The sequence below is a fragment of the Cryptomeria japonica genome, chromosome 9 (assembly GCF_030272615.1).
Source record: "Cryptomeria japonica chromosome 9, Sugi_1.0, whole genome shotgun sequence".
Taxonomy (NCBI): domain Eukaryota; kingdom Viridiplantae; phylum Streptophyta; class Pinopsida; order Cupressales; family Cupressaceae; genus Cryptomeria; species Cryptomeria japonica.
In genome coordinates, this window is record NC_081413.1 from 738837975 (window position 1) to 738910063 (window position 72089).

At 40.3% G+C, this 72089-nt stretch overlaps 1 protein-coding gene across 1 annotated transcript; it reads right to left on the minus strand.

Moving 5' to 3' along the window:
- Positions 1–1889: 1889 nt before the first annotated feature.
- LOC131038689 (probable polygalacturonase At1g80170) lies at positions 1890–58335 on the minus strand. The gene is made up of 8 exons (XM_057971209.2): positions 57698–58335; positions 4199–4498; positions 4038–4058; positions 3615–3822; positions 3299–3380; positions 3065–3173; positions 2605–2721; positions 1890–2415 (listed from the first exon to the last, which is right to left on the minus strand). The coding sequence occupies exons 1-8, from the start codon at positions 58010–58012 to the stop codon at positions 2122–2124; spliced, it is 1446 nt and encodes a 481-aa protein (XP_057827192.2). The 5' UTR covers positions 58013–58335; the 3' UTR covers positions 1890–2121.
- Positions 58336–72089: the final 13754 nt, after the last annotated feature.

Sequence of the window (72089 nt, forward strand, 5' to 3'; positions counted from 1 at the left end):
ATATTATATCTACGTCATTTTAAATATATAATATACTGAAATAGTATTATAAAAATAGATTAAAAATAATATTATTAGTTATGAGGTATTGAAAGGGTCCCTACATAAAATCTATTTTTTTTTTAAAATAAAGATAAGAATGCGAATATAAAATAAAAATATAATGATATTATAACATAATAATAATTTGGTACAAGTAGTTATTTTTAGAAATAAAAATATATAATAACAAAAATATATTAAATATAACAATATAATCATATCTTAATAAAAATTTAATATTAATTATAATATCATAATTATGTTGAGAGGCGTAACAACTACAATCGGGAATATAGATCATTTTACCTATTGAATTTATCCAGATCATTTCATCTTTAGGGTAGTGTTAATATGCCAACTTAAGTTATTCTATGAGTTTTGTATTATAATTTTTAATATTTCAATTTTTGGTTTGAATTTTTTTTTTATATTTTAATATAAATAAATCTAATAATTATTTTAATATAAATAAATTTAAAGCTTTAAAAAAAAGAGAAGACATAATGAAAACCTTGAAAAATAATTAATGTAAATTTTTTAATCAAATCAATATGTTTAACAATTTGTTTAAATAGTACTACAATATTCACAAATATTCAAAATTTAGTAATCAAATCAATTTTATTTTACTTAATTATCATTATAACTTTTAATTAAAATATGAGTTTGATTACAATTATTTTTTCCCTCAATCTCATTTATCTTTATGTCAATTACATGCTCTCCTTTATATTTATGCCAACTATACTTAACATTCTATTAATTCAAAAATTATTCCTAAACCTAATTGTATTTAAAATACATTAATAAAATATTTGAATTTGTTTACAATTAACTTTTTCTTTCATATGTCAAATATGTTCTAATATAATAATATTTTAATATTAATTACAATATAATAATATAATTAATATTTTTGGCCTACTTCATCTCTATTTCTCTAAAGATGAATATACTAGTTAAGATTGCTAGGGAAATAAAATGTCTTAAAAATTAGAAGTGAAGCAATTTGCCTCGGAATCTAAAAACTAAAAAGGCATTTGCAAGTGTTCCACAGGAAGTCGGAAGGATTTCGTCTTGTAATTGATGCTCAATTTCTAAACTTCCCTACTCATTGAAACTTTCGAATTAGAATCAACAATGAAGGAATTGCACCTCCAACAAGGTGACATACTAATTTTAGTTTGGTCTATTTCCAAAGTTTTGTACTGAACTGCCACCTAGATCAGTACCAAGACCATATACTGAGTTTTTTCTATAGATCTTAGTTCTTGGACAACATTCTTCGTATCTTGGGTATATTTGATCTATGTAAAATTTCTGCATGAATTCAATTTTTAAGAAAGAGAGTTCAATCTGTCACGGCTTTAATGCTGTGCACTATTTCAGAGGCATCACAAGGCAGAAATGTCCAGGAATCTCAACCTCTACAAGGTTTGGGAATCTCCACATGCAAAGCTCGTAACATGGTTTTTTAAGAGATTGCAAATGGTAATCTACTGAGATAATGGCAGACAAACTTAAAATCATGTTGAACTGGATTTCCTCCACAAAAAAAGATTGTAGTATTGTATCCCAGTGCTCATGCAATTCAAGGTTTTCTGTCAGTGACACTAATTATGTTCATAGGTTTTTGGCGACTGAAAGGTATTGATATGTCTAATTAAGACCGACAAAGGCTTGAAAAAAATGATTTGCTACTTGTTATAGTCATTAAATTGTTCTGTTTGTAACTTTGACGTGCAACAACAGTTAGATGTGAAATGTTGAATATAATTTTTTAAACTTAGAACTGATACATGCATATGCCACAATCTTTAGTTGCATCAACACAGTGGTTCGAATACTTCAAAGAAAAATATTCTGCCTGATAAAAAATGATATTGTTGGGTACAAATGTCATTTCCAATGTAGGTGGGCGTTTTTCATTTGGAACAAATGACATACATAAATAAACATGGCTTACAGTGAATTACTCGAAATAAAAAATGATTGCTATCCTTGAAGATGGAAACGGTAAAGCTACATATATGTTTTAGTTGAGATTGGAAATTTCAAAAGAATAGAAGGAAAATAAATTCATAGTTCATCTTTTGGTAGATAAGAAAAGTTATGTGTGATGGCATGCTCTTCCTTGCATTGCTGGCATCTTTGAAGACATGACTGGGGGCTGACAGAGCCGATAGTGTAACCTATGGCGTTTTCACAGAAGGTTGTTGGTGTGCTTCCTGAAGATAACGTGAGATCAATGTCTTGTAAGACTATGTTCTCACAAGGAACCATGTCACTGCAAGCAAATCTCATCACTTCTTTGGTTGCTGATGTTCCTTTGATGTTTTTGAATGTAATGTCACTTACTTTCACAGCTGATGCCTGCACTTTTATGCAGTACAATGAACATTAGTATGCTCAAATTCTGTCTTAATCCAATTCCCCTGTTCTACTTACAAGATTTCCTAACAAAACCATCAACACTATAGGAGCTTTAGCACATTGACATTAATCATATTCCATCTTTTGAGAGCAGCACACTTAAAAAATGGCAAACTAGAGTAGAGAGACCTTAGTTGGGCATGGCTTCGTAGAGTCACAGTAGAACTGATTAATAATGATAGGATGTTTGACATTCTCCATGTGGACCTTCTGAAATTTGATCCCCTTAGCAGACCCAGAGCCACCCTGCAGAATAACAAGAGATGTTCACTAAACTGTTGAATAAGGCTTTATCTTAGACAATAAAGCTCTCCACACCATCATTTTCACTGTTCTCCAGATAACTGTACTTTTTCCTTTTCTTTTCTATTTGCATGTGGTCCTTTGAGTAGTATGTGTGCAACTTGGCATGGCAATAGAAAGATGACTAACTTAATATTCAAAAGAGGCTACCTTGTATGAATTAATATTCAAAACTTCATTTACATCAAAAATCCTATATCATCTAGAAGTGCAGCTCAAAAAATTCTAACCATAATATAAGCAAGCACAAAACTATTTTCTCAAGCTCTTCGATTTTTTACCACACCTGCCATGTCTTGATCCTGAGCCCATTTTTCGTATTATACAGTGAGGCACCATGTACTTTCACTTCAGATACCTGCGCCTCTGAATTCCCCTTGCCCAAGCTTCCAATACTGTTAATATCAATAACGATGTTTTAAAATTTGAATTCTTTCAACCAGAAGACAGTATATAATTTTATTTTAAATTGAAGTGCAAACTGACCATTTTATAATTTTATTTACATGGCTTTTCTTACCTGATCCCATGGCCTGGTCCACAAATGATATTTTTAATTTTGATGTTGAATGAGTCACCTACTATGGAAATACAATCATCACCTGCATTGAAGTTCATTAAGTCTCAAATGTATCTTAGAGACAGATGGATGAGTGATAAAATGTAAAATTTGAATAAATACCAAAATATTTTGTGGCACCAAATCTCTGGTGTAGGACTTGGAACCATAGACACCAGGACAATGGAATGTTCATCAAATTAGCAATAATTGTAATAAAATGTTGAAGCTTCTATATAACATAGTACAGAGAATCCATTCACTGTTTTGAACTTACCTGTTCCAATAATGCTATTCGTAATAACTACATGTCTGGAGGCACTGATATGAAGGCCATCAGTGTTAGGACTATGGGCAGGAGCTAAAACCTTGAGATGGTCTGCATGTACCCCAACACATTTTCTAAATTTGACATGCATTTGTTGACTGTTCTCTACAATTATATTCTTCACTCTCAGATTGTTGCTTGATTCAAATATGACTGCCTGATAGAATATAAGTTTTCAGTCCAAAATCTATTCAAATTTCAGACTATTGCTGAACTCAAAATTTCAATCATCCTAAAGATGACCAATAGTCCCATTCCAAATTCATCAAGCACTTTTTTCCCCACTATAACATGTTGGAGTAAAGTCGAATTAAAGAATTAAGATCAACCAGAACTATGGTTGTTGAAGAGAGAGGTGGAAGAGGTGCATACTGTTGGAGCTGATTGGCATGGCTGCAAAACACAAGAAAACAGGCAGTCATGGACTGCTACAATTAATACCATCAAGCCACAGAGTTGGTCGGAATCAGCAGAAACAAATCTAAAGCAAAAATTATATTCGATGAGGACAATCTAAATTTCCCTATATTTACATTTGTTTTGTTGATTTTGCAAGATTGTGCCCACCATTGGTCTCCACTTCCATAAAATGTCCCTCCACCAGTTACCGTTAAATCATTTATTCCTTTGAAACGAAGCCATTGCCTTCGATTTAACCCTTCCCAAACCTTGGGGTCTCCAGGTGCAATGATTGTTCCAGAAACCTGAAGGGTCAAGGCAGATTTGCATGGGCCAGAGAATCTAACAGGCTTGACAAGATACTTCTTCCCATGGGGCACAAGGAATACTGTATAGGCTGATGAACACACCTCTTTCCATGTTTTCTTGAAAGCCTGAAAGACAATTGCACTTAACTTCATAATTGTCATAATTCATTACTACTCCTTAGAAACAGCTACGGAAACACTACGTGTTACTACAAACAGTTAACTATTAATGTAGTTAAAATAGATACAGTTAAAACCTCAAAACAGGAAATTTGAAGTTCAAGAGAAAAGAAATTTTTTTGTCTTAATATAGATGACAAATAACTATTAAATTTTAAGCATTACCATACCAAAATATAGCACCTACAAATCATTCAACTTTCTGTAAGTAGAAAGATATACCCTACTCTGATTCACTGTCAATGTTAATAAACACAAAGCAAAGTTCGCAGAGGATGATACACTTAATTGCTACATCTTTTCAGTTGCACTGGATTACAACTTGGACATAAATATAGAATATAAAATATAATGCAGGAAATCTATTCAAAATTGCAACAAAAGAATGATTGAAAAAAAAGTCCATCTCAATGTAGAGCTCAGAGAAATAAAACAAAAATGCAATTATTATGGACAGATGTTGCAACGGTTACTGGATCATAGATATAATTTTTTATTATTTTGTTTTTTTTGCTGATTTGGTCAGTCATTTGTTGGAGCCACAAATGGCCTTAGAAATGCTCATTTCTTGCCAAACAAATTTTGGAATGTGATGGCCTTTGGATATTCTTTTTTTGGTAAACTGGGCAACACAATGAACTGAACGGGATAAAAGCCAATTGGATCATCAATTCTTCTTCATATGGGAAGCCAATGACTGCTGCTTGATGCTGTTCTTGTTTGTTTCGGTTATTTTTATTTAGGGTTTACACTTACTGAGAAACCATTTTTATTCCTATGTTGTGGAGGTTTTTGACAATTTGTGGCTAGCTATTTTTGATGACTGTACTTTTCAGCACCATTGATCTACATTGGTCCTTCATGGACATCAATATAATTTCTTTAGTTACTTGTACCATTTACTGGAAATAGTGATCGCAGAAAATGGGGTGGCATTATTGATATATGAATCCAAAACCAAAAGAAAACAAAACAGCCTGAAGTGGGCATATCAAATACTATTTTGCTGAGTGCACTCTTTAGCTCCATAAATCTACTTTTGTTATTCATGTGCATTAACATTAGCTATTTCTTTCCACTGTCCATTTATTGGATTTATTGATTGCAAAAGACCAGTGATGTCGTAATATGTGAATCCTAAATCAGAAATAAGTTGGTATTGAAATCAGTAATTCCAGAAGTTGTGGCATTGTAAAAGATACGAAATAAAAAATCCCTGAAGTGGGTATATGAAATGCTATTTTTTCTGACTACTTTTCAGTCCCATTGATCTGGTTCGGTTGTCAACAAATACTAATATAATTTTCTTCTGCCAGCTATTTATTGATTCAAGCAATTGTCACTGAAGAGTCTGATTGAAAAAATGTCAATTCAAAATCAAAATAAAAGCAATAAAACGTTAAGTGGATACTTTGAATGCTATTTTTTACTGTATTTTCAATTCCTGACACGGTAAGGAAAGGGGTTCCAATCAAGGACTCCCTAAAACTTGTAGCCTAAGTAAATAAATACCCTTAAGATAAATAACACACCATGCTTCCAGCATAATCACGTACAGTTTTCTAAAACAAATTCACCACAAACCATTTAAAAAATTGAATTTATGATTGTTAACATAGCACAATTCCACTAAAATCCATTGTTTTACATCGCCAAAATAAGTATATACATAACTTCTCTATGAAATCAAATCTCAAAGCTACTCTATTCGTATGATATATCTACATATTATTGTCCAAAATACAAAGGGGGAAAAAGCTTTGCTCTTTCACTGCTAATTGTTTTGGTTCCATCGTGAGAACACCTATCCTCTGAAAAAATACACATCCAGTCTCCTTGATTCAGCATTGGTAGTGCCATGTTCATTCCGTATGGTTAAATGTCATCTCCTTGAGCAATATGTAAAACTTTCACACTACTGAAAAAATGTATGTATATATATGCACTGCACAGAACTTCCACCTTAAACTTTTGGCATCTCCTCAATCTTGTGGTAGGAGAACAGCAGTTATAACAAAGGACCCTCTACAAAAGCCACAACATTATTGATGTAATAGTCGCTTTGTCCTTTTTGGTTAATACTTGATTGCCTCAAGTTTTTCTGCATCACCAACTGGAGTAATCTACTGATTAGAAGCCAGCTCACTGTGTTTTGCCCCTTTTTCCTCCCAAAACAAATGGCTTTTGTGTTTTACATCCTTAGATATGTACAGAAGATGCTCATGGAAAATTAAAGAGACTCTTTGGATCCCCAAAAATTGCAGTTAATGCTTCCAAGAATCATGGTAATTGGTGGCTCCAATTTTAATCATGTATAGAGAAGTCTCTGATGTTGAATATGAACAGTTTGATGAAATGCCAAAACCTAAAACAGAACAACAAACACAAAAATGATAAGAAATAAAAATGTTATTGTTATTTTCCCTTTTTTTGACAATGTGGATTGTGGTCAATCAAGGATGCTCCTGCATCATACACCTTGGGTAGAAATTTTGTGAGCTCAGCATTCAAAAACATAGGCTGAGTGGTAAAACCACTCTTTTGGCTAACTGTCATGGCCACAGTGTTCTTTTCCACCATGTCAAGTACTTCTTGGTTTGTCACAGCTTTTGTCTTCTTTCTTTCTAATTCACCTCTATGTCATGTACTCTTCCTTTTGGGTTTAATAACCCTCTAGCTGTCCTTCACTTTGTTATGATCATCCTCCTCTTTCATCACTCTCATAAGGTATTCCCACATATAGTCGTCCATCCCGATGAACATGTTCCTCATTTTTTGCATCATATATGCTAATGGTTTCATCCATAATTGGAAGACTCAGACTTGTCAAAAACTTGGCATACCCAAAGTTTGTGACTTGGCAAAAACTCAGCAACTTAAAAAATTGCTTATATTTCTTTAAAATCACATATTTTTGCAAAATTTATGACAAAATATATCCAATGAGTACAAAAGTATTTTCTACTAAATTTGATTCACTTAAATACAAATTGAGTACAAAATCACATCTCAAGAGGAATCCCAATAATAGTTAGCTGGTAACTATTATGAATTTATGATGATTGCCTTTGAAAATCATCATCATAATTCATAAATTGCATATTACAAATTTTAAATCTTCCTCTTCCCTAGTCTAGTGAAAACTTGGGAAGAGTTTCTAATCCTTGTACTCTATTGTAGCTCCTCATTCAACATTGAAGGTTGTGTTTGCAGCTCTAACTCAACCAAATGATTGACATCCTCTGATTTGTTGTCTACCTTTCTTGTGCAAAGTTGAAAGTTGTGGTGTGCTTTATAATAGTAATGGAATTTGAATCTTTGATATTGAAAGTATGATACTTCATCATTGATCCATGGTATTATGATAGTGCTAAAGATAACTATCCAAGTTGTCAATTTTGGTCACCACTCCCAAATCCCCTTATTGTAATCAAATTTCTTATATGAGAAGAGATCCCAACAACTATTGGGGGTCTAGGAGTAGAGACCTGTTGTGACGTATTCACACATCGCCCCATCGAATCGGGACCCCTACTTTTTTGCTTTCTGGGCTTTTCGTTCTAGGTTTTTAGGGTTTGTTTGTTAGCCTTTGCATGCTAAGTATTGCCAGAGGGATCACTAGGATGGCAGGCTTTGCTTGAGCCAGGGTGAGTCCACAGGGCCCCCGAATTAGGGTTTCTTTGAGAAGTCTTCCTTAGGGCCTGGTTTTGCTCTTGTTGCTAATTGTGTCTTGCTTGGTGAGTGAGTATCATCCTTGAAGGTCTGAGCTAGGTCAATTTGGTGAGTGATGAAGTCTGGAATGTCATCTTGATCTTCAAATGCCCTGAAATTTGGTTGTCTAGAATGTCTTCCTGATCCTGAAATTTGACTGTTTGGAAAACTGAAGAATCCTCCAAAAACTAGATTTTGCATTATAACTCCTGGAGGTCCGAAACCACTCTCAAACATCCTAACAGTATATATGGAATATAACTTAAAGTATAAGAAAGAAGAAAGATAAATGTTATATTCCATACATGAATCCTGACAGAGAGACCAAAATGTCAAATTTCACTCTTGACCCTTCCAAAGGGTCCAAAGCGAAATTCTCCATAAGACATTCTACATTGCCCAAAGTCATGAACTAACTCATTCCCAAGCATTTGTGAAGGCAAAACACTTATTTGGAGTGAAGAAATGTGAAAATGAAGTTAGGATTTGAGCCCAAGGATGATTTTCGCTCCTGACCCTTCCAAAGGGTCCAGAGGAAATTCCAAGAAGACACCTATTCTTCACCTTGTTTGCACTAAAAGTCTTGTTCCTTAGACATGTGGTGAAGGTTTTGATATGTTCTTGCCTAAGAAGTGTTTGAAAGCATTAAAGGATGAAGATTATGACCCAATACATGGATTTTGCTCCTGACCCTTCCAAAGGGTCCAGAGCGAAATCTACCTTTTTCTCCACTTTGCTCAAGGATATGACCAAAATTGTAGACTTTTGAGGCATAGATGAGAAGGTTTTGATGTATATTTTCCTCGGAGAGGAGGTTTTAGACCTTGGGATGATGAAAATCAACCTAAAAGGAGAATTTCGCTCCCGACCCTTCCAAAGGGTCCAGAGCGAAATCTTCCATTTTGCCTTCCTTTGGCCTTAAAAACCTAGTTTGACCTTGCCTAGACCCAGTTGGATGATGGATTGTCTGGATTGCGATAGAAGGAAGTTGAATTGATCAAGTTTGGAGGAGAATGAGATGAAAGAAAGTGAGAAACTAGCCAAGAGTGAGGATTTTGCTCCTGACCCTTCCAAAGGTTCCAGAGCGAAAATCCTTGAAGACCTCAATTTCTTCCTTGCCAAGGCCAAATTCCTAGTTTCTAAGGCATGTATGGAAGTGTTAGACATGTTTTTGCCTTAAGGAAGTGACTAAAGGTGGAGGAGATGAAGGATTTTAGCCTAAAAAGTGAATTTCGCTCCTGACCCTTCCAAAGGGTCCAAAGCAAAATTCTTGAAAACACTCATTTTTCCCTTAGCCAAAGTCAGGATCTTGGTGGAGATGCAAGAATAATGATCTATGTTTGCCTCCCAAAGAGGATTGGAGTTGAAAAAATCAAGAATCAAGCTCAAAACATGATTTTCGCTCCTGACCCTTCCAAAGGGTCCAAAGCGAAAATCCTTATAGCTCTTATTTTCTTCCTTGTTTTGGCTAGGCGTTGGCATGTTGGAGGGTGAATTGGTATGTTCTTTCCTTGAGAGGGAGTTGGACGCTTTGAAAGATGGAGATTTTGCCCAAAGTATGAATTTCACTCCTGACCCTTCCAAAGGGTCCAGAGCAAAATTCATTATAAACCTCATTGGCTCCCTTGTTTGGGCTTCAAACCTTTTTCCTTAGGTGGAGAATGATCTATGTTTGCCTCCCAGAGAAGATTGAAGTTGGAAAAATGAACAATCAAGCCTAGAACATGATTTTCGCTCCTGACCCTGACCCTTCCAAAGGGTCCAGAGCGAAAATCTACCTAGAACTCATTTCCTTATTTGTTTGACCAAATTTTGATATCCAAGGCATGTTGAAAGGAAGAATGGACATGTTGTTGCCTTTGGGAATGTTTGAAAGCGATGAAAGGTAGAGATTTTGTCCTAGAAATGGAAATTCACTCCTGACCCTTCCAAAGGGTCCAAGGCGAAATTTCACTAAAACCACCTTTTTTCCCAATTTTATGCCAAGGCAATTGCAGACTAAAGTGAATTGAGATGGGAGGGGTCCTTAGGAGTGACTTCAAGGTGCTAGTGATCCATGAATTTGAAGGAATTGAGCAAAACCAAGAATTTCGCTCCTGACCCTTCCAAAGGGTCCAGATTGAAAATTCTATAATCACCTACTTTCCTTGCAAGACAAGTCAAACTTTGGGTTTTTATAGCTTGTATGAGTGTGAAGAAGTGTTTTCTTGCCTTTTGGACTTGATTGAGGTTGAAAGGATGGAGGAATAAGCTCAAAACAAGATTTTCACTCCTGACCCGTCCAAAGGGTCCAGAGCGAAAAACCCTAAAAGCATCTTTTTCTCCAAAATTTGAGTGAAGTCAGGCCTAGACCTAGGTGAGAAAATCTCTTTATATTGCCTTGGAAAGATTTTGACTATCAAAAAATGCAAATTTTGAGTTTAAACATGAATTTTGCTCCTAACCCTTCCAAAGGGTCCAGAGCGAAATTCTGGATAGGTCTTGTCCCTGGCTAGGTTTTTGAGCGAATTTTCCTTTTTAGGCCTTGTGAGGATCAAGCAAAAGTTGCCAAGTTGAGAAGTGGATTCAAGATGAGGGAGTCTAGGTGAGTTGAAGTAAAGAAAATGAAATTGAGAGTGGATAAGCAAGCAAAAGGTGAATTTCGCTCCTGACCCTTCCAAAGGGTCCAGAGCGAAATTCTTCAAATCCACTATTTCCTCCTTGTGTCAAGTTAGGATTTTGATTCCTAGGGCGTGGTTGAGATTGGAGTAAGGTTATTTAGCCTTGCAAGATGAGTTGAAGTGAAGAAGATAAAGAATTAAGCCTAAAAGGTGAATTTCGCTCCTAACCCTTCCAAAGGGTCCAGAGCGAAATTCACAAAATGTCATGTTTTCTTCAAGATAGTGTTGAGCCAAGTCAGTGATCAAGGTGAATGGACCTTAGAGATTGCCTTAGAAGAGATTGTCAATGAAACAAAGGTGAGTTTTGACCTAAAGAAGGAATTTCGCTCCTGACCCTTCCAAAGGGTCCAAAGCGAAATTCTCATCATCACCTAATTTGCCCATGTTAGAAGCTAAAGAATTGAATCCCTAGGATTTGTTGAACTAAAACTAGCATATGCTCACCTTTAAGAGGATTTTGGAGTGAAAAAATGAGGCAATTAAGACAAAATCAAGGAAATTGCTCCTAACCCTTCCAAAGGGTCCAAGACGAAATCCTTGGAAACTCCTATTTTTCACCTTGTTTGGGCAAGGCGAAGAGCTAGTCGTGAGATAATGTTGAAAAGAGGTCTAAATTGGGCAAAATAGCAAATTTCGCTCCTGACCCTTCCAAAGGGTCCAAGGCAAAATTCTTATAGGGCCTGTCCCTAGGAAGGATTTTGAATGAACTTTATTTAAAGTCTTCTTGTTGATGATTTAAGGGGAAAATGCTTTGTTGAAATGAATATGTCATATGTACTTAATCACCTTTTGGTTTATTTTATAGATGGAGAAAACCAGTCCACCATCATCAAGGACGACCTCTTCCAGTCTAGCATCATGAAGGACGACCAATTCCAGTCCAGCATCATCAAGGATGACCACTTCCAGTCCATCATTGTCAAGGATGTTCCACAGGCAAAAGGAAGACTCAAGGTGCTTTGAAGCATTGGAAGACTCAAGGTGTTCAAGGAATTGCCAGCTATCTCCAATGCCCTTCACTTCGCCACGCTAAGGAATCACAAGATGACCAAGAAAGGCTTTGCCAGCACTCCCAAGCGGAGGTGTACTTCCGGAGAAAGATGACTTGAAAATCAGGAAACTTCATCAGACACATAGGAGTCAAGGAGAGGTACTCCATTCATCAAACACATCAAAGACAGAGGAGAATCAACCAATGTCGGTACTAGGGTATGTTGAAGAAGCAAATAGTTACAAAAGAGTTAATTAAAGTTAGCTTCTCAGCTTCATCAAATTGAACATCAATCAAGTTACAAGTGTCAGACAAGGTGGCATCCCAGTCATCATTCCTCCAGTTGGATTGGTCCACCTCAACATGACCAGATTCAATGTACCTAATTTACCGGAGGCGACACAAACTTCGATGTACCTACCCTTGCTTCTTATTGGTCCTCACTCCTGAAATGTAATTTTCTAATTGGCTAAGGAAGTTTGTTGTAACAAACCCTAATTAGGGTTTCTATCTTGTAATCCTAGCCGTTGGTTCTAACTCAATCAGGGTCGTCTGTTTGTAAAGGGCTCCCTATATAAAGCCTTGGCTCCTCATTTGTAAAGGTTAATAGTTAGTTAATAGTTAATAGTTGGTTGATAGAGAATAGATAATAGTGAATAGTCAAAGAATAGGAAATAGTTAGAGTAGAGTAGAAAGAGAAGGCAAAGATTGTTGCCAAGACGTTGTTGTAAAGGACTTGTAAACTTCATTGAAGAAATGGTGAATTCTATGGGTTGATTCAACAATTTGCATGGTTTCTATACTTCTCAAATTTGATTTCATGTTATTAGATGAGTGGAAGAAATGTGTATGATCGATGGTGAAATATGTATATCCATACTACTAGCAGTTTGTTGATTGCAGACTTGCCTTGTGTAGTCAACTGGAATCATTCAGCTTAAGCTTAACTTCAATTATCGCTTCTTCATTGATATGCATCAGCCTGATGGTGTCCATGCCTGTAGCGGTGATCTGAACATCATAAAACTTTCCTCAGAAGATCACACTAACCTTGTGGAGATGGTCCTAGGATGTCAAAGCAAGACTTAGTTAGAATTTCATCAAAGGTCATTCATTGTTCTTACATTCTTAGTATTAGAAATAGATCCTGTTTCAACCCTTCTCCTTTTTTCTTTTTTTTCAAAATCTAGGACCAGTAAAATCTCATGTTCCAGCAATATCCAAAGCAAATCAGACACTCAGGTAGTCAAATGTAAGTCCCCTTGTGATTCCAGCAAAATCACATCATACCACGAGAAGCTTATCCACATGTAGAGAACCTACATACAAGAACCTTGGAGTTGCCTCGATTGATCCTTCGACGAGATCTTCAACAGTTGGGAACTTTGTTCAAGAGAGGATAAGGTACCTTTAGGTATTTTATTATGTGTTCGCATGTGTACAAAAAACACATCAACAAGACCTCAATGGGGTTGAGGGGTAGCATCCCACAAGGGGGTTTGGGGGCAACACCCCTAGCGAGGTTGAGGGGCAGCATCCCTCGTGGGGTCTAGGGGTAGCACCTCAGCACATTCATTATTGCGATACAAGGCAAGGTGAGAAATCCTAAATTAAGGCCTTTGAAACCATGCAAAACTTCATGTCACACCCCATTTTCACAATTTTATCACTTAGGTGAGAAATTACATATTTGGCACGTTTTGGTGAAGAATATTTTCTGTCCAAGTGCTATGTGAGGAAGTGTTATGGGAACTCACATATTTATAGGGCAAAATCATGACTTTTTTGACTATTTTGTCCACTTCTTTCTTCAGTTTTTGCATTTTCAATGCGTCTCATGAGTTTTCTTGTCAAACTTGTTGAGTTTTCTGGTGAGTACTTTCCAAATGCCAGAAACTCGATGAGTTTGACTGGCAAATTAACTCACAAGTAATTCAAGGAGGTCAAAAACTCGCGAGTGCTCATTGAAACTTTCATCATACCTTACAACTTCCAAATGATTTCCCATGATCTCCAATACTAAACTCATAAGAACCTCCATTTCCTCTACTATTATTTTCATTGCCACATCAAATAACTCCTCCCCTTCTACTCAAATGAAATCTCCTTGAAATTTTTCAGTCTTCACAATTTCATTGAAAGGTCATCCAACTCACTCTAGAAGGCTTCTTGCACTTGGTCAAATGCTATTGTTGTGCCTAGACTTTCAAGTTTCATGTTCTTTCTCTTAAATTTCTACAACAATGTTATCTTCTTCAAGGGCACATACAACCTCTTCTCAGTCATCTTTGGCAAAATTTCTCTTTTCTCATTGCCTCAATATGGACAAGTTTGGCCTTACTTGTATTTTGGTTTTCTCTTTCTTAAATGTTTCCTCCGGTAGCCTCTTTATTTCTCTTGGCTACTCTTCCACTAAGGAACTCATTCTTTTCTCTTCTAACTGCTTCATCCTCTTCATTTTCTTCCCATGTAAGAATTTTTTCTGCATCTAATATTAAGCCACTCCAAAATTGCTTGTAGTCATTTTCATGCTCGAGGGGCTGCTCCCAACCTTTATCTTCATCATTGTAGTCATCTAAACCTTCTCCTTCGTTAGGGTCTACAATACATCTTCACCTTCCTCTAATGGCAGATCTTCTTCTTCTTCTTGTAGCAATATCCCTTTCTAAACTCCTCTATAGTGGCTTATAGAACCCTAACAACTTCATCTCTTCAATCTCTAGCATAAAGGTATAGAACTACTCTTGTTCTCCCTCCTTTCCATAGCTTCCACTTCAACTTGTGTTAACCTCAATTCAACTTTCTATTCAGCTACTTGGGTTGTATGCTTCTCATACATTTCTTGCATACTCTTCATACACCTATCACATTGTCGCAACCCTACATAAAATGTCTTCCTCTCTTGACAACTGTTGGCTTTCTCACTCCTTGTTCTCTATCCACCCACACATGATAAAGAAAAACTCTCTATATCCTCTACCTATTGTTTTCTCAATGCAAGATACAAGCTGGCTTCTATTTGGACCTTCAGTTCTCTATCCAACTCTCTTTTTAGAGAACTCTCTATTGCATACAACTACCGAACTCTCTTGTGGGAAAAAGTCTTTGTTCACACTTAAGCTCTGGCTTTCTTTCCCTATACCCACTTTTCATTTGTGGAGAACAAATTCCTCTTTCTTCACTCTTTCTCTATCCTCTACCCACTTACAATAGTGGAGAACATATGGTCATCCATCAGTTGTTGGCTTACTCCTACAGCTTCTTCTTTTTCCACTTTCACTGGCTTCTCTTTCCCACTAGCTCCTAATTCCCAGAGTTCTAACCTGCTTTGATACCATACTACTGCAGCCAAGGAAGGGATTCCAATTAAGGACCACCTAATACTTGCAGCTTAAGTAAATTCCCTTGAAATAAATAACACACCAAGCTGGCAGCAATATCACGAACAATTTTCTAAAATGATTTCACCACAAACCAATTCAAAAGATTGAATTTATGATTGTTAGCAAAGCACAGTTCCACCAAAATCCATTGTTTTACATTGCCAAAATAAACATATATGAAACTTTCTATAAAATCTCAATTGATATGTAACATATTATCTTCCAAAATATGAAAGCAGCAATGAGCTGTCCTCTTTTACTGCTGATTATTTTCACTCTATTGCAAGAATAACTACTATTGATGTGTTTTTTATGCACTTCATACACATAATAAAATACCAAGGTATCTTATCCTCTCTAGAACAAAATCTCCTCGAATGCTGAACTAAGTGATCACTTGGAGTGACTCCAAGGTTCCAAATGTCAGTTCTTGATGTGTGGATAAGCTCAATGGTTGATGTGATTGTTGGTAATCCAAGGGGACTTACGTAATTGCTCTTAGGAGATGAATATTTCACACACAAGGAATACTCTGAGTCAAATCTATGCTTTCGAATGATATGGAATGAGGCTCTTTGATTACTACTACTAATGATTGATTGATTAAAAAAAGTGCAAAAGGGATTTAATGTTTGATGAATGCTAAACTAATCCTAGGAAGGAAAGGACAATGGACGATTTTTAGTGAAACTCAACTAGGCTTTGCTTTGACATGCAAGGAACAACTCCACAAAGTTAGTGTGATCTTCTAAGGTAAGCTAAGGATGTTCAAATCACCACCAACATAGACACCCATCAATGGATGAGAGCAATTGAAGTTGAGATTGAATAAAGAGTTCAGTTGACCATGCAAAGTATTTGGCAATCAGCAGAATACCAGTAGTATGAAAATGCAAAATTCACCATTAATCATCAACAATGATCTTTCATTCATCTAAAACACTTGAAGCAAGTCTATTCTATCTTTTTTGGGGGGGGTTTTCTGATTTGAAAGGGTGAAGAAACATGCAAATACTCCAAACACAATAAGTCACCAACACTTCAATGATTTTATATCTTTGGCAGCATCAAGCAACAATTCTTCAAAATCTCCTATGAGGTACAAATGAAATCAGTTGAGCTTATATAGAGCTCTCAATACAAATGAATGGCTGAGATCAATCTAAAATCAAGGGCCGAGATTATGCCACCTAAACCCTAATTAGGGTTTGTCACAACAAAATACCTAATTATTGCATATCCTTAAATATCAGCCAATTTTTTGGCTCAAACTATGAGGAAGAATCCTCCAATGAGAAAAATTAATGCCACATGGGATCATAACAAACTTTCATCTAGAAGTTTGTTCCCCTTATCTCTTTCTCTACAAGCAAATTCAGTGAATCTGGACATGATGCAATCAAGATCATCCATTGGCACACTTGGCATGATCTTCAATTGATTCTCTATGTTATCCAGCTTAACTAAAGATGAGATGAAAATTTCTTCCCACTCAAGCCCCAAGTCGCTAATGTTGCTCACAAGTGTCATGAATGACTGAATGTCTTCCAACTGCTTCTCTGAAAGTAATCCGTTCGTCTCGAAGAAGATGTACCTTACTCTTTCAATCAATATGTCAACAACTATGTCTACCTCTTCTTTCATCTCTTTCCCAAGTATTGTTTCAGCTGCTGCTACGATCTTGTCATTTATCACCTTGGTCATCTCTTCAACTCAGGTGCAACCACTATCGATACCTTCATACATATCCCTTCTCATTCTAACTGTGCAATACCATCTGGAGAAGTCACATGATTGTCCATCCTTCACCACTCCAGTTTTCACCAAGGTTTGTTTGGGATATCCATCAATACTTGCAGCCTTGGAATAGTTATCTCCTTAGTGTAAGCAAAGACATCATAGGAAGTAGTTTGCACCTGAGTCTTGTCAAGTATAGTCAAAACTCTCTCAAATATGTGTGCTAACTCTCCCATGAACTCATTTGCCTTGGTGAAGGAATTATCAATCCAACTCTTCACTACGTGAGAGGTAGTCCTCATCTCTTCCAAATCATCAACTGAATCCGGTGGAAGCAATGATGGAGGAATGCATGAAGGGTCAGCTTGTCTTATTGGATTCCTAAGTTGCTGAACATGATTCCTTAAGGCATTCAATTCCTTTTCTAACTTCTTATCTTCTTGTACCATCTTCAATCTATCCTGGACTGTTTTCACAGAATCATTCAAATCTTCCATCTCTTGTTTAGCAATGGCAAAACCCAACTCAATTGTTGTCAAGTCATAGTCATCAACAATGATCTCATCTTCCAGCTTGTCCACTCTTGGGGTAGCTATTTGTATAATTCGACACCCTATATTATCTCTTGTAATCTTAAAGAGCTTAGTAGCTTTCTTCTTCTCAACTGTCTTACCAATCCTCTCCAAGAAGCTATCCAAATCATTTGTTGCCTCTTCCTCTGCTACTATCACTTAGTCATTCTTTCCTTGGGCCATGTTGGAATAGTCGATTGCTCCCTCTCTACTTGTAATTCTTTGAATTGTTGATCTACCTAGGGTGGAGAAGTTGTTTCCTCATTATCATCTTCATCCATTATCTCCACATATTCATCCTCCTCGACCTTGTTGTTTATAGCTTGTTCTTGCATTGCTGGAGGATCTTGTACTTGAGGTTGCTTTCCCTTATTTGTCATCTCACCTCGATTGTCTTGTATTGTAGATTCTAAGGACTCATTCATTCCTTAATCCATGCTTCTCTTGAATGATTGACCTTCATTGGTGGTTACTGTTGTGCGTTGCACACGCCCCCTGTCGCCGACAGGGTCCCCCCCCCCTTTCCAGTTTTGAGTTTTTTGATCGTCGTCCCGAGAATCGAAACAGAGTTTCTCGTGTCTCCTCGAGCGAGTTCGTGATCAGTTCGTAAGCTGATCGACGTTGGAGTAATGAACCAATGAGTCCTCTTGACTGATCTGGCTTTCGGGCGTAAATGCCGAAAGTTTGTTCCAAAATTCCAAAGCCTAACGCAATGCAAGCATTTTTTTTTCGGACTCCAGGTCCGAACTTGGCGAAAGTCAAGTTGAGCTGTTAAGTTTAAAACGTTATGCGCTCCCCCCCTTTTTGGATGTAAGCGTCCGAAGGTGAAAATTCAAAATTTGAAAGCATAAGGTGGCAATCGCATTCCGGACCTGTTGTGACGTTTTCACACATCGCCCCATTGCAAATGGGGACCCATGTTTTTTTTTGCTCGTTTTGTTCGTTTTCGCTTTGCTTTTTCTAGGGTTTTGTTAGTTTGTTAGTTGTCTGGATTTAGGGTCAAGCCTTAGGGTTTTAATTACCGTCTTTTCGGACCAAAATCCAGTCGTTTTTGAGGGCTTTTGAGTTTCCTTTTCTAGAATGCAAATTTTGAATGAAATGAATTCGCCAGAATGGTCTAATTTTCAATTGGAATGTTGATGCAGAGCTTAAATTTGTCTAAGTGTTGAAGATGAAATGTGAATTTTTGTCCAATTGAATATTTTTGACCAAATTTTGACTTTTTTGAATTTTGATCCTAGGCATTTCAAATGATTTGTTTTCGCCTTGTGAAGTGATAAAATGTGTAAAATCATGATATTTTGGCCTGTAGGAGCAAAATCGCTCCTGTCCCTCAGTGAAGGACAGGAGCTCAATCTCAAATATCTCATCATTCTTGCAGAGTCCAGACAAATTTTACGTTTGAAGTGATGGAGAACGGCGAGATCTTTCCATTGAATATAAATTGAAGATTTTCATGAGCACAGAAATGCCTCAAGGAGGAAAATCGCTCCTGTCCCTCAGTGAAGGACCGGAGCTACAATTCAAATTTCGTCTTGTCCTTGCAAGATTTCGACAACTTAATGATTTGAGGACGTCCAAGGGAAGATGCTTTGCCAAATGAATATAATTTGAGATGCAAAAACGAAGGAGAATGACCTATATTGACCAAATCGCTCCTGTCCCTCTCCAAGGGACCAGGGCGAGGTACCTTGTAGCTCTCGTCCCTCTCCCAGGGACCAGAGCGATTTCCTTCATTATGCAAAATCCAGACAAAGGTCAAGGCAAGTTTACGTTCAAAAACAAGGAAAAACATGAGATAAACCCGTTGAAGACAAATTGAAGATTATCAAACGTCAACAAAGGACCAAAATGCTTAAGTTCGCTCCTGTCCCTCATGGAAGGGACCAGAGCGATTTTTGTTGTAGATGATTTTCTCGCCAAATTTCAACCGATCTCAAGGCATGAATGAATGAAAGGAGGCATTGCGAATCCGTTGAATATAATTTTCGAAGGTGATGAAGTGAAATGAGGCCCACAAGAGCAAAATCGCTCCTGTCCCTCAGTCAGGGACCAAGGCGATGAGGTACGTATCTTCCCACTTTTTCATTTTTGGACGCTAAACAAACATTTTTGAATTTATTTAAATGCTAAAATTCGATAAGTTTTGAAAATTCAATTAAATGGCATTTAAATATTGCGCTTGATATTAATTAAATTATTTTGCCTTGTAAAAAATCGAATTTGTTAATTTAAATGACAAAGGCATTTAATTAATTATTTATTAATTAATAGAAAATCAAAAGGAGCGCTTGGTATTTTATTGGTTTATAAAAGTCGGCCTTGTTATTTATTAAAAAATCGTTTAATTTGCCTTATTAATTATCAAGTCGGCCTAAGGTGGTAATTGTGAGATGAGCGCTATAAAGGGAGGTGAGAATCATTATTTTCACATTATCATTTTTCATGCGATCTCAAAGGGAGAAGTGCGAAATTATCTTCAAGGTGCGGGTCTTGTCAAGGAAGGCGCAAACATCATCAAGGGAGTGCGAGTGTGTTTGAAGGAGCGAATTTCATTTCAAAACAAAAGAAGGCACTAGTTTTATCCAAGGCGAAACATCTATCCAAAGGTGGTGCGAACTTAATCTCACTTGAACGAACTTGCCAAGGACATATCAAAGGTGGCGAAGTTGTCTTTTTGAAGAAGAATCACGTTGATGACCATCTTACGTCAATTTTGCCTAGGCAATTTTATTCATTTTGCATTTTAGAGTTAAGCTCTCAAGTAAGGTATGGCAAGGTCTCTTGTTTTAATTTCGATTTTTGATTGTCATTGCCTTAATTTTGAAATTTTGTTTTTCCTTAGCTCAGTCTTTTTTAGGAAATGATTAATAAAGGACTTATCATTAAGTTTCCTAAAATTTGCTCTCTAATTTATGTTATGTATTGCAAAATCATGTTACTAATTTTGAAATGTTGTGTAGGCGTCAAATGGAGGTCTCTTCAAGGAAAATCAAGCCGGATCCAGGACGGTCTTCGCCAGGACGGTCTTTGCCAGGACGATCAAGCCAAGACAAGGGCGACCTCTTCCAATCCAGCGTTCCAAGGCGAGGTACATCATCCTGCACATCAAGGACAAAAGGAGTTAGAACAAGAGTTAATTAGAGATAGCCTCTCAACGACATCATATTGAATATCTAGCAAGCTTCAAGTGTCAGATGAGGTGGCGTCCTAGTCATCATTTCTCCAATCAGTGAAGTCCATCTCAGCATGTCCAGATTCAATGTACTTAACTCATGGAAGGTGGCACAAACTTCGATGTACCTACCCCGGCTATCCATTGGTCGATTTTTCTAAAAGGGACATGTGTCCAAGCAATACAATTTTATCATTGGTCAAGCATTAAATGTTATGTAATGGTTGTAACAAACCCTAATTAGGGTTTTCATTGTAAAATCTTGGCCATTGATCTTGAATTGATCTAAGCCATCAAATTGCATTGTGGGCACTATATAAGCCCAGGCATTTCATTTTGTAAAAAAAGGGAATTTTTAGATGATTAGAGAGAGTTGTAAATAGTTGGAAGAGTTAGAATATAGTTGATAGAATAGCAATTAGAGTAGAATAGGAGGACAAGGCAAGAAATTGTTGCCATTGATTGTAAACAAACTCCATTTTCATTGAAGTAATGGTGAAATATGTCGTTTTCTTGCAATTTGCATGGTTTCTTGTTGAAGTCTTCAATCTTAGATGGTAGATAATTAGATGAATGGAGGAAATGTGATTGATTGATGGTGGAATTCGTACATCCATACTACTAGCAGTTTGTTGATTGCAGACTTGCCTTGCGTAGTCAACTGGAATCATTCAGCTTAAGCTCAATTTCAAATTGTCGCCTCTTCATTGATATGCATCAACTTGGATGGTATCTATGCCTGCGGTGATGATTTGAACATCATAAAGCTTCCTTAGAAGATCGCACTAGCCTTGTGTAGATGTTCCATTGATGTCAAAACAAGACCTAGTTAGAGTTTCATCAAAAATCAATCATTGCTCCTACATTCTTAGTATTAGGATTAGATCCTCTCTTCGCCCTTATCCTTTTTCCATTTTTTTCAAATCTAAGTTAGTAAGAGCCTGTGTCCAGCAAAGCAGATCGGAAGTTCAATGTAAGTCCCCTTGTGATTCCAGCAAATCACATCATACCACTGGAGCTTGTCCACACGTGGAGACCCCACTAAAAGAACCTTGGAGTCTACCTAACTGATCCTTTACGCGAATCTTCAGCAGTTAGAGACTATTTTCTCAAGAGAGGATAAGATACCTATTGGTATTTTATTCTGTGTATGATTGTGTACAAAATACACGTCAACAGAATTGGCGCTAGAAGGAGGGCTTGTACGTGAACTCCAGATTCTATCACTTCAAATTTACGGAGGTTATCTCAAGAGCTTTTGTCCCTCCTCCCGCGCACAACAGAATTGGCGCTAGAAGGAGGGCAGAGCATTTGAACGTCAGATCCTGAGGAGCCCCTGACAGTGAACACGAACTCTTGAATCCAAGGAAGATCAGTGGAAAGCTTTTTCTCAAACAAAGAAGGAAGGTGACTGCTGGATCGTTAGTTGGACTTACGCAAGAAGGAATCAAGCTGGAACCAGTTGAACGTTCAAGTTGAATCCGAGATATTCAAGATCTCTCTTATTCCAGAAAATCCAAAAAAAGCGAAAAATAGAAAATCCAAAAAAAAAGTGAAAAATAGAAAATCAAAAAAAATCAAAAAATCAAAAATCAAAAAAGAAAAGAATTCTCAATGGAGCGGCAACAGTTTCACGAGGAGCAACAAGTTGATTTTCCTGAACTTTGGTGGAGGTTAGATACACAACTTTATCCACGCAGATTGTCCGAGTTTGCAAGACCAGGGCAGTGTCGAGTTCACGAGACAGAGGAACATGATGAAATGCATTGCTTGAAGTACTTATCAAGGATGGAATCGGCAGCGCAGGGAAAAATCTTCTTTTGGGATGTCCCAAGGCCAGAAACAGAGGAAGGCAATTTCAGTGTCCCAGAGACCAAGGATCCTCTTCTAAGCTTCATGTGGATGATCGAGAGTCAACTCATTTTGGATGGCGAAATGCGTCTTGAAAACATATTGCTACCATTGTGGTGTAGAATTCACAACTCACCTCACTCGGAATTTACTTGCTCAGTATGTGAAATGGCTATCAATCAAGTCAGAAACCAGTTTGGAATGCCAACTTTGTCCGAGGAAGAATGCATCATGAACAGATCTTGGGGTGCACATCTCGCAGCCGAATTCAGGAGAACCTATGAACAGGACATTGCTCCAACATCTGAATGTGAGAAGGATCAAGTGTACGTTGACGATACCAATGCACCTGATGATCAATGTATTACAATGGATAGCCTGCCATGCCTTGCACCTGAAAAGGAATACTATGAAACAAAAGTTGAAGAATTAGTTGAGAGTATTCAAGCAGTGATAAAGGAAGATCTAGGAGTTGAACAAGCAATTAAAGGAGAAGACGACTCATTCCTTGAAGAATTCTCGCTTATGCTACAAAAGGAGATCCTTGAAATTGAATTGCAAGAGTTTTCGAATGGCCTCATTGAAGAAGACAATCAAGTTGACATATTGAACAAAGAGATACAAATCATCATAAGTGAGCCCAGGTATGAAGAACAATTCAAAGGGGCGCTTGAAGATTTCATCACCATTATGCTATTTGAGGGAGCATTGAAGGATCTTGTAGAAGAAACACAAATGGAATTACTACCAAAATTTTTTCTAGATAAGCAAGTTACTGGGAGTGATATGATCCATCATCAACTTCGACCTCCCGAGACTATACTTGAAGAAGAAAGGTCACCTGAGATTATCTTTGATCCACTAGAGGAGATGTTTGAAGCTCAATCCATCAAGGAGACTCTCATTTTTGAAGATATGCTAACAAAATTTCATGAAGATGCCTGGTTTATGCAAGATATCTCAGTGAAAACAGAGAATTTTGAGCTATTCAAAGGGGCGCTGGGCTTGTTTCAAGAGGAACTTCCTAATCAAGATCAACATGTTGTGGATGCTCGTGGAATAGTTCATCATCAATGGCGACCTCCTGAAGAAGCTGGTGATCTCGCTTCCAACAATATAGTGCCGCCTGAGCCTGAAATATGCCAGGTTGTTTCTTTCCTTAATCCTAGCTTTGAAAGTTATTATGATTTTGATTATGGGGATTTTGGGAAAACAACTTGCATCTGGATTGATCATGGTCCTAACGAATTACCCCAGTTGATCATTTTGAGTGAAAACTTGCTTGAGTATGAGAGATGCATGGTGAGAGTTTGCCTTTCTGTATTTAAGGATGAATTTGCCCGATTGAGAACCATCACGTTTACCATGCTCCTGTTGCACAACCTGAGAAATCATGTAAAGTCATGTACATATTTTGCTTCTTTGAGTCGTGTCGAGTCTAGGAATCTTGTATATAGGTTTAGAGTAGGTTTTCTTTTCGTGTTTTTAGATTAGAGGTCTTTTGAGCCTTGTTCTTAATTCGCCTTGAGTCATTTGACTCATGATCTAGTGTGGCTCAGGTAGTTTAGTAGTTTTCTTTTGGTGTGCGTTTTAGTTTAGTTTGCTTTGGGTCGGTCTGTCGGTCGGTTTGCTTTAGTTTAGGTGTCTTGAGTGGGAGCCTCCATTTTGTGAGAAAGGTGTTTGTGTTGTTGCCCGCACGCTGGCAATATCCTGGATCTTATGTTAGACTCATTTCTTAGATATCTATTCATGAAGTGCTCGGAATCCGAGGTTGTTCCTCTTTAGCTTTATCATCTGATCAGGACCTGTATTTGACTTGGAAGGGAATCATTTTCTGTGTCTTGATGCCGACATCTGTTGATTACTATATCTTCACACATTAATAGACTCCGAGTCATTATGGTTTTCAGGCAAAGCTGTGATTGGTGAAAAATCTAAAATCTGGCTTCAGTGCCACCGCAATCCTCAAACCCTAGTAAGCTTCACTGCTTACGAGCCAAAGGAATTGACGGAGAGAAAAAGCAATATCAAAAGGAAAAAATGAAAAAAAAAAAAAGAGAAAACGAAAAAGAAAAATGAGAAAAAAGTGAAATGAAATGAAATATCAAAATTGGCTAAAGGGAATATGCGAGTAACTCCATCGGGGCTATAGACGCCTGGCTGGCAATGGAGCAATGTTCGTGAGCTTGCGGCGATAACCTCGTCGGGACTATGGACGTCTGACTGGCAGCGAGGCTCTATCCAGGATGCTTTTGAAGTTTAGATAAACTACGTAGCTAATCACAGGGGAACCTGAAAGTCATAGTTGTCTTGTCGAGAGGAATAAATACACTTGCACACACCTGGGTAATCAAAGATTAAGTGTCTAGATATGGTTAAAGATTCTCCTTCTACTTTGAGTGCATTTTCTAATCTCTTGATGAGCTAGGATGAATTTTCCGGAGGTTCTAGGTGTCGATTGAGTCTTTATCTCTGAAATGTTTTTCAACATTTATTCAAGGTGGCGCTAGATGTTGTGACGTTTTCACACATCGCCCCATTGCAAATGGGGACCCATGTTTTTTTTTGCTCGTTTTGTTCGTTTTCGCTTTGCTTTTTCTAGGGTTTTGTTAGTTTGTTAGTTGTCTGGATTTAGGGTCAAGCCTTAGGGTTTTAATTACCGTCTTTTCGGACCAAAATCCAGTCGTTTTTGAGGGCTTTTGAGTTTCCTTTTCTAGAATGCAAATTTTGAATGAAATGAATTCGCCAGAATGGTCTAATTTTCAATTGGAATGTTGATGCAGAGCTTAAATTTGTCTAAGTGTTGAAGATGAAATGTGAATTTTTGTCCAATTGAATATTTTTGACCAAATTTTGACTTTTTTGAATTTTGATCCTAGGCATTTCAAATGATTTGTTTTCGCCTTGTGAAGTGATAAAATGTGTAAAATCATGATATTTTGGCCTGTAGGAGCAAAATCGCTCCTGTCCCTCAGTGAAGGACAGGAGCTCAATCTCAAATATCTCATCATTCTTGCAGAGTCCAGACAAATTTTACGTTTGAAGTGATGGAGAACGGCGAGATCTTTCCATTGAATATAAATTGAAGATTTTCATGAGCACAGAAATGCCTCAAGGAGGAAAATCGCTCCTGTCCCTCAGTGAAGGACCGGAGCTACAATTCAAATTTCGTCTTGTCCTTGCAAGATTTCGACAACTTAATGATTTGAGGACGTCCAAGGGAAGATGCTTTGCCAAATGAATATAATTTGAGATGCAAAAACGAAGGAGAATGACCTATATTGACCAAATCGCTCCTGTCCCTCTCCAAGGGACCAGGGCGAGGTACCTTGTAGCTCTCGTCCCTCTCCCAGGGACCAGAGCGATTTCCTTCATTATGCAAAATCCAGACAAAGGTCAAGGCAAGTTTACGTTCAAAAACAAGGAAAAACATGAGATAAACCCGTTGAAGACAAATTGAAGATTATCAAACGTCAACAAAGGACCAAAATGCTTAAGTTCGCTCCTGTCCCTCAGGAAGGGACCAGAGCGATTTTTGTTGTAGATGATTTTCTCGCCAAATTTCAACCGATCTCAAGGCATGAATGAATGAAAGGAGGCATTGCGAATCCGTTGAATATAATTTTCGAAGGTGATGAAGTGAAATGAGGCCCACAAGAGCAAAATCGCTCCTGTCCCTCAGTCAGGGACCAAGGCGATGAGGTACGTATCTTCCCACTTTTTCATTTTTGGACGCTAAACAAACATTTTTGAATTTATTTAAATGCTAAAATTCGATAAGTTTTGAAAATTCAATTAAATGGCATTTAAATATTGCGCTTGATATTAATTAAATTATTTTGCCTTGTAAAAAATCGAATTTGTTAATTTAAATGACAAAGGCATTTAATTAATTATTTATTAATTAATAGAAAATCAAAAGGAGCGCTTGGTATTTTATTGGTTTATAAAAGTCGGCCTTGTTATTTATTAAAAAATCGTTTAATTTGCCTTATTAATTATCAAGTCGGCCTAAGGTGGTAATTGTGAGATGAGCGCTATAAAGGGAGGTGAGAATCATTATTTTCACATTATCATTTTTCATGCGATCTCAAAGGGAGAAGTGCGAAATTATCTTCAAGGTGCGGGTCTTGTCAAGGAAGGCGCAAACATCATCAAGGGAGTGCGAGTGTGTTTGAAGGAGCGAATTTCATTTCAAAACAAAAGAAGGCACTAGTTTTATCCAAGGCGAAACATCTATCCAAAGGTGGTGCGAACTTAATCTCACTTGAACGAACTTGCCAAGGACATATCAAAGGTGGCGAAGTTGTCTTTTTGAAGAAGAATCATGTTGATGACCATCTTACGTCAATTTTGCCTAGGCAATTTTATTCATTTTGCATTTTAGAGTTAAGCTCTCAAGTAAGGTATGGCAAGGTCTCTTGTTTTAATTTCGATTTTTGATTGTCATTGCCTTAATTTTGAAATTTTGTTTTTCCTTAGCTCAGTCTTTTTTAGGAAATGATTAATAAAGGACTTATCATTAAGTTTCCTAAAATTTGCTCTCTAATTTATGTTATGTATTGCAAAATCATGTTACTAATTTTGAAATGTTGTGTAGGCGTCAAATGGAGGTCTCTTCAAGGAAAATCAAGCCGGATCCAGGACGGTCTTCGCCAGGACGGTCTTTGCCAGGACGATCAAGCCAAGACAAGGGCGACCTCTTCCAATCCAGCGTTCCAAGGCGAGGTACATCATCCTGCACATCAAGGACAAAAGGAGTTAGAACAAGAGTTAATTAGAGATAGCCTCTCAACGACATCATATTGAATATCTAGCAAGCTTCAAGTGTCAGATGAGGTGGCGTCCTAGTCATCATTTCTCCAATCAGTGAAGTCCATCTCAGCATGTCCAGATTCAATGTACTTAACTCATGGAAGGTGGCACAAACTTCGATGTACCTACCCCGGCTATCCATTGGTCGATTTTTCTAAAAGGGACATGTGTCCAAGCAATACAATTTTATCATTGGTCAAGCATTAAATGTTATGTAATGGTTGTAACAAACCCTAATTAGGGTTTTCATTGTAAAATCTTGGCCATTGATCTTGAATTGATCTAAGCCATCAAATTGCATTGTGGGCACTATATAAGCCCAGGCATTTCATTTTGTAAAAAAAGGGAATTTTTAGATGATTAGAGAGAGTTGTAAATAGTTGGAAGAGTTAGAATATAGTTGATAGAATAGCAATTAGAGTAGAATAGGAGGACAAGGCAAGAAATTGTTGCCATTGATTGTAAACAAACTCCATTTTCATTGAAGTAATGGTGAAATATGTCGTTTTCTTGCAATTTGCATGGTTTCTTGTTGAAGTCTTCAATCTTAGATGGTAGATAATTAGATGAATGGAGGAAATGTGATTGATTGATGGTGGAATTCGTACATCCATACTACTAGCAGTTTGTTGATTGCAGACTTGCCTTGCGTAGTCAACTGGAATCATTCAGCTTAAGCTCAATTTCAAATTGTCGCCTCTTCATTGATATGCATCAACTTGGATGGTATCTATGCCTGCGGTGATGATTTGAACATCATAAAGCTTCCTTAGAAGATCGCACTAGCCTTGTGTAGATGTTCCATTGATGTCAAAACAAGACCTAGTTAGAGTTTCATCAAAAATCAATCATTGCTCCTACATTCTTAGTATTAGGATTAGATCCTCTCTTCGCCCTTATCCTTTTTCCATTTTTTTCAAATCTAAGTTAGTAAGAGCCTGTGTCCAGCAAAGCAGATCGGAAGTTCAATGTAAGTCCCCTTGTGATTCCAGCAAATCACATCATACCACTGGAGCTTGTCCACACGTGGAGACCCCACTAAAAGAACCTTGGAGTCTACCTAACTGATCCTTTACGCGAATCTTCAGCAGTTAGAGACTATTTTCTCAAGAGAGGATAAGATACCTATTGGTATTTTATTCTGTGTATGATTGTGTACAAAATACACGTCAACAGGACCCTAGGTCCGAAATTTCCAAAAAGTTAAAATTTTAAAACATAACACTGCCCAACAACGTTTTCGGACCTTAGGTCCGAACTTTAGTGAAAGTTAAGTTTAAAACACAGTGCAATAGCATACTTCGGACCCCCCGTGTCCGAATAGCACAAGCTGTTAAATTTAAAACGTAGCGCAAAATGCATACTTCGGACCCTAAGCTCCGAAAAGGGCGAAGTTAAAGTTTTAAAAACATACGAAATGCATACTTCGGACCCTAAGCTCCGAAAAGGGCGAAGTTAAAGTTTTTAAAACATACGAAATGCATGCTTCGGACCCTAAGCTCCGAAAAGGGCGAAGTTAAAGTTTTAAAAAAATACGAAATGCATGCTTCGGACCCTAAGCTCCGAAAAGGGCGAAGTTAAAGTTTTAAAAACATACGAAATGCATACTTCGGACCCTAAGCTCCGAAAAGGGCGAAGTTAAAGTTTTTAAAAGCAACATCAAAAACAACGTTTCGGACCCCCGCGTCCGAATGACCAAGGGCGAAGGGTTGTGTTTTAAAAGCAACATCAAAAACAACGTTTCGGACCCCCGCGTCCGAATGACCAAGGGCGAAAGGTAAGTTTTTAAAAAACGCATATCAAACACACTTCGGACCCTAAGCTCCGAATGAAAAGGGACAAAGTTAAAGTTTTTTAAAACATATCAAAAACGATGTTTCGGACCCCCGCGTCCGAATGACCAAGGGCAAAGTGTTGGGTTTCAAAAACAACATTGAAATGCATACTTCGGACCCCCGCGTCCGAATGACAAAGACAGTATAAGCTTTTAAAACAACATCGAAATGCATGCTTCGGACCCCCGCGTCCGAATGAAAAGGGAGTGTTAAGGCTTTAAAAGCAACCATATCAAACACGCATACTTCGGACCCCTGCGTTCGAGCTTCAACAAGGTCGGGCAAACCACGTTTCGGACCCTAAGCGTCCGAAATTCCAAGGTGAAAGTTTAAAAACGAAGTCCAAAAAGCAAGCAAAACATTAAACGCAGAAGGCACAGTGTGTAACGCGGAGGTCAGGACGAGCACACCCGCGAAGGTTAGATTCGAAAACCTCCAATTCAAAATTCGAAAGGAACTCTTAAATCCGAAAGCAAGGAGGTAAGACACTGCATCATCCTCCCATCGACCATTTAAAATTCAGGTTGCTAGGCACAGAACCATGTGAAATTGATAAATCCTCTTTCATCTTCCAAACTGCGAAAATTTAAACAGGAAGGATAACCGTTGGGATTCAAATTTTGCAGGGTCATCCGCTCGCCCCACCGCAAGGTCGAGCAATCACCCATCATTCGCTCCGATCAGGTAAGTACGCCTTATCGCGTACGGTCATTTAAAATGTGTGGATCAAATATGCAAATACGCAAAATTTGAAATGCTTAGAGTCTGCATCTCCATCATTCGAGCATCCAAAATTTAGGACTTATTCCCGGAGTTTGGCCGAAAACTGCATCTCTTTTCAAAATTCTCATGTTTTGTCTTTGTTAAAATTAATCAAAAAATTCGAAAGTGAGAACGCTTAGTCATAAATCTTCAGGAATATGATGCTGTTGAAGTTAATCAGATTGTTAGCCCAGAATGATATTTAAACGAATCTCGGTCTGTTGAAACACTTCTGTTATTATCTAACCCGCATCGTCATTCTCGTATCACCTTGTAATCCGTGTCTGGCTGTGCAGGATAAATGCCTAAATCAGCGGCAGAATCATCAAGAACACCCGCTGCAGCAGAAACCTCACGAGCATCCAAATCAGACGTCCCACGGAAAGTTGAAAGAATGAAGTATCAGTATCAGAGAGGAGGGTTAAGAGAGTCAAAGGTCCAGAGCATCTGGGACAACATTGGTGACACCGACCTTGGCCATATTGATATTCAGGATTTCAGGGATCGGGTCTTCTCACCCAATGCATATGGCAGGCCTAGGCAAATGCTAGAAAGTGGCATCGCCCAAGCAGCAGGTTTTCCTCCAGCAATCCAGAACTATGAATTAGTAGTGGAAGCTGCTCGGCATTATGAGCCAAAGTCCAGATTAGTGCTTCTGGAAGATATCACTATTGCCGACTTCTCCCCGAAGGCTATCGGTGATGCATTTGATATCCCCTTTCCAAATAATCCCATAGCTACAACAATGGACGAGGCACAGGGGGCATATGATATGAACCCAGCCCGATGCAGGGCATTGATTAACGAAGAATGGTTCAAAGAAAAAAGGCCTTCAAGCACCAAGATTGTGAAAAAGACCCCCAGAAGTGACTTTCATAATGAACATGGCGATATGGTCACCTTACTTAGCCGAGTCATGGGACTTCCTAAGTCCAACTACTTTGAAGAATGGATGTTCTATTTTACAGAACAGGTCTTTGCCGGAAAGTCTAAGTTTGACTGGGCCCAGATCATAAGTGATAACATCCACGCTCAGCTGATTGAGCTTGAGACAAAGAAGTATTTCACCATGACCTCCTATTTGGTCTATATGTTCGCAAAGAACCAGCCACTGCCAGGATTAATAATGAAAGCTGAGATCGGGAATGGGCCTGGTCAGGTAAAAGTTTATGATTGCTACCCGCAGCTGCACTACCAGGATATAGCTCAAAGGGAAAAGAGCAGCCCGGCTTACGCGGTTGGACAATACAAACGCGTCAACGACGCCTTCACAATGCGCCTAGTCAAGCTAATGCAAGGAGGGTTACACATAAGGCTCTCAGAGCAAGCTACCATTTTGGTGCAGAGGTATGGGGCCTGGTTTATTCAGTTCCCAAGATTCTCCTACCTCCGAATTGCTGGCTTTGAAGGTGCCCCCCTTCGACTTCCGCGGTACCCAACCGATAAAGTAGTCCTCATGGAGGTGGCAAGACAATCACGCCCTGCCGGCATATTATTACGAGAAAGCAAGCAGGCTGGATTCGCATTTCCAATGATCATAGGCAACCATGATGTCCAATTGAGAACTCCCACCCTAGCAGAAGAGTCCCTTGCAGAGCTAGCCTCTTATGGCCTACAGGAACATTTCCCAAGAAAATGTTTTGATCATGACAATTTGGCGAAGAGAGCTTACGGTAGGCGCTACAGAGCAAAGGAGTCAATTGAAGATTACTGGAAAAATTGCTCCGATGACTACGAAGTCAAGCGACGGGAATATTCTAGATTGAGTGTGCAGCAAATGCGACTCTTTGAGTACCGTCGGGTCCCGGATCAGCTCACAGACTCGGGGAACTGTCTCCAAGTCCGGGAATTCGAAGCAATAAGGCATCTCTTGCCAGGCGTTGATTGGTCTCAAGACCCAATCACGGATTTCGAAGCAGTCATGGCAGCCCCGGCAAGATACACAGATCAATGGTTACAACACCAGATCGAGAGGCTAGTCCATGAAGGGGTCCAGTTTACTTACCATCTGATGGGCAATTTCGACTCTCAGTCTTCCGAAGATGAAAGGACATTAGCTGAAAAACCAGAGAAAAGGAAGAAAACTAAGGCTTGTAGAGGGACTCGGACGTCCAAAAGAACAAGAAGGGAGAAGATTCCCATAAGAAGGCCAGAGACCACTTCATCTTCAAAGGACCCCAGTTCATCCGACGACGCCATAGATTTGGATTGCATACCTGCTCCGCCTTCCCAGAGCGACATAGAGGCATTCCAAGCCAATGATCCTCCTGCTCCAGATATGCCGGACACCGAGCAAAAGGGCCCCAATCCGACTAAGCTGGGTGACCAGATAGAGGAAGGAGAAATCCCATCCACCCAGGGGATCAAAGTGCATGAACCTACCCAGCAGAGCCGCCATGAATTACTACTCCTCCATGCAGCCAAGGACGACTCAACTGTCGAAGGGGAACAAAGAACAGACGAGATCCATGAGCTCGAGGGAACCAAGGAGCCACCATCACAGGAAGATGTCAGACAATTATTCAGTGAGATAGGGGAGAACTCAGATGCAAACAAAGAGCTTCCTCCTTTTTCCACCCCTCCGATGGCGGGACAGCTGTTACTTTGTGATCAGCCAGTTGGAAGCATGGGAGCACAAGGTGCTAACTTAACCCTATCCTCAACCCAGACAGTGCCTCAAGAGTGGCTGATCGCCAGAGCTCAGCGCAGGGCCGCCACCAAGGCGCCCATCGACCTTGAAGACATCTTCTCACGAATGGATCAAACAAAAGCAAAAGGGAAGAAGAAACCGAGAACATACTCTAAGATAACCAAGGATGGGCAAAGGAACCGCACTCTTCATATTGCTACCCCGCCCGTAAACAAGCCAGCAGATCAAATAACCCTAGCAGATTATAGCATTACGACTGTCCCCATCGGACGAGCTACAAAAGAGCAAGAAAAGAAGGAATTTAAGGACTCCGTGCAGAACATACTCAGACAGCTCGAGGAGGTCACGGCTGAAAAGGATATGTATCGGGCCCGTGCTGAACAAGCCGAGGGATACATCGATAAGCTCCTACGGCCACTACACAACCCCTCTGAATCCCATATTCCCCCAATGGCATTGGCGCAGAGGACCACAACTGAATTCGAAGGAATCCGGGATACCGCAAAGGCCGTTAAGGAATGGGTGCAAGACATCAAGAAAAAGGGAGAACAGATCCTCAAAGAAGTAAAGGAAATGGCTCTCCATCGAGAGCTCACTCTAGTCAGGCTGTTGGAAGTAAAGAGAGAATCCCTTCACATGCATGAAGTAGCGGCCTCTACCCTTCCCCTCCTAAGAGCTCTTTTCTGGACACATACACAGATTCCCACACTGCCTGACATCCTGAATCCCCATAGCATCAGTGTTCTCAAGGAATGGTACTGGACCGTCACCATGAAGAACGACGCCCAGGAAATTATTGACAAAGAAAATGACGCATGTGAGGCAATTCTGGGGAGCATGCAAGAAGTAGGCAAGACCATCCTCCGATCAATGGTTTCGGGGTGGATAAATGACCTGTCCGACAGTGTAATCCGGCCGGATTGGGAGGAAAGATTGGGAGCAGATAAGGTTTCTTATTCCATTGAAGACTTGAGTTTTGCTGGTCAGTTCCATTCAAACATATTGTGCTTCGAGCGTAATCGCTCCAGCTAGAAGGACGGTTTAAGGCACGTGGACCAGTATCTCGAAGGCATGCAATACAAAATTCGCCACCCTCCCATGCCGCCTTTTAATCCCCTCTTCCAATTATGCATCAAGTTTCAGGAATATGTCCGCGAGGAACGAGCAGCAGGTTGTGATTTATGGCGAGAGTACCTGCATGGCGAAGACCAGTTTCTGCAAAAGGAATGTGAAACCAGGATAGAGAAAGTAGTTTCTCAAAAATGCCTTTTTCCCTCCAAGTCTTAAAAAGTGCACTTTTGTTCCAAAAAGGTGACAGTTGACTTTTGGTCAACATATTGTAAAGTTTTTTGGTGCACCTCCCTTTTTTGGATTATTTCAAAAGTTGTAATTATCCTTTGGTAGTTATTGCTCCTTTTGGGGTAGTTGTAGATATTTATCCCCCTATTTATGAGTGTGGGTCCCTCTTTTGTAAGGATGAATCTGGGCCACTTGTTTAGATTAGATCTTGGCCATTCATCCATTTTTGGAAACCTATTTAAGGGGACTGGTTTTCCCTCATTTAGGAGAAAGTTCTTGAATTGTTGCGAAAGCTCTGAAGAAATTTTGCAGGAATTAATACAATGGATTGAAATTACCTTCAAATTTCCTTGTGAGTGCATGGTCTCCTTCTTCATTTAAATTAGAAAGCTTTTAAATTATGTCTGTTCATTTTACACAGCAGTTCTTACCAAGCATCTGATAGAATCTTCACAGTCCATACCATTAGAGGATAGCTGATTGCTTTTTTCCTTTCTGCATGGTTAATCTGGGCTATTTTATGATTCAGTTCGATTATCAAATGTACACATATCATGAATGTAGAAGTTCTAATATTGTATTTGATAATATGAAAATCTGGTTTCTCCTTTGAAGATTGCACTGAGTTTATGCAAACATTGTGTCTGAATGACTGATGATGCTTAATTTGGTTTCCCGGAGGTGTCTGTCTGCTTGGGTAAATCTGTTGTCCTAGTTAACATTTACCATTCTCTTTCTCCCTACCCTTCCTTTCTTTCCTCCCAATTTTATCCCCTTTTTTTAGAAATCCGCAGTCTTGCTAAATCAGCTTCAAATTAACCAACATCACCTGAAAAGAAAGAAAACCAAAAGAGGTCCCTGGGAATTCGTATATGGAATTACCAATCAAACGTAAGCCCCCTTGTGTTTCCAGCAAAAACACATCAAGCCACTGAGAGATCCCGCAGTCAAGACCTGACAAAAGAAACCTTGAGGTAGTCTCCTTTGATCAAACTTAAAAAACAGCATTAGAGACTTCCTTATCTCAAGAGAGAGTAGGATAATCAGTCGGCTATTCTATTCTGCGTTGGCCGTATGGAGTTTGCAGCAATGCGATTTCATCCACGTCAACAGAATTGGCGCTAGAGGGAGGGGCTTCCGAGCAGTCTAGCTCAAAGATCATATCAGACTACTCTCAGAAAGGAAGACGCAGAATCAGCTTTTATCCCTTCTTGCGTGCAACAGATACTAGGAAGGCAGCTCAAGATGCAGCATGGTGTTGCCCTGTGAACACTCACGCAACCTTCCCCTTGAACAGCTAGATCAGTGGCTGAATCAGTCATACATTGTGGATTAAGTTACACTCCCTGGCTTGGAAGTCAGAGGAAGATCCTACCCTCCTCAGCCAGAGAAGGATCCGCACCACATCCACCAGATCAACTCCCAAGACAACTCACGCTGGAACGAATTGGGTCTTTTTCTCCTAAAAGGTTCGAAAGAGTCCAAAAATCAAGCCCAGAACGGGAGAGATTTACTGGTTTTCAGTTCTATAGACGCAAGGGTTATCGCCAACCTTCAGACCCAAGTGAGTCCAGCTCGGCGAATCAGCAGTCCGCCGTTCCAGGGAGTTCAGTTTTTACGGTTCCAGTGGTTACAAATCTAGTTCCTACCACAACACAGATAACTCAGCCACAGATGGCACACAATCCACCTGCTCCAAATGGTGCCACATGGTTGGTAGACAACCCGTCACCGCTGATTTTCCCGGCTTACCATGATATGCCCAAGAGCCCAGACAGATTCTGTTCCGTTTTTCATCCAAATGACCCAAACAGGACAGCGGAAGAGCATATCAAAATATTTGAGGATGCGTTGCGCAATAGGCAGATTGAATACGCGGATGTTGCATGCAGGCTTTTTCCTTATTCATTGGGTGAAGACGCATTTTACTGGTTCATACATTTACCAGTATCCTCTATCGACTCTTGGGAAAAGTTGAAGACAGCCTTCACAGGAAAGTATGGCATCCCTATAACCCCTACGGAGCTGTACAGGCAATTTGTGGAAGTCAAGAGACAGGAACACGAGCCTATAAGCTCCTTTAACAACAGGTTCCACAAGGCCTTCACCCGATTACAGGATCCGTATGTGGTGAGTGACGCTTCGGCAAGAGAAATCTACTATTCAGCGCTGGATTATTTAACAGCCATGTTCGTCCGACAATCACACCCTGCGCCAACTACACTGACTGAGGCCTATGCTAAGGCCATGGAAATTAGTAAGGGGCTAGGCCAAAATATCGCTGGGCCCTTGATGCAATTAGGACCCCCTGCTGCATCCAGCCAACTCCAGGGAATTACTCAAGCTTTGGCCCACCAAACGCCCATTTTAAACCCAATCCCGCAACCGGCATATCAGCCTCAGCAGCTCACCAATCAACTGGTACTGCATCCAGGACCACCTATAGCCCAAATCCTCCCTAAGCAGCCTATCTATCTGCAAAATACCACTGTGTCATCAAGAACCCAAGAGGAGAAGGATGAGATGCGGGAACTGACTGACCAAATGAAAAGGCTGTCCTCTGAAGTTACTCATCTGCGAAATCAGAATAATCAGTTGCAAAGTAATCAGAGGAACCAACACCAGGGCCAATATCAGAATCAAGGATATCAAAGACCCGCAAGGACATGGAACACCCATCCCAACAACGGAGGAGTGCCTACTCCGCTCGACAATCCGCCAGCATCGGAAAACAGGCCAACGGATACGGTATTTTTGGCAGAGGCAGCGCTTTCTAACTGGTGCAGGTTACACAACACTAATCAGCACTCAGAGTTACAATGCGACGAATTTTAGGTTGCTGCCAGCATATTCCAACGAGAGGTGGAAAACACAATGCCTCAACCAATGCTCCCTCCCTCTGGATTTGAAATAGTGCCGTCACCAAGGTATGACACTGCGCTTGTTCTAGAAACCTACATTCCCCCATTTTTCTTCCCCAATCAAGATGAAAATGAGGTGGCCGACCCGAATCAGCCCGTCGATGTGAATGCATTTCAGCAGTATCAGCGCGCAAATCGGGGGTATTACAACAATAACAACCAGAACAGCAACAGCAGCCCCTACACCACTTCCACACCTCCCAAAGACATCCAGGTCCCTCCAGATCAGAATGCTAGTAATAACCCAAGTTATCCAAAGGCATCGCAACAGTACGCGAGCCAAGGGCAGCCCCAGAAAACCCCACCCCAGCCAAGGATGTTCATTCCGCAGAACCAGCCAATTGCTGTCACAAATCCAGGCTCTAGTGATAGGTCATCCAGCAACATAGAAATTGCTAAGCTAGGCCAATTGGTGGCAGATGAGTTCAAAAAAATGAAAGTCAACTTACCCTTTTTTGAACTAATGAAAGTCTCCGAAGTCAGAGACATGGTCTTGAATAGTCTTAAGGAACCCACACCGACTCAGTCCAAAGGGATGGACGATCACTCGGGACAAAGGACAGTACAAGGACAACCCCAGAAGATCAGTGGTGAGGTGAGAGGACCAACAACTCCCAGGGATGCGACAGTGAATTATTCTGCACCACCTGAGTTCCAAAATGATCCACCTATGGAGGCTGGCTTTGGAGCACGTGCACGGGGAAGGACTCAGGATATCTCAATCATGAACAATGATACCTTACCATCGGAGCCTACAGTAAGCTTGTTCACCGAAAAGCTAGAACCCCCCCCTTTTTTATTAACTCTCCGAATCTTTGGTAAGAACTTGCACAACTGCCTCATTGACTCGGGAGCTTCGGCAAATGTTATGCCCTTGTCAGTATGTAGTGCTTTAGGCTTGACCCCCACCAAGACTAACCGAAAGGTTACCCAGTTGGACAAATCTGAAGTGACTGTAGTGGGCGAGCTAAACAACATACACATGCAACTAACAGCTGATCCACGTATTCAGATGTACATCGACATTCAAGTGGTGGACATCCCAGGGGCCTATGGCATGTTACTCAGCCGAGATTGGACCCGCGTCCTGAACGGCTGGCTGCATTCTAGTTTCACCCACATGTGGCTACCATGGAGAGGGGTAGCAAATCAGATCCGGATCGAGTCCGAACCTCGGCTCAAGCTGATGATTACGGAATATAATCAGGCTAATGAAACCCTATTCTTAGAATCAGACCTGGGCACATATAGGGCAGACGTCGGGTCAATGAACGAAGTCTTATTGGTACAATGCTCAAACCCAGTCCAAAATTTCGGACAGGTTGCAGAGAGTTATGATAAGGAGGCCCCATCGCCAGAAGAAGGTGAGTTATTTGGTAGCCTCAGGGAATTCTTCTGCAAATGTGAAAGACCAGCGTCCCAGCTCAACTATCAAGATTCTATTGCAAATCTGCTCCTAACCAGTTGGTGCAGAGTTCACAATGCTGCCCATTCAGAAACAACTTGTTCACTATGCAGGGCAGCGTTGAGTCAGGCATGCAAGAGACATTCAGAGGTGCTACAAACTCATACTCTCAGACCGGAGGCCACCACACCCCCTGAGCGGCAAAAGTATGGAATTACAGGTTCGGCAACCGCAACCAGCAAGGTTACCAGCCCAAATCAGACTTGGACCTTAAGGTTCGATGGCTCTAAATCCAAGAGAGGGGCTGGAGCAGGGGTAGAACTGATAAGCCCCACTGGTGAAACCTATTTAGCTTCCTACAGGCTACAGTTTCACTGCACCAACAATATAGCAAAATACGAGTCTTTAATTCACGGTTTGCTATTAGCCACTAAAAAGGGAGCCCAGATCCTGCATTGTTTCGGAGATTCCGAAGTAGTAGTCAGGCAAGTTCGAAGACAATACACCTGCCACGACAAGAGACTCAGCCTTTACCGTAATCGCGTGTGGGACATAATGGAAAGCTTCGATGCTTTTAACATCAAGACCATATTCAGGTCACAAAACCAGGTCGCTGATTCGTTGGCCCAGGCCGCAAGCACGCTTGAGCCACTATCAATGCAAAGTTTGAAGAAATTTACAGTAGAGTTAGCCTCAGTTCCATCAGTCCCCGACAACATTACCAATTTTCAGGTGTTCAATGATGACAAACACATCATCGACTTCATTACAAGCTCAGATGTATTTGCAACTCAGATCATAGATGAGGAAGAACCCCAAGAAGCCGAGATTGACATAGAGGGGGTCTTGAATCTCAGAACTAATACGATTCCCAAAGGTATGGTGCAGTTAGAACGAATTTTCGACTGGGACCAGCTTAAGTCTCGCAAAGAGGGCACTGCAGAAGGAGGCGCCTGTGATAAAATCAATATCGGCACGCAAGAAAATCAAAAGAACGTGCTGATTGGCAAAGTGTGTACGCCCCAAGAAAGAGACGGAATCCTCAAAAATATGAGGGAATTCCCAGATATCATCGCTTGGGGGTATGAGGATCTCAAAACCTACGATACATCCGTAATAACTCATACCATACCCCTCAAGCCCGATTCAAAACCTTTCAGGCAGAAACAGCGTCCAGTGAATGCCCTCCTCGAACCATTAATATATCAAGAGGTAAAGAAGTTGCTGGCTGCTCGCATCGTCTTTCCAGTACGACATTCTACCTGGGTCGCTAATCTAGTCCCAGTAAGAAAGAAGAGCGGGGAAATCAGACTGTGTGTCGATTTCCGTAATCTAAACAGAGCATCAGAAAAGGATAACTACCCGCTGCCCTCCCTTGATGAAGTCCTGCAAACAGTCAACGGATCCCAGATGATGTCCTTCTTGGACGGTTACTCCGGGTACAACCAAGTAATGGTCGAATACGAGGACCGACTTAAGACTGCGTTTACCACTAAGTGGGGGATATTTGCTTATCGGAGAATGCCCTTTGGTTTGATCAACGCAGGGGCTACATTTCAACGCGCCATGGACATTGCATTCAAAGACCTTGTAGGTCGCTGCATCATTGTCTATATGGACGACTTGACCGTTTTCTCCAAGCAAAGGGCAGATCATGTGAATGATTTGCGAAAGGTTTTCCAACGCTGTCGTCGATTCGGGATATCTTTAAACCCAAGGAAATGTATGTTCGGAGTGACCGAAGGTAAGCTCCTCGGCCATGTTATCTCAGAAAAGGGCATAGCAATTGACCCTGATAGGATCAAGGCCATACTGCAAATCAATCTCCCTGCAAGTAAAAAGGAACTCAAGTCGTATTTCGGAAAGATAAATTTTGTTAGGAAATTCATAACTGGGTTTGCTGAAATAGTTCGCCCTCTCAACGATATGTTGAAAAAGGACGCCAAGATAGAATGGACCCCAATAACCAAAAGGGCGTTCGAAGAGATCAAGCAAGCAATCATCCAAGCGCCGGTTCTGGTAAGCCCTGACTACCTAAGGCCCTTTTACATTTATTCCTTCGCCTCCGAGCACACCTGTGCAGCAATCTTAACTCAGCGAAGGGAGGAAAAGGGTGAGCACCCGATAGCATTCATGAGTACTCCGTTGAAGGAGGCTGAACTAAGATACCCAAACATTGAAAAGCAGGCCTATGCGCTAGTCAAAGCCATCAGGAAGTTCTGGCATTATATACTTAGGAGTAAGATATATGCCATAGTACCAGATGTCGCAGTGAAGACATTATTGATGCAAAATGAGCTAGGCGAAAGGAGAGGCAAATGGGTGACCATCATCCAGGAATATGACATTGAAATCCAGCCTATGAAGCTAGTGCGAGGTCAGGCCTTGACACAAACCCTCGCGTCTGAATGCTCAGGAATCGTACATCAACAGTATCTGATTGAACAAGTCTCCCCAGACAGGTGGTATGATGACATAATTTTCTACCTTCTTAATTAGAAATGCCCATCACACCTCAACCCAGTGCAGAAAAGGGCACTAAGGATGAAGAGTAGCCGTTTCATGCTGCAAGGTGTCGTCTTATACCGCAGGAATCATGAGGGCATTTACCTGAGGTGCGTAAATGAGGATGAAGCACGCCAGATTATAGAGCAGTTCCATACCAAGTTCGGAACCGGCCACGGATCAGGCCTAGCAACGGCTCACCAAATCCTCAGGGCAGGCTATTATTGGCCTTCCTTATTTCGAGACACCCACGAACATGTAAAGAAATGTCATGTGTGCCAAGTATCCGCAGCAAGGGAGCGCACCCCAGCTATGCCACTCCAACCAGTCATAGAGGTAAGACCATTTGGCCAATGGGCGCTCGACTTCATAGGTACAATCAACCCACCCTCCTCTGCGCAACACAGGTACATTCTAACCGCTTCTGATTATTGTACAAGGTGGTCTGAAGCTCAATCGTTGAAACAATGCAATGCTGATGCTGTTATTAAATTTTTAGAGGAGAATATTATTACACGTTTTGGCTGTCCTCATGCTCTAGTCTGTGATAATGGTTCTGCTTTCACGTCATTAAAATTTTCAAATTGGACCTTCAATTACGGGATCACTTTAAAATTTTCATCTAATTACTATCCCCAAGGTAATGGTTTAGCGGAATCCACAAACAAAAACCTCCTGAGTGTGATTAAGAGACTCCTAGACAAGAACCCGAGAGATTGGCATACCCAACTCCGATTTGCCCTTTGGGCAGACCGTACCCGATGCAAGGCCGCCATTGGAACTTCTCCATACCACTTAGTATATGGTCTTGACCCCATCTTCCCGATACAATTGAGAATACCAACTTTGCAGTTCATGAGCGAATACCTAGGAATCGATAACGCTGCGGAAGCCAGGTTGTCCCAGCTGTTATACTTAGATGAAAAAAGAGACGACGCTATAAATAATTTTGCCAAACACCAAGAAGTAGTCAAGCGTTGGTTCGACAGACGGGCAAAAGTAAAGGCCTTTCGCATTTCCGATCTTGTTCTTTGTTGGGACAAAGCTCATGAAAGAAAGGGAGAGCACGACAAGTTTGATAATCTGTGGCTCGGTCCTTTTCAAATTTCAGAAATTTTGGGAGAGAATGCATTCCGACTCAGGACCCTAACAGGCGAGGACGTTCCCTTTCCCGTGAATGGTCAATTCCTCAAGCATTATTTCCAGCCATAGGCTTCCCCAAGCCTTTTTCATTGTGAATAGCGGCTCCTTTTTCCTTCCTTGTCTTAGCTTAGTTTCCTGTTTTCCTGCTCCGTTTTAGGACCCCTGTCATTTTCTCGAAGGAGGCCTTCGCCATGTACAAACGCTGGTGCGACGCCAGATTACTGTTACCATCTGTTTTTGGAATCCAAGCTCGGGGAGACTTTTGATTAATGGAGCACCCCATGATCCGTCCGGTTAGATCTAGACGCCCTTTCTCTACAAAATCTTGTCCTAGTCAAAACCTATCCACAATATCGTGATTACTGCACAGATACACATAAAAAATTGCATACAATCAATTGCTAATCAAAGGGACGCTATATCGATGAAAGGTCCGTGGCTACACTTCAGCGACCACTGTTACGCTCAATCCCGCGTAGGCTTCACTGCCTACCATGCCAAAAAAGAGAAAAGAAGAGAGAAAAGAAAAGAAAACTGATCAAGCGCTCTGAAATCAAGCGTTAAGCGTAAAATTGGCAAAAGGGAATGCAGGCATCTCTGCCGGTATAAGAGAAAAGGGGGTAAAACCTTCTTGCCGGAAACAGAGCAATCTCTGTGAGCTAACAGGCGATAACTCCGCCGGGGCTATGGACGCTTGCTGGCAGCGGGGCTCTATCCAGGTTGCTTTTGGAGTACTAGCCCGTTGGACATCTCGACACAGTGAAACATTGATGCCACAACTTTTTCTAGGCTGGAATGAACTCCATTTGCACACACTAGTTGATCCGACCTGCGTGTGATTTGATTTGACTATTCACATTATCTTGTTTTGAAAGACTCTTCTACTTCTCTCCTCTCAGTCGTGGTGGTTAACCAGAGATTCTAGGTTCGATCCGAACTTGCGTTCCCGAAATGACTGGGAGCATTTCTCCAGCAGAGTCGCCATTTGTTGTGCGTTGCACACGCCCCCTGTCGCCGACAGGGTCCCCCCCCCCTTTCCAGTTTTGAGTTTTTTGATCGTCGTCCCGAGAATCGAAACAGAGTTTCTCGTGTCTCCTCGAGCGAGTTCGTGATCAGTTCGTAAGCTGATCGACGTTGGAGTAATGAACCAATGAGTCCTCTTGACTGATCTGGCTTTCGGGCGTAAATGCCGAAAGTTTGTTCCAAAATTCCAAAGCCTAACGCAATGCAAGCATTTTTTTTTCGGACTCCAGGTCCGAACTTGGCGAAAGTCAAGTTGAGCTGTTAAGTTTAAAATGTTATGCGCTCCCCCCCTTTTTGGATGTAAGCGTCCGAAGGTGAAAATTCAAAATTTGAAAGCATAAGGTGGCAATCGCATTCCAGACCCTAGGTCCGAAATTTCCAAAAAGTTAAAATTTTAAAACATAACACTGCCCAACAACGTTTTCGGACCTTAGGTCCGAACTTTAGTGAAAGTTAAGTTTAAAACACAGTGCAATAGCATACTTCGGACCCCCCGTGTCCGAACAGTACAAGCTGTTAAATTTAAAACGTAGCGCAAAATGCATACTTCGGACCCTAAGCTCCGAAAAGGGCGAAGTTAAAGTTTTAAAAACATACGAAATGCATACTTCGGACCCTAAGCTCCGAAAAGGGCGAAGTTAAAGTTTTTAAAACATACGAAATGCATGCTTCGGACCCTAAGCTCCGAAAAGGGCGAAGTTAAAGTTTTAAAAACATACGAAATGCATGCTTCGGACCCTAAGCTCCGAAAAGGGCGAAGTTAAAGTTTTAAAAACATACGAAATGCATACTTCGGACCTTAAGCTCCGAAAAGGGCGAAGTTAAAGTTTTTAAAAGCAACATCAAAAACAAAGTTTCGGACCCCCGCGTCCGAATGACCAAGGGCGAAGGGTTGTGTTTTAAAAGCAACATCAAAAACAACGTTTCGGACCCCCGCGTCCGAATGACCAAGGGCGAAAGGTAAGTTTTTAAAAAACGCATATCAAACACACTTCGGACCCTAAGCTCCGAATGAAAAGGGACAAAGTTAAAGTTTTTTAAAACATATCAAAAACGACATTTCGGACCCCCGCGTCCGAATGACCAAGGGCAAAGTGTTGGGTTTCAAAAACAACATTGAAATGCATACTTCGGACCCCCGCGTCCGAATGACAAAGACAGTATAAGCTTTTAAAACAACATCGAAATGCATGCTTCGGACCCCCGCGTCCGAATGAAAAGGGAGTGTTAAGGCTTTAAAAGCAACCATATCAAACACGCATACTTCGAACCCCTGCGTTCGAGCTTCAACAAGGTCGGGCAAACCACGTTTCGGACCCTAAGCGTCCGAAATTCCAAGGTGAAAGTTTAAAAACGAAGTCCAAAAAGCAAGCAAAACATTAAATGCTGAAGGCACAGTGTGTAACGCGGAGGTCAGGACGAGCACACCCGCGAAGGTTAGATTCAAAAACCTCCAATTCAAAATTCGAAAGGAACTCTTAAATCCGAAAGCAAGGAGGTAAGACACTGCATCATCCTCCCATCGACCATTTAAAATTCAGGTTGCTAGGCACAGAACCATGTGAAATTGATAAATCCTCTTTCATCTTCCAAACTGCGAAAATTTAAACAGGAAGGATAACCGTTGGGATTCAAATTTTGCAGGGTCATCCGCTCGCCCCACCGCAAGGTCGAGCAATCACCCATCATTCGCTCCGATCAGGTAAGTACGCCTTATCGCGTACGGTCATTTAAAATGTGTGGATCAAATATGCAAATACGCAAAATTTGAAATGCTTAGAGTCTGCATCTCCATCATTCGAGCATCCAAAATTTAGGACTTATTCCCGGAGTTTGGCCGAAAACTGCATCTCTTTTCAAAATTCTCATGTTTTGTCTTTGTTAAAATTAATCAAAAAATTTGAAAGTGAGAACGCTTAGTCATAAATCTTCAGGAATATGATGCTGTTGAAGTTAATCAAATTGTTAGCCCAGAATGATATTTAAACGAATCTCGGTCTGTTGAAACACTTCTGTTATTATCTAACCCGCATCGTCATTCTCGTATCACCTTGTAATCCGTGTCTGGCTGTGCAGGATAAATGCCTAAATCAGCGGCAGAATCATCAAGAACACCCGCTGCAGCAGAAACCTCACGAGCATCCAAATCAGACGTCCCACGGAAAGTTGAAAGAATGAAGTATCAGTATCAGAGAGGAGGGTTAAGAGAGTCAAAGGTCCAGAGCATCTGGGACAACATTGGTGACACCGACCTTGGCCATATTGATATTCAGGATTTCAGGGATCGGGTCTTCTCACCCAATGCATATGGCAGGCCTAGGCAAATGCTAGAAAGTGGCATCGCCCAAGCAGCAGGTTTTCCTCCAGCAATCCAGAACTATGAATTAGTAGTGGAAGCTGCTCGGCATTATGAGCCAAAGTCCAGATTAGTGCTTCTGGAAGATATCACTATTGCCGACTTCTCCCCGAAGGCTATCGGTGATGCATTTGATATCCCCTTTCCAAATAATCCCATAGCTACAACAATGGACGAGGCACAGGGGGCATATGATATGAACCCAGCCCGATGCAGGGCATTGATTAACGAAGAATGGTTCAAAGAAAAAAGGCCTTCAAGCACCAGGATTGTGAAAAAGACCCCCAGAAGTGACTTTCATAATGAACATGGCGATATGGTCACCTTACTTAGCCGAGTCATGGGACTTCCTAAGTCCAACTACTTTGAAGAATGGATGTTCTATTTTACAGAACAGGTCTTTGCCGGAAAGTCTAAGTTTGACTGGGCCCAGATCATAAGTGATAACATCCACGCTCAGCTAATTGAGCTTGAGACAAAGAAGTATTTCACCATGACCTCCTATTTGGTCTATATGTTCGCAAAGAACCAGCCACTGCCAGGATTAATAATGAAAGGTGAGATCGGGAATGGGCCTGGTCAGGTAAAAGTTTATGATTGCTACCTGCAGCTGCACTACAAGGATATAGCTCAAAGGGAAAAGAGCAGCCCGGCTTACACGGTTGGACAATACGAACGCGTCAACGACGCCTTCACAATGCGCCTAGTCAGGCTAATGCAAGGAGGGTTACACATAAGGCTCTCAAAGCAAGCTACCATTTTGGTGCAGAGGTATGGGGCCTGGTTTATTCAGTTCCCAAGATTCTCCTACCTCCGAATTGCTGGCTTTGAAGGTGCCCCCCTTCGACTTCCGCGGTACCCAACCGATAAAGTAGTCCTCATGGAGGTGGCAAGACAATCACGCCCTGCCGGCATATTATTACGAGAAAGCAAGCAGGCTGGATTCGCATTTCCAATGATCATAGGCAACCATGATGTCCAATTGAGAACTCCCACCCTAGCAGAAGAGTCCCTTGCAGAGCTAGCCTCTTATGGCCTACAGGAACATTTCCCAAGAAAATGTTTTGATCATGACAATTTGGCGAAGAGAGCTTACGGTAGGCGCTACAGAGCAAAGGAGTCAATTGAAGATTACTGGAAAAATTGCTCCGATGACTACGAAGTCAAGCGACGGGAATATTCTAGATTGAGTGTGCAGCAAATGCGACTCTTTGAGTACCGTCGGGTCCCGGATCAGCTCACAGACTCGGGGAACTGTCTCCAAGTCCGGGAATTCGAAGCAATAAGGCATCTCTTGCCAGGCGTTGATTGGTCTCAAGACCCAATCACGGATTTCGAAGCAGTCATGGCAGCCCCGGCAAGATACACAGATCAATGGTTACAACACCAGATCGAGAGGCTAGTCCATGAAGGGGTCCAGTTTACTTACCATCTGATGGGCAATTTCGACTCTCAGTCTTCCGAAGATGAAAGGACATCAGCTGAAAAACCAGAGAAAAGGAAGAAAACTAAGGCTTGTAGAGGGACTCGGACGTCCAAAAGAACAAGAAGGGAGAAGATTCCCATAAGAAGGCCAGAGACCACTTCATCTTCAAAGGACCCCAGTTCATCCGACGACGCCATAGATTTGGATTGCATACCTGCTCCGCCTTCCCAAAGCGACATAGAGGCATTCCAAGCCAATGATCCTCCTGCTCCAGATATGCCGGACACCGAGCAAAAGGGCCCCAATCCGACTAAGTCGGGTGACCAGATAGAGGAAGGAGAAATCCCATCCACCCAGGGGATCGAAGTGCATGAACCTACCCAGCAGAGCCGCCATGAATTACTACTCCTCCATGCAGCCAAGGACGACTCAACTGTCGAAGGGGAACAAAGAACAGACGAGATCCATGAGCTCGAGGGAACCAAGGAGCCACCATCACAGGAAGATGTCAGACAATTATTCAGTGAGATAGGGGAGAACTCAGATGCAAACAAAGAGCTTCCTCCTTCTTCCACCCCTCCGATGGCGGGACAGCTGTTAATTTGTGATCAGCCAGTTGGAAGCATGGGAGCACAAGGTGCTAACTTAACCCTATCCTCAACCCAGACAGTGCCTCAAGAGTGGCTGATCGCCAGAGCTCAGCGCAGGGCCGCCACCAAGGCGCCCATCGACCTTGAAGACATCTTCTCACGAATGGATCAAACAAAAGCAAAAGGGAAGAAGAAACCGAGAACATACTCTAAGATAACCAAGGATGGGCAAAGGAACCGCACTCTTCATATTGCTACCCCGCCCGTAAACAAGCCAGCAGATCAAATAACCCTAGCAGATTATAGCATTACGACTGTCCCCATCGGACGAGCTACAAAAGAGCAAGAAAAGAAGGAATTTAAGGACTCCGTGCAGAACATACTCAGACAGCTCGAGGAGGTCACGGCTGAAAAGGATATGTATCGGGCCCGTGCTGAACAAGCCGGGGGATACATCGATAAGCTCCTACGGCCACTACACAACCCCTCTGAATCCCATATTCCCCCAATGGCATTGGCGCAGAGGACCACAACTGAATTCGAAGGAATCCGGGATACCGCAAAGGCCGTTAAGGAATGGGTGCAAGACATCAAGAAAAAGGGAGAACAGATCCTCAAAGAAGTAAAGGAAATGGCTCTCCATCGAGAGCTCACTCTAGTCAGGCTGTTGGAAGTAAAGAGAGAATCCCTTCACATGCATGAAGTAGCGGCCTCTACCCTTCCCCTCCTAAGAGCTCTTTTCTGGACACATACACAGATTCCCACACTGCCTGACATCCTGAATCCCCATAGCATCAGTGTTCTCAAGGAATGGTACTGGACCGTCACCATGAAGAACGACGCCCAGGAAATTATTGACAAAGAAAATGACGCATGTGAGGCAATTCTGGGGAGCATGCAAGAAGTAGGCAAGACCATCCTCCGATCAATGGTTTCGGGGTGGATAAATGACCTGTCCGATAGTGTAATCCGGCTGGATTGGGAGGAAAGATTGGGAGCAGATAAGGTTTCTTATTCCATTGAAGACTTGAGTTTTGCTGGTCAGTTCCATTCAGACATATTGTGCTTCGAGCGTAATCGTTCCAGCTGGAAGGACGGTTTAAGGCACGTGGACCAGTATCTCGAAGGCATGCAATACAAAATTCGCCACCCTCCCATGCCGCCTTTTAATCCCCTCTTCCAATTATGCATCAAGTTTCAGGAATATGTCCGCGAGGAACGAGCAGCAGGTTGTGATTTATGGCGAGAGTACCTGCATGGCGAAGACCAGTTTCTGCAAAAGGAATTTGAAACCAGGATAGAGAAAGTAGTTTCTCAAAAATGCCTTTTTCCCTCCAAGTCTTAAAAAGTGCACTTTTGTTCCAAAAAGGTGACAGTTGACTTTTGGTCAACATATTGTAAAGTTTTTTGGTGCACCTCCCTTTTTTGGATTATTTCAAAAGTTGTAATTATCCTTTGGTAGTTATTGCTCCTTTTGGGGTAGTTGTAGATATTTATCCCCCTATTTATGAGTGTGGGTCCCTCTTTTGTAAGGATGAATCTGGGCCACTTGTTTAGATTAGATCTTGGCCATTCATCCATTTTTGGAAACCTATTTAAGGGGACTGGTTTTCCCTCATTTAGGAGAAAGTTCTTGAATTGTTGCGAAAGCTCTGAAGAAATTTTGCAGGAATTAATACAATGGATTGAAATTACCTTCAAATTTCCTTGTGAGTGCATGGTCTCCTTCTTCATTTAAATTAGAAAGCTTTTAAATTATGTCTGTTCATTTTACACAGCAGTTCTTACCAAGCATCTGATAGAATCTTCACAGTCCATACCATTAGAGGATAGCTGATTGCTTTTTTCCTTTCTGCATGGTTAATCTGGGCTATTTTATGATTCAGTTCGATTATCAAATGTACACATATCATGAATGTAGAAGTTCTAATATTGTATTTGATAATATGAAAATCTGGTTTCTCCTTTGAAGATTGCACTGAGTTTATGCAAACATTGTGTCTGAATGACTGATGATGCTTAATTTGGTTTCCCGGAGGTGTCTGTCTGCTTGGGTAAATCTGTTGTCCTAGTTAACATTTACCATTCTCTTTCTCCCTACCCTTCCTTTCTTTCCTCCCAATTTTATCCCCTTTTTTTAGAAATCCGCAGTCTTGCTAAATCAGCTTCAAATTAACCAACATCACCTGAAAAGAAAGAAAACCAAAAGAGGTCCCTGGGAATTCGTATATGGAATTACCAATCAAACGTAAGCCCCCTTGTGTTTCCAGCAAAAACACATCAAGCCACTGAGAGATCCCGCAGTCAAGACCTGACAAAAGAAACCTTGAGGTAGTCTCCTTTGATCAAACTTAAAAAACAGCATTAGAGACTTCCTTATCTCAAGAGAGAGTAGGATAATCAGTCGGCTATTCTATTCTGCGTTGGCCGTATGGAGTTTGCAGCAATGCGATTTCATCCACGTCAACAGTTACTCTATTCATTGTGACCTCATGTATGGATGAGGTGCTAGTAGAAGGATGATCTGAATTTGTCTTGTGCTTCTTTTGTCTTGATCCTTCTTTGCGACTTCCTTTCCTCTTGGAACCCTTAGGCTGAGATGATTGAGTAGCATTCTCACTCATGCTTATGCTCTTTGTCTCTTCATCGGATGAATCCGGATCTCCCATCATATATAATGTCAGTTGTGCATTCTAATTCTTCAACTTGTTGGTTTAGACATCTATCCATCTTCACATGTTGACCATGACACGCCTCATTAGCTCTTCTAACTCGGTGATCTCAATGTCAATCCAATTGACTTCTATCTCTTTATCCTTTTCTTGCTCATAAGCACGTTGGAGGTGCCTTCCATCATCTTGCACTTGATCAGGGATGGGGAATACTCTACACATCCTGATGTTCCCTATCAATAGCCTGGATAACATCTTCCTTCTAATCTCAAAATCATCCTTGGCATTCATCTAGTAATCTTCTATATGTGGTCTGTGCTTGTGCTTGCTACCATTGATCTTCCTTATGTTGTCAGATGGATCAAAGTTAGTCCATGAAGGATATTCAACTATGGGATAGAATTTCATCTCCTCCTTTGACTTCTCGGCTACCTGCATGGATGGACATACTTACATTGACTGTCCAACTAAAATAGGAAAGGAAATTCCAGCCTTATGCCTATTCTTTTGAATCTTATTGTAGGTGACTAACTACCTCGAGAGTTCCAATAATACCATCTTGTTTGTAGGATAATGTGGAAGCTTGTATGGTGGAGATGAGCATCCTTGAACTCTTATGTAGGTGAACTTGGGGTATTGAATGAACCAAGCTCAATATTTCTTCACCAATTCTTTCACTTGTGGGGATAGCCTCTGATGGATACCACATTGCAACGTTCTCACTATGTGCATGGAGAAGGCATCATTCACCCTCCTAAAGTGTGCCTTGTTGCAGAAATGCAGCTGTGTGTAGCACTCACACAATCTTATCTCTCCTCCATTTCCAATTGGGCCTCTATACGTCAGTCCTTTATATTCATAAGCTCTTGCAAGTGAGAAGATGATGTAGGAACTCATTTAGAACTGCTTAGTGCACTCTAGTCTCCTTAACCGTAGATTGATGTCATTGCTTATAATCCTCGCCTAATTGACTTCGCTCCACCTATTGTCAATGCTTCCATGTAGTAAAACATCCAATTCTCAAACTGAGAGGCTTGAGGACTTCCCATGATCCGGTTGAGAAAGGTGATCAAGTCACTATACTCCTCCTTGAAGTCGATTCGGTTAAGCTTGTTGGGCACTTTGGAGAGGTGAGGTCTAACCTTTGACATCCATTACTTATTGATGATGCCCAAGCATTTGTCAAGGTCGTCATCAAAGATTGCCTATGCTCCCTCCTTATTCTTATATAGCATGTCCTTGTGATAAGGTATGTTGAATGCTTCACTGATGGCGGCTTCTGATAAGAGTGCTAGGACTTTGCCGTCAAGTGCCACTATTTGTCTTGTGTTGGCATCATAGTGTTTGGCACATTCAACCATCAGCTCATTGCATTGGATAGTTGGAGCGAAGCCAATTGCTTGCACAATTCCACTCTTAATCATCTTCTTTGATACTCCAAAGGATTTGCTCTAGTAGAGAGGTCCTTGGAACTTCCTCATGTCGATCTTGCCAAGATTGGTATCTCCAATGTTTGCCCATAGGGATACGATCTTCAACTCTGGTAGCACTGCTTTCGAATCTTCCTTGATAAGAGTTTGCCTTGAAACTTCTTCGGCCTTCGGGGCTGACATCTTTCACCTATGAGAATTGTCTAGGTTGGGGTTTTGAAAGGATATTAAAGTATAGAGGATTGAAAATTGATAACTAGGATAGCAATATAGTCTTTGAGAACTTGAAAATCGATAAAAACCCTAATGAATTGCTATAACCCTAGCTTCATTTCAAACCCCAACCCTCTACTTGACTGAAATTCACCTTTAAAAAAATCATAAAATGCTATGACGTTCGATTAGGAGCAAAACCAGCAATCAATGGTTTAAAAATAAATGATATTCAAGGAATTTCAAAATTCAAAACCCCCTCTAGAACCCTGATTTGTGACTGCACCAGCAAAGTTAGGTCTGAATCTGAATAAAATACTTCAAAAAACTCAGAAATCAGACCTGGTATGTGTCTTGAATGGAAATCAAATAATGTTGAATCTCAGAAAAACGTCTTTATAACTGATGGAATTTGCCCAAATTCTGATTATTAGCTGGATTCTTCCTTGTGTTTGATGATCAAAATCGCTGTTTGAATATGTAATTTGCTGGAACTTCTTCAATGTTGGTCAAAATTGCTGTTTGCTGTTACAAAATTTGCCTTCTCCTTGATATTCCAGACTTGGTGATTGCTGATTGAAGGAGGAATTTCGCTGTTCAATGGTGAAATTCACAGCTGATCTGCTTGGAGGAAATCGCTCGTTTGAAGGAGAAAATTGCAGCTACTTGAAGAAGGAGAAATAGCTTTAAGTTGATGATCAAGAACAATTATCATCAAATTCCTCTTATAGCTGCTACATCCTAGAGGTGTGTCCCTTGAGATTCAACTCCCAATGTAGGTCGACCTTTTATATTTAATATTTTGCAACTTTTCAAAATCTTATGCATAGCCGACATGTTTTTTGTTTTTCAAATTTGAATTGAAATGGTTATGATCTAAATGCCAACCTCTCCTTTGCTTTGGGTGCCAAATGTGCTACCTCCTCACTTTGGGTTGCGGATTTTAGCAAGTAAAGGAAGATTGCCTTTCCTTGAGCACGGATTCTAGCATGTGAAGGAAAGATTGATCATTGTCATGGATTTTAGCAAGGAAGGGAAAGATCATGATCAATTTTGGGGATTTTAGCGAGGGAAGATTGCTTCCTTGATCGTGGATTTTGGCAAGTGAAGGAAGATTTATTTCTTGATTCAATTTTGCCAACTCCAACACTTAGCCAATTACTTCAGCGTCAATATGATGTTAATCTTTACTCTCCAAGCAAGAATTGAATGAGTTCATCCTTCTTCTTTACTTCATGGATTTATCTTGCTACCTTCATGCTTGAGGCATGGATTTTAGCGAGTCAAGAAAATGCTCAAGTCATGGGTTAACCGTTGTCATCACTTTCAACATTAAAATCTCTTCATCCAATTCATCAAGGCAACTTGATCATCACTCGACAAAGTATTGAGATAGCATTACTCATCATTGCTTTCAAGTTCTTCAATCTTTGAGCCTCCACAAGTCGTGGATCTTAGCAAGTCAGGGACAAAATCATCATTTCATGACCTAGGTCAAGGATTTGAGTAGGTGAAGGAAAATGCATCCAAGGTCATGGATTTTGGCAAGTGAAGGAAGAATCATGATTGACATTTTGCGTTGATCACTTCACCGTTTGCCTATGTTGATCACTTCAACGCTTTCACCAAGTGTAGAATGATTCGCTCATAGGGTTGACTTGTTGTTTACTTTCTTTTCAACATCACCTAGACCTTGATCGATCTTCATCAAGCACTCCATCTTGTTCATTTGATCATCACTTTTTGATCGTTCCTTGCCTCCATGCTCTATCCTGAGGAAGTGTACTTGCTTGCTTGACTGCTCATCACACTCAAACTCAAACCCTAACCTGACCTGAAGATCACATTGTGAAGCATCACTTAATGATCATCTTGACCTCCATTCCTCATGCATTGAGAGCTACAATGACTTCAATCTAACCTAAAGAGACCCGACTGCTGCTAGGCTGCCTAAGACCTAAAACTACCAGCAAAAAGAGGGGGTCCCCATTTGCAATGGGGTGATCTGTGAAAAGGTCACAACACCTACCCTCTGAGAAAATGTACATCTGATCTCCTTGATTCAGCTTTAATAGCGTCATGTTCATTCCCTTTTGTTAAGTGGCATTACCTTGAGCTATAGGTAAAACTTTCACAATACAGAAAAAATGCAACCATTATAGGATTGAAATACACACACACAAAAGCAGCAATAAGCCGCACTCTTTTACTGCTGTTTTTTTTAATCTATAGTGAGAATGCCTACCCTCTGAAAAATGTACACCTGCTCTCCTTGATTCAGCTTTTGCTTTTGTAGTGCAATGTTCATTCCCTTTTGTTAAGTGCCATCACCTTGAGCAATAGGTAAAAATGCAACCGTTACAGGATTGAAAAATATAAGAGACTTTGGATCCCCAAAAATTGCAATTAAAGCTTCCAAGAATCGTGGGAATCAATTGCTCCAATTTTGAACATGTGTAGAGAAGCATCCAATGTTGACTAAGAATTGTTTGATGAAATGCCGAAAGCTAAAATAGAACAACAAAACAAAAAAATGATAAGAAACAAAAACATCATTCTTAATTTCCCATTTTTTTGGTATGATGCAAATTGTGGTCAACCAAGGATGCTCCTGGGTAGAAATTTCGTGAGTTTGGTGTTCACAAACATAGTCTGAGTGCTAGAACCACTCTTTTGGCAAGCTGCCATGGCTAAGGTGTTCCTTTCCACCATGTCAAGTACTTCTTGGTTTGTGACAGCTTTTGTCTTCTTCCTATGCAACTCACCTCTTTGTCATGTACTCTTTCCTTTGGATTTAACAACACACCAACTGTCCTTTGCTTAGTCATGATTATCCTACTCTTTTGCCATTCTCTTGAGGTAAATTTCCCGCCTATATTTGCCCATTCCCAATTCACATCTTCCTCCTGTTCTGCATCATGTACGCCAATGGTTTCATCATATCTTAGGACTTCTAGATGATTTCCTATGACCTCCAATGCTAAACTTAGAAAACCTCCATGTCCTCTTCTACTACTACTTCCATTGCGACATTAAATAACTCCTACCCTTCTACTCAAATGAAATCTCCTAGGCGTATTTCACTCTTTACAATTTCATCAAAAAACTCACCCAACATGCTGTAAAAGGCTTCCGTTGCTTGGTCAAACACCACTGCTATACCTGGCCTTTCATGTTCTTTTTCTGCGCTATCCACAGCCATGTCATCTTCTTCAAGGGCACATATAACCTCTTCTTGGTCATCTTCAGCAGCATTTATACTCTCTTTTCACATTACTGCAATATGATTTTTTTTTACCTTACTTGTATTTCCTCTTTCTTAAATGCTTCCTCCCATAGCCTCTTTTTTTCTCGTCTACTCTTTGAATAGGAACCTCTTTTTTCTTATATCTAATTCATCCTCTTCATTTTCTTCTGATGGAAGAAATTCTTCTCCTCCTAAGATTAAGCCCTTCCAAAATTGATTGTAGTCATTTTCTTGCTCAAGGGGCTGCTCCCAGCCATTATCTTCCTCATTGTGGTCATCCAAACCTTCCCCTTCCTTAAGTTTGCTAATAATACACCTTCACCTTCCTCTAATGGCATATCTTCTTCTTCTTTTGCTAGCTTCCTTGCAGTAGCAATGTCCCATTCCAGACTGTCTATAGTGCCTTGCACAACCTTCGATAACTTCTTCAGTTATTAAATCTCTGGGATGGTTGGTATAGAACCACTCTTCTTATTTCTTCTTCTTGCCTTAGCTTCCACTTGAATTTGTGGTACCCTTGACGCAGCTTTCAACTCGGCCACTTGTACGGTATGCTTCTCATACATCTCTTGCATACTTTCCACACTTATCCCACTGTTGCAATCTTTCTATTGCAATCATATATAAAATCTCTTCCCCTCTAGACCACTATTGGCATTTTCACTCCTTGTTCTTTATTCACCTACATTAGATGGAGAACTCTCTGTATCCTCTACCCACTGTTTTCTCGATGGAGAATAAGCTGGCCTCTCTTTGGACCTTCAGTTCTCTATCCAACTCTCTTGTTGGAGAACTCTTTATTGCATACACCTACTTCTACTCAACTCTTTTATTGGAAGATGTCTTTTTCACACTTTATCTCTGGTTTTCTTTCCTTCTACCCACCTTTCACTGTAGAGAACAAATTCTTTTTCTTCACTCTTTCTCTATACTCTACCCACTTACAATGGTGGAGAACAGATTGTCATCCTCCAGTTAGTGGCTTACTGTTACAATTTTTTTCCTTCACTTTCACTAGCTTTTCTCTTCCACTGTCTCCCATTTCCTAGAGTTGTCACTTGCTGTAAACCACACTGATGTAGTCAAGGAAGGGGTTCCAATTAAGGACCGCCTAATCCTTGCAGCCTAAGTAAATTCCTTTAAGATAACTAAAACACCAAGCTGGCAGCATAATCACAAACAGCTTTCTAAAACGAATTCACCACAATCCATTGTTTTACATCGCCAAAATAGTGTGTAACGAACTTCTCTATGAAACCAGATCTCAAAGCTACTCTATTGATATCTAGCCTATTATCTTCCAGAATACGAAAGCAGCAATAAGCCTTCCTCTTTTATTGCTGATCGTTTTGACTCCATCGCAAGAATGCATACCCTCCGAAAAATATGCGGTCTCCTTGATTCAGCTTTGATAATGCCATGTTCGTTCCCTTTGTGAATTGCCATCTCCTTGAGCAACAGTTTATATATATGATAACATAAACTTGTCAGAGATGGATTAAACCCAGTTTGAGTCCTTATTACTAACAACTCATACATCATTATATATGAACACTACATGTCATACCAAATTTTCATAATAGACTCAGCTTCTATCAACTAAAACTATGACTCGACAAAACAAAACATCCCAAAATATCTTTTTTACTCAACATCTCACACTCATCACTACACCCTGGTACAACTACAACCTATTCAAATCGACTATGAAGAAAAAAAAAGAAAAAGAGGCTATTCCTGGCTAATGGTAAGGTCTCGTGGAAAAATTGAGTGGGTGTTGCTGAGATTTTTTAAGAATATTTTTAAGTCAGATTATAAATTTAGTAGTGCAATTCGACTTAAATGTTTAAACTTTGAAATTTAAAAAAGTTGATTGTTTTTTAAATAAAAAATTAATAAATATACATTTTTTTTTAAAAAAAATTTCAAAAAAAAATCTTAAATTTCAAACGATTGACAAGTGAGAGAAAAAACTGATGAAGCCCACCCCAATTTCACCGACTAAAATCTGCAGTCCTAAAAGATAGAGCCTTTATTTTTATTTTTTAATCCAGTTAATCTTGTAACATAATATTTTTCCTTCATCCTGACAATATATTCGCCTGATACCTTACCCTAAAAACCTCACAATCAACTTAAAAATACTCCACATCCAACTAAATGACTCACGATTATCTTCTGAATTTTCTCTCCTCCCATCGAGAACACCATCATCTACACATCCCACTTTTCCTACAAATGAATATCCCATTCTGTTTCTCCACCTCTGTCTGATGTCTTTGGCTACCTATAAATAGAGGCAGAAAGTCTGCATCATATAATCGTTACACATATGCATAGGAATCACCATTACTAGCCGGTGAGTAAATGCAAATTACCCTCAAAGCAATTTAAAGAACGCATTCATGCCACATAAAGAAGAGGCCAGACAAAAGCCGCCGTAAATCTGAAATGTATCGCTCATAGAGAATTCACTATCTGTCTTCTGCAGAATGCTCCTGCATCACACGGGGATTACTCTGATTTCTTTCATTCAGGTAGCTGCGTATTGAATCCAGTGATCGCAGAAGAAGAATAGCATTGCAAACATGTGAAGGCAAGATCAAATTAAAGGCAATCAAACCGGAAATGGGTATTCCAAATGTACTTTGATATAATTTCTTTCTTTCTGGTTGGTAATAATTCAATTCAGCGATTGCAGTGGCAAAGTAAACACATAAATCCAAATTCAAGTGAAAAAGAAGGAAGCCTGAATTGAGTATTCGAAATGCACCTTGGAATCATCAGTCTCTCCGTCTCCTTTGGCTCCAAATTCATCCACAGATACCACTCTGACAGACCTTTCCCACCAGTTTTTAACTTCCATTCCATAACTAGAAATGTTATTATAGCTAAAATGAGGTACCCATTCAGCGAATTTGACAAAAGGTTCTTCATTTTCTCCTTCCATCATTGAAGGACACAGCGTACCATACTGGAGATGCTCTTGCGGACATAATTCAAGTGGGTTTGTCTTAATTAGATTCATGCATTCACCACTCAGGATCCCAAGCACAAATATTGCAGTCATCAATTCATTCTTCTCCATTCTGCTCCTGCTGTTTCCAGAACACGTCTCCAGCACAACACAGTAAAATGGGAAAGTAAAGGAGCTACCGTACTACAGGACTGAATCTTCCAGCATTACCTGCTTTTGAAAATTGATTAAATATCTAAGGGCTGTGGTTTTAATGGCGCGATGGTAATTACTATTATCTATCCATGTTTAAATTTTTGAGAGTTGTAATTAGATGGATTAGGTACTCGGACTTCTGACACTTCTTTATCCCATTATTTCAGAAACCATTTTTTCCATAAGAGATCCGAGTACATCGAATGACAGACATGGGCACATGGAATAAAACGTAAAGTTTGAAAAAGACAGACATGAATACAGGGAATAAAAGTAAAATAAATGAAACGGATTGATGTGATGTCCTGCTCTGATCGGATATTAATACAACGAAACGACCAGAGATTCTTTTTAATGGAGGGTTTTATATAAAATCCAGATTAGTCAAACGACCAAAGATTCCATTAATAATAGAGGGTTTTATATAAAATTCAGATTAGTCAAAGTTAAAGGATTGTAGGGTAGTGGTGAAGGATGAAAATGTGAATCTTAAAAAAATTAAAATCAAATCAAATTTATATTTATTATCTTATTAAAATAATCTAATGATAAACAATAATATCATGGTAAAGATCTTAGATTTTATATATTATTTTTTATATTTGTTTGAATTTTTAAAATGTGAGTTGCTCTTCAAAATAACATAATCATGATAATATTTTAGGAGGGATCTTCAAGGACGCATAAGATAGAAGGACATCGCACAATAGTTATGGATGGTAGAAGAAATGACTTTTGTTTTTTCCAAATCATGCAAAGATATTTTGCCCCTACTTTTTATCAAGATCAAAGGTGGGAGAGGAAAAATTTGATAAGATGAGGGATATATGATAAAAGATAGATGAGAAATCACACAATAAAGGGTCCCAAACTTGGGACATCACATTTCAGAACTTGGATGGAGGTGAGAAGTTAAAAGCAACTTTGTATGAAGATATTTTTTTGAATGAATGCACTTTTGTTCAAAGGTACATCATAAAGTACCTTCATTCGAAGGTGGACCTTTGTTCAAAGGCTAAAAACATTCAAATGGGGGTAATTTCTAAAATGGTAAAAAGGGAACTTCATTCAAAGGTCCCTTTTTATTCTTATATGGAAACTTCATGTGTGAGGGAAAATGTGTGTGCGAATACAAAGGATAAAAGATAAACTAATTAACCAAAACAAGCCATTAAACCCAACACTTCAAGATCGAAATGGTAAAATCAAAGCAAAAACACAAAGAAAAGTTATGCAAACCCCAAATCCTTGCTTCGATTTGATTATTTCGTGATTGGATGTGTGCTCATGACATTGATTCGGATGCTCGATTGTGCTCCATGATTTGATGAAGATGATAATGCAAATGAAAATGGATGTGATAATGATTTCGACAGAGTGACGGTATGATTGTATGAAGGTGGATAATTTGCAAAGGAAATGGAGGGTTTATATAGAAGATGAGAGGAAGGAGAGGGGGTGTGAAGAGGAGACACTTGTCCTGAAAGGGGACAAGTGGCTCAACTAGAGGGGAAGGAGTGACATGTGTCATTACCATTTTGGGCAAAGCCACCCAAAATATGATATTTTCCCCCAAATTAGGGAAGTTGATTAGGATGTGCACATATGGAGGTTTGGAGGGATAGGATAGGGTTGGTTGGGAGGTTTGGAGGATGATTAGGTTGGGGGAGGTTAGGATAGATAGCGTTGGTTGGAACCCCAGGGTTAGGAGCCATGTGCTCAAATAGGATTTGAGTCTAATTAATTTAATTAATTAATCCATGTGGGTTTTGGGAAAAGGGACATTTAATTAATTAAAGGTAATTAATCAACTGGGATGGCAAAAAGGGGATTAATTAACTAGGATAATTAATTAGGAAGAAATAGGTTGGGGAATTAATTAATTAGGAGGAATGGGATAGGGAATTAATTAATTAGAAGAAAATGATTTAAATTGATTAACCAAATTTAGGTCTCTACATTTTGCCCCTCTTCGCGGTTGCACTAAAATAGCGTCGGTGTGAAGAAAAATAAAACACCTGAGAGCAAGGAAGCGAAAAATGCCCCAGGGCTGACGAAGGAATGGTGAGGGATGCTCCCTCGAGAGGGTGCATGGGGAAAAAGGAACCAGGTGGCGTCTCGAAAGAAACATTGCCCCAGTGGACAGGATAGAAGGAAAGAAGCAGAACGGGAAGGGGAGAAAAATGCAAACGTAGTGGATGATATGGATGAAATGATCATGGAGCTCGAGTACCTGCGAAAAAGGATGCCATGTAGAGCACTTATATTGATTTAGCATTGTCTGTGAGTCACCAAGGTATAAGGAACCATAGTGGAATTCCGCAGGCAATGCATGGACTGACACATATAAACAGACACACGGGCTAATCTAGCACCACATAGAGTTATAGAGACCCTACAGGCAACAGTGCTGATAGGGAGGATCCTAGTTGCTTGAGTCAGCTTGACTCACTCCAAGGCTTTCTTCCTAGCCTAACCCGGGAATGCTTCTCTCTATTCCCCTAATCCACTCTAGGTCCTCACTATCGAGGGTTGATACTCTGCACTTTGTGATTTCACTTTTGTAAATCTACCAACTCACTAATCCACTGAATCTAACCAAACACCTTGCAGGGTTTTCTCTACCGTGGATTATACCTACAACTTCTCCTAAGTTGTTTTCCTCCTCATGCTTGGATCTTTCTTCCTATTGATCCATCTTCCCCTAGTCTGAGGCTAACAGCCTAGACTCCAATCTACCCTGCAAGTGATTCCTCTTAGTCACCGATACCTATCCGAGCTATCATCAAGCTCGCCTAGGGCCAGTTTGCTGAAACGGCCAACGCCATTCCCTGGTCTACTACAAATAGAACTCTATCGTACATGACTGGCTCTTCTTGACAACCTCCAAAGGTCGTGTGGATCCCACAATGGAGAATCAAGACAGAGCCATGTTTATGACTGCTTGTCACCAACAGAAAAATAAGAAACAAAAAGACAACTTTATTTATAGAGTCAAGCTTGACACGACCTCAAAATGGAACTCACAAAACACAGAAAAGTAACATCTACTCTATCACACTAGCATTTAGAGATTTAAGCCATTAATTACAGTTTTCAAACGAAAATTGAACTCTGAGAAAGGAACCAAAAAACGGTATTCAAATTGTTATTCAAAAGATGTTCTTTGTTCCACCTATCCAACCTCCTTCTAACCTCTATACAAAATGCCCATTGGGTCTTTTATAGCCTCTACGACATGTCATGAATCATCCCTAATGGACGAGATTAAACTCGACACAATTGGTTTCCTATTGTAACTGTCTTTACATTTTCATCGGGTCATCAGGTTAGCATCGCTTTCCTCATCAGGTCATCGAGTTAGCACCGAAACATTCTTGTTGATGGCTGATGGTGCGTTCTCAACAAAAAGCTTCCTTATCGGGTTGTTGGTATAGCCTAAAACACCTCATGTTGATGGCCGATGGTGCGCTCCAAACCGTATGCTTTCCCATCAGGTTATCGGGCGGCACAAAAACTAGTTACACTGATACTCGATGGCTCCACTTTGTCTCACTTCGCTCGTTGCCTTCTCACTAGGTCCCACCATGGTCACCAAGTTGCGGGAGATAAACCTCGTGCAACTTCCCATAGCGGATCAACCCAGGACTTGCTCTCCCGTTAGCAAGCAGTTTCATCGTGCTATCGGGGTAGGTGGAAAACACTCTCATTGATATCCGATGGTTCACTTTGAATCGCTACAACCGCTGGCGACTTCATCGGGGCAAGTTATGCTGAAAACATGAATTTTCAAAAAAAATGAAGATAAAAATGTGCTTCAAGCTCCAAACATACAACCTAATGGACTAGAACCAGTCCTTATGCCAAAATTGCCAAAATTGCAAAGGGTATTTCCTCACCCTTAGGTGCTCCTGCACCATACTCCCCACACGAAAAATCAAGTCCCCCCTGGGGGTGGCAAGGCAACATCAATGCCCAATCTTTTGAAATCGGATTTTGCAACCCAAGTGGCTTCGACCTCAGGTAAGTTGTGACACTTGATTAAGTGTTCCATATACACGCCATGCCTCGTTTGCTTCTTCACCCTGGAATCTAAAATCTGTTTCGCCTGTGGTTTAGAAACAGGTGGTACTGGAATATCACTGGGAGTAGTTTCCCCTTCTAGATTCGATCCATCTGGCACTGCTATAGGACCTTTAAACTGAACCAAGTCTTGGACATTAAACACATGGGACAATGCCAAATCTGCTGGTAAATCTACCTTATAAGCATTGGAGCCATACTTAGCCAAAAATTTTCAAGGACCTATTCGCCTCGTTTGAAGCTTACTAGGGACTCCCTTATGTAATCTTTCCTTGTTCAGATGTACCATAAACATGTCTCCCACTACAAATTGAATGTATTTTCTCCTCTCATCTTCTTTAGCCTTAATCCTTTGTGTTAGGGTTTCAAGCAGATCCAAAGCAAATATGAACTAACAATTATATGCAGATTTAAATACAAAAGATAAAGAAATAAAACAGGACACAGATAACACAGAGATTTAACGTGGTTCACCCAGAATGGGTTACGTCCACCATACACAGTCGTCCAATCTTTCTTATTATCCAGCAAAAATAGTACATCAACCTTACAATGCCTTAAGCATCCCAGCCGCTTATAACATGTGTTTTTAGGGCAACAAACAAAGTCGGCCTTTTTTTAGGGTTTTATTACAATGTCGGTTTTCATCAACAAAAAACGGCAAAAAAAAAAATTTCTCGGGGGCTGCCGCCCCCGAACCCCTGCCCCGGACCCCGGCGAGGATACATGCTGAGTGTACAGTACTTTGCTGATCAGTCGCCACATTTCAACAATCTCCCACTTGGAGACTGATCAGGCTCCACACCGAACAATCTCCCACTTGGAGACTGATACTACATGACACCACTGTACATGCAACATCCGCTGGATAAAACACTAGGACTTGACTGGTATAAATTCCACAATTATTAATCAAGAAGACCAACAGAAACTGATGAAGAAATCAGCTTCTCCTGTGGAACTGCCTTTGTGAAAATATCGGCAGGATTCTCACTTGTGTGAATCTTCTCAAGCCGTAACTGACCCTCCTCCAAAATAGTCCGGATGAAGTGGTACCTGAGCTGAATGTGCTTTGTCCTTGAATGAAAAGCAGAGTTCTTCGCAAGATGAATGGCACTCTGGCTATCAGTATACAATGGGCTATCCTCTTGTGTCTAACCCAATTCCTTCAGAAAACATTGCAACCAAATCATCTCTTTGTTGGCTTCTGTAGCAGCAACATACTCAGCTTCAGTGGTTGAAAGTGCAACAACCTTTTGTAGCCTAGAAATCCAACTGACTGCAGTTCCCCCTATAGTAAAAACATACCCTGTAGTACTCCTCCGTGAATCAATATCACCCGCCAGATCATAGTCAACAAATCCACTTAGAGCAGCATTAGATCCTTTGAAACATAATGCCTTCGTAGTAGTTCCTTTCAAATACCGAAGAATCCATTTCACAGCATTCCAATGTTCCATACCTGGATTACTCATAAACATGCTCACAACTCCCACTGCATGTGCAATATCTGGCCTTGTGCGTACCATTGCATACATCAGACTACCAACAGCTGATGAATACGGGATGTTAGACATTTTATTAACCTCTTCCTGTGCCTTTGGACACATCTCCTTAGTCAATTTGAAATGACTAGCCAAAGGTGTACTAACTGCTTTTGCATCCTGCATGTTAAATCTTTTCAACACCTTCTTTATATACTCACTTTGGGACAAATTCAAGGTTCTATTTTTCCGGTCCCGTGTAATCCTCATACCGAGAATTTGCTTAGCTGCACCCAAATCCTTCATAGCAAATGACCTGGCTAATTTCTGTTTAAGATCATTTATATGTTGCATGTTAGACCCAGCAACAAGCATGTCATCAACATAAAGCAACAGGATAATATAACTGCCATTATCAAATCTCTTAAAATATACACAATGATCAGAATGACATCTATGATAACTGTGTTCAGCCATGAAACTATCAAATTTTAAATACCATTGTCGGGGTGCTTGCTTTAGGCCATACAGACTTTTCTTCAACCTGCACACCAAGTTTTCCTTACCTTTGACCTAATATCCCTGTGGTTGCAACATGTAAATTTCCTCCTTCAAATCTCCATGGAGAAAAGCTGTTTTGACATCTAATTGTTCAAGATGTAAATCATCTGCAGCCACAAGACTAAGTACAGTTCTAATTGAAGTCATTTTTACAACTGGAGAAAATATTTCATCATAATCTATACCCTTTTTCTGTGCAAAACCTTTTACCACAAGTCTGGCCTTATATCTTTTCTGACCTCCTTCCTCCTCCTTCAGCCGATAAACCCATTTGTTAGGCAAGGCTCTTTTTTCTGCAGGTAAAGGGACTAAGTCCCAAGTCTTATTTTTCATCAAGGAGTCCATCTCCTCTTTCATGCCTAGTTGCCACTGTTGTTTGGCATCCACTTGCATTGCTTCTTCATATTCTTCTGGTTCACCAGAATCTGTTAATAAAATAGAATACAAAGAAGGAGAAAATCTTTCAGGGGGTCTACTTGTCCTCGTAGAACATCTAACACTTGCAGGAGTTTGTGGGACAATCTGTTGTTGCTGAGTATCAGGTACCTGTGGCATTTCATTTTCAGGAATCTCATCCAACACCACATATTCTTGTTTGTCCTGTTCATGCTTCTTTTCCTGCATTTGTTCTTTATACATAACCTTCTCATTGAATATAACATCTCTACTTCTAATTATTTTCTTATTTTCAAGATCTCATAACCGATAGCCATATTCATCTATCCCATATCCAATGAAGGTACATTTTTGAGATTTAGCATCAAGCTTGGTTCTGTTTTCTTTATCAACATGGACAAAAGCTTCGCAACCAAAAGTTTTTAGAAAAGAATAATTTACCTTTTTACCAGTCCATGCCTCCTCTGGAATACCACCATCCAAAGGGGTTGAAGGTCCTCTATTTATCAAATAGACAGCAGTATGTACAACATCTGCCCAAAAATGTAAGGGCAATCCAGCATGCAATCTCATGCTCCTCGCACGTTCCATGATGGTCCTATTCATTCTCTCTGACACACCATTTTCCTGTGGAGTTCCTGGAACTGTCTTCTGCTTTCGAATCCCATTTAAGGAACAGTAATCTTCAAATGCTTTGCTGCAATACTCACCTCCATTATCCGATCTGAGACACTTCAATCTTTTTCCTGTCTCATTCTCAACCAAAGCTTTCCATTTCTTAAAAGTTTCAAAAACATCCGATTTTTGTTTTAGGAAATATACCCATGTTTTTCTGGTTGAGTCATCAATAAAAATAACATAATAACAAGAGCCACCAAGAGATGATACCTGAACCGGTCCCCATACATCTGAATGTAGAATGTACAAGCTCTAACTTCTCACTCTTCTTCTCTTTCCCAACCTTGAGAAATCTGACTCTTTTCTGTTTACCATAAACACAGTTCTCACAGAACTCTAAATCAATCTTCTTTAGTCCTGGCAATAGATTTTTGGAGTGAAGGATTTTCATCCCTTTCTCACTCATGTGCCCAAGCCTATGGTGCCACATTATCGAATATGTTCTTGCAACATTTATTGTTGTTGTCCCTGCAGTAACTTTATCTGTAGCAGCTAAGGTAGAGTAAGTGTTACCAGTACACAGATATAATGTGCCTACCTTCGCACCTTTAGCTACTACTAATGATCCTTTAGTGACCTTCCACATACTGTCTGAGAAGGTAACTATGCAACCTTCACTACCTAGTTGCCCTGCAGAAATTAAATTTCTTCTTAAATTAGGAACATGTCTTACCTCCTGCAGAAACCAGTCATTACCATTCTGCAACTTGATCTTTATCTTTCCTTTTCCAACAATTTGACAAGGCTCATCATCACCCAAATATACCTGTCCAAAATCACCTTGAACATAATCTAGAAAATATTTTCTATGGGGTGTAGCATGAAATGAAGCCCCAGAATCTATTACCCAGGAATCATTAACATTATCCAAACATAAGATTAAAGCATCTTGTAAAGTATTACTTGCAATATTAGCTTCCTTACTCTCATTTTCATTTTTGTCTCCTTCTTTGTTTTTCCGAGACCAACAATCTTTCTTTAGATGACCAGGCTTTCTGCAGTACCAGCAATCTTTCTTTCCTCTAGATTGAGAGCGTCCTTTCTTTGACTTCCCTCGTGACTTCTCATTCCCAGGGTCGTTTCCTCTTTCTTTTGATCTTCCTCCGTTCTCCACATTCAAAACACTACCCGATGATGTTGGAGTCTCACCTGTGCTTTTCCTTCGCATTTCCTCACTTAGGATAACACCAACAATATCATCAAATACCAAAGTATTTTTACCAGAGACAGAGTTACTTACAGCCATAACCAAGCTATTCCAGCTTTCTGGCAAAGAACATAAAATCAAGAGAGCCCTAACCTCTTCTGCAAAGGTAATTTTTACTGAAGACAATTGACTGGTAATTGTATTAAATTCATTTAAGTGCTCTACTACAGATCCTCCCTCACTCATTTTCAAATTAAACAAACGCTTCATAAGAAATACCTTATTCGAAGCCGAGGGTTTCTCATACATCTTAGCCAATGTTGCCATCAAATCTACAGTCGTTTTTGCTTCTGTTATATTGAATGCTACAGACGCCGCAAGGCACAATCGAATGGATCCTAGTGCCTTTCTATCTAAAATGTCCCACTCTTCATCTGATATTGTGGTCGGTTTCTTTGCCTTTCCTTCCAATGGCCGCCACAAATCCTTTTGATACAGGTAATCCTCCATCTGCATTTTCCATAACTGATAATTCTGGCCGTTAAACTTTTTGACCTTGAATTTGGAATCCTCCATTGCTCCCACTCAAATCTGAAAGTCCTGCCAATTTATAGAAAACCTCGCTCTGATACCAATTGTTAGGGTTTCAAGCAGATCCGAAGCAAATATGAACTAACAATTATATGCAGATTTAAATACAAAAGATAAAGAAATAAAAAAGGACACAGATAACACAGAGATTTAACGTGGTTCACCCAGAATGGGTTACGTCCACCATACACAGCCGTCCAATCTTTCTTATTATCTAGCAAAAATAGTACATCAACCTTACAATGCCTTAAGCATCCCAGCCGCTTATAACATGCGTTTTTAGGGCAACAAACAAAGTCGGCCTTTTTTTAGGGTTTTATTACAATGTCGGTTTTCATCAACAAAAAACGGCAAAAAAAAATTTTCTCGGGGGCTGCCGCCCCTGAACCCCCGCTTTCTCGGGGGCTGCCGCCCCCGAACCCCTGCCCCCGGCCCGGCCCGGCCCCGAACCCCGGCGAGGATACGTGCTGAGAGTACAGTACATTGCTGATCAGTCGCCACATTTCAACACTTTGCGTAGTGTCGATCAATGTTTTCTACACTTTCTCATGCACCTCTTTCATAGACTAAGTGAAATCCTTTGCATGTTCACTTCTTCCTTCCAGGCTTCCCAAATCTTGAAGTTCACAAACACCGCGTGGGTGGAGTCCATAAACAATCTCAAAAGGACTCTTACCTGTAGTTTTGTTGACACTATCATTATATGCAAATTATGCCTAGGGTAGTACTTGATCCCACATTTGTCCATATTCTTTTGTCAGACACCTCAGAAGATTACCCAGTACTCAGTTAATGACCTCAGTTTGACCATCTGTTTGCGGATGATACGCAAAACCAAAAGAAAGGTTAGTTCCCAGCCTTGTCCACACAGTTTTCCAAAAGTGTCCCATAAACTTCACATCCCTATCTAAAACTATACTAAGAGGTAGCACATGAATTCTTACCACCTCTTTGAAAAATAAATGTGCAATGTAACTAGCATCATGCGTAGTCTTGCGTGGAACAAAATGACTCATTTTACTAAACCGGTCAACAATGGAAAAAATACCATCCAGGCCAGTCTTGGTTTTTGGTAAACCTACAATAAAATCCATGCTCATGCACTCCCACGGTCGTTTGGGAATTGGTAAAGGTTGGTATGGTCCAACATTTGAACTAGTACCCTTGGCATTCTGACACACAATACACTGTTCAACATACTTCCTGATATCTTTATGCATTTTTGGCCAATAATAAAATCTTTGCACCAATTCAAGTATTTTATTCAGACCAAAATGTCCACTAATACCTCCATTGTGTTTTTCCTATATGAGATTTTCCCTCATAGATCCCCTTGGCACACATAACTGACATCCCTTAAACAAAACACCACTCTACAATGTGAAATATGCATACTGGCTATTGAAATGATTATTAAACTCACTGCATACCTTGTATACCTCAAAAAAGTCTTCATCTTCTCTATAAAGCTCCTTGAAACTATCCACACCTATGCTCTGCAAAGTCACTTCTTGGACAGTCAGAAGTTTTCTACTTAAGGCATCTGCTAACTTGTTCAGCTGTCCCTTTTTGTGCTTGATAGTGAAAGTGTATGCCTGCAGGTATTCTATCCATTTGATGTGTCTATTGCTCAACTTTTCTTGAGAATTGATAAAACTCAAGGCTTGGTTATCTGTAAACACGAAAAATTCTTTAGGCAAGAGATAATGCCTCCACTTCCTAAGAGCTTGCACTAAGGCATAAAATTCTAAGTCATAGGATGAGTATCTCTTCTTGGCGTCATTCAATTTCTCACTAAAGAATGCTACTGGTCTTCCCTCTTGGTTTAAACAACTCCTACTGCTATATGACTAGCATCACATTCCAAGATAAACAACTTATCAAAACTTGGTAAAACTAGGATGTGTTGGGTAGCTATCCTCTTTTTGAGCAACTCAAACCCCTGGTCGGCTTCTTTAGTCCACCTAAACTTAGTTTCCAACCCACCCTTAATTGTGTCAAGAACAGGAGCACAAATTTTACTAAAACCTCGAATGAACTTCCTATAAAATTGGGCAAGTCCATGAAAACTTCTTACCTCAGTAGAAGTTTTCGATGTAGGCCAACTCTGTATTGTTTCCACCTTGCTAGGATCCATTTCCAAAGTACCTTGGGATACAACAAAACCCAGATAAATGAGTTCTTGTTTCATGAATTCACATTTTTCAAGATTGATTGCCAACTGTTCCTCATGCAGCTTCCTTAATACAATATGCAAGTGTTCAAGATGCTCTTCCTCTGATTTGCTGAATATGAGGATTGTATATGGTGAAAATGGATAACAATAATAACAATATTGAAAGGCTAAATGAATTCAACCACAAAACCCTAGCCTAACAACAACAAAGATCCACCATAACATATGAAGATTACCTAAGACAATGCAAATCACATGAAATCACAAAGATTATACCATCACATGTCCAATAGGGTTTTGATCTCCATTCTTCCTATCTCCATTGATCTTGCTTGATATATTTGCTCTCAGATTTTATGTGCACAAGAGCTCAACAAAGAACGGAATGTGGTTGCAAGTAGGATCGTAGTGTAGTCAATTGATCAAGTAGTTAGCTCATTCGCTCATTAGGGTCTGATAATGAGGGAAGCATCTCCTTATATAGAAGACACTATATGAAATGGAGGGATAAGATTGAGAGGTGTAAAAGGAGGTCGGCTATGATTAGAGGGTAGGTAAAAGAAATAATAAAATAATGAAAGGGGTAGGTAGTGTATGAATTAAGAGATGAATGACATGTGTCATGGGTAGAAAAGGTTAATGAATTAATTAAATAAATAAAGATTTATTTAATTAATAGAAGAAGTGGGATAATTAAATAAATAAGATATTTAATTTAAGAAAAGGATAATTTAAATAAATAAATGTATTTATTTAAATGAGAAATAAGGCTAGAAGAGGATAAATGAATTAATTAAATAAATAAAGATTTATTTAATTAATAGAAGAATTAGGCTTAGATAATTAAATAAATAAAATATTTATTTAATTAGACTGGACAATTTTAGGTGTCTACATTTTGCCCCTCTTTGAGACAATGCGGCTTGTCCCGTTGTTTCAAAGAAGATAATATGAACTGATACAGAGTTGCCCCAGAATGGGAATGATATGCCCCCTCGAGAGATTGGATGAAAATGTCTGAAAAGATTGCAGACAATCTCTCAATAAGAAAGAAAGGCTAGAATGGACTGACCGGATAAAGTGACAAAGTTACGGGATAAAGAAGACTGACTCGAAAAATGAAGGCGAGGGCTAGGGGTAGTCTATAAGATAGACCACGAGGGAAAAATACATCCTCATTGTCATCCACACGTCCATAAGAGCATATTGCAGAGCGAAAATAGAGCAGGAGCAGTCAACAGCGATGGCTTTCACTCACAGATTCAATCACGTTCGCCGATTCCAGAGGCCAGTAGAGGCAGGAGAGCCGGTAAGTACCACCAAACCTCCTCGTACTTTGACGCATTTAATTTTGTCATTAATGCATGTCGAATAGGGTAATAAATGCGCCTAGACTAGGGTCCAAAAGTGTCAAAAAACGTCTAGGCACGTCTGTGTTGGTGCCAGGCGCGTCTGTGTTCACTAGGCGCGTCTGTGTTTGTGCCAGGCGCGTCTATGTCTGGACCCGCGTCTATGTCAATTGCGGCCGCGTCTGTGTTGTTCAGGCGCGTTTGTGCCAAGAAGGCACGTCTATGTCAGATAGGCACGTCTATGCAGGAGCATAAGCACGTCTGTGTCAGGCAAGCGTGTCTACGTTGTTCAGGCGCGTCTATGCAGTCTTTGAGCGCGTTTATGTCATGTAAGCGCGTTTGCGTTTGAAAAGTGTAAAGTTGCATCTTCTAGGTCAAATCGGCAGTTCTGTGATGAACATACGCTGTCGATTGGATAAGCTGCTGAGAGGATACACTCAAGCAGGTCCTCTAGGAAGACTAGGATAGATCAAGGCACTTTGTGATGAACAGTGAGTACCAAGATAGAGTACTTTGTGATGAATAGGGAGTACTGAAATATGAGCAGCACTTTGTGGTGAACAAGGAGTGCAAATGTGAGTAACACTTTGTGATGAACAAGGAGTGTCACACACGTAGTACTTTATGATGAACAGTGAGTACCACTAGGATAGAAGCAACACTTTGTGATGAACAGTGAGTGTCACTAGGGTAGAAGCAACACTTTGTGATGAACAGTGAGTGTCACTAGGGTAGAATGCCATATGCATTTAGATAAAAAGTAGCATTTTGTGATAAACAGGGAATGCCACTATGACTGACATGATTGAGTTGTTTGACTGCAAGAGTATTTGTCGATGCTAGAGTCACGGGAGAGATTCCCATCTGCTCAGAGGTTGCGACCTGAGTTGACAGTCGAGGATAGAGCCGCTATCGAGGAGATGGGTTTGAGACATGTGTTGTATGTGCCTGAGTTTCGGGCAAACATGGGACTGCTGACTGCGCTGGCGGAGAGATGGCACTCCGAGACATGTACATTTCATTTGCCGATGGGTGAGATGACAGTCACCCTGGAGGATGTATATAGGATTATGCGGATACCGATTGATGGGGAGCTGATCCCATATGATCGAGATAGCGACAGAGAGGCCCTGAGACGAGTATTCCAGGATCCAAGACTGGAGATGAGAGTTGGACACGTGGCATGGGACACGATGACACAGACAGGATTAGCACTACCAGTAGTGTTGGCAGGAGTTATCAGTGGGTTCCTTTGTATCAGTTTTGTACCATTTTGTATGATGATGTAGACACCTGCGGGTGATTGTAGCCATATGATTTTGACATCATTGTATCATGACATTTTATATATATATATATATATATATATATATATATATATATATATATATATATATATATATATATATATATATAAGATGATTCATCTTTGCGGCAGCTATATGCATGCGTACCTATGTGATGTATGTTTCTATGTGATGCTTATGATATGGATGCAAATATGTATATGATACAATATTTTTGCTCT

Bases quoted from the DNA above. Each gene is read 5' to 3' on its own strand.
- LOC131038689 (XM_057971209.2), bottom strand. From the start codon at position 58,012: ATGGAGAAGAATGAATTGATGACTGCAATATTTGTGCTTGGGATCCTG. The intron at 4,059-4,198 runs GTAAATATAGGG...TGTGTTTTGCAG, and splicing joins GCAAAATCAACAAAACAAAT to CCATGCCAATCAGCTCCAAC. The intron at 3,174-3,298 runs GTAAGAAAAGCC...TGATATTAACAG, and splicing joins GGACCAGGCCATGGGATCAG to TATTGGAAGCTTGGGCAAGG.